Source organism: Hydra vulgaris, chromosome 03, assembly GCF_038396675.1.
Source record: "Hydra vulgaris chromosome 03, alternate assembly HydraT2T_AEP".
In the NCBI taxonomy this organism is placed as follows: Eukaryota; Metazoa; Cnidaria; class Hydrozoa; order Anthoathecata; family Hydridae; genus Hydra; species Hydra vulgaris.
Window position 1 is genome coordinate 13,242,143 of NC_088922.1, and position 72,089 is coordinate 13,314,231.

Consider the following 72,089-nt stretch of genomic DNA (forward strand, 5'->3'; position numbering starts at 1 on the left):
ACAAAAAAAACAAAAAAACATTTTAATGTTATAGCAATATAATAGCAATATAGTATATTATAATATATATTATAATATATATATATATATTTATATAATATAAATTCAATGTTTAAAATACTAGATAGTAATGATCAACCTGCTGGTAGGATATCTGATACACCAAGCACATTTTATTAACATTTTTCACATTTGCAAACTGTATCTGATAGAGAGAACTAACAGGCGAAATTATTAAAGTCATTTTGAAAGTTTTATCTTTGGATTAGTTTTAAATTTTTTTGAAAAATAATCAACACACATACCAAAAAATTAGTAAAACAATCTTATATTAGGGCTCTTTAAATTTTCAAAAAAAAAAAAATGATAAGGACGGTTTTTTTAACAAAATATTATAAGTTGCCTTTCATAAAAAGCATTGTGAATAAAATTTAAAAAAACAACCTTTTCAAGAAAATTTTGAACAACATTAAAAAGAAAGGTTCTATACTTAAATTTACTTAAATTAAAAGCTCGACATGTGCTAAACTTTCAAGTAAACTATATAAACTTAATTTATAACTAACTTATTCACATAGAATATTAGATAAAAATTGTAAAAACATTTTGTAAAACAAATTATTATTTTATTTGTCCCTAGTTTCTAATGTTTAATAGTTTCAAACACGAACGTAGGAAAGTACGGCAAGTTAAAACTTTTATCATCGTTGGGCAAAAAAAATAACTTACTTAAATTTTTAATACCAAAAAATATTTCAGGAGGAGCTATTTTTATCAGATTCGTTAAAAAACTTAGAATATTTTGTTAGCAACATGATAAAATTGAAAGTTTACTTTTCGATTTTTTATCGCCCTTAACAATTGCGTGTTTTACAGATCTGTCCTTAACCACATCGAGTAGGTTTTACTTAAAACAACAAAACAAAATTAAAACTTAAACTTTGAAATGCAAAGCTCTTTGAAAAGCTTTGAAGAAAAATCCTTAGAAACGTAGCTTTTCTCCTGCGGAAGGAGGGGTTGTGTAATCACGCCCATATATATATATATTTATATATATATATATATATATATATATATATATATATATATATATATATATATATATATATATATATATATATATATATATATATATATATATATATATATATATTGGCTTGGGGAATATATTCGTAGCGTTTTTATCAAAGACTTTTATTTAAGGGAAATCTTTACTTATAATAATAAATTAATCAATTATGTATTCACCATCGCTGTTTACGACCTCCTCCCACCTCTCGACCAATTTGTCAATGCCTTTCCGCCAAAAATTGCCCGGTCTAGTATCGAAGAAGTTATTGACCCAGTTTTTAAGGTCCTCTTCATTATCGAAGGTAACGCCCCTCATATGGATCGACAGAGATCGGAAAAGATGGTAATCTGTGGGTGCAAGATCCGGAGAATACGGCGGATGCTGAAGGACTTCCCATTCGAGCTCTTGGAGCGTGGCTTTGACGACTTGTGCAACATGGGGTCTGGCGTTGTTGTGAAGGAGTATGGTTTGGCCTTGTCGATGAGGTCTTTTCAGTTGAATAGCTTCATTTACGCGGCGTAGCTGGGCTATATAGAGCTCCTTGGTGATCGTGACACTCCTATCGAGCATTTCCCATTGCACCATGCCCTCCCAGTCCCACCAAACACATATCATGATCTTCTTTGGATGAAGATCACGCTTGACTCTGGGCTTTGGCGTATCTCCTGGCGCCACCCATTCCTTCCATTGCTTCATATTAATGTATATATATATATATATATATCAAGGCCGTAGACAACTTTTTTTGATGTTTGAGCTAAGCATCTTTGAAACATAAAGAAAACTCCATATTGAAGTATGTTAATATATATGAGGAATGAGGATGCTATACATAAAATTGTGGTGATTGGAGACTGAGAACAACAAAAATCCCAAAACGTTAGCCTCACAGCCCCAAAGAGGAGGGTAATAAGTCAAATTTGTTTTGTTTTTTCAATCTTAAACTTAATTTATATTTATGGACGAATTTCAAATTTGATTCAATAATCTTTTGTTAATCGACTTTTATGACTTTATAAAGATTACAGCCCCCTCAATTTGAGAGGTGTGTAAACTTTATAAGGTCATAAAAACCGGGGACTAAAACCTTTGAGGTCTTTTTGTTTTTTGTTTTGTTTTGTTTTTATAACGTCAGAACTCGTTCCACCGTAATTTTAGTTTGTAATTTTTAAACGGTTTTTAAGTGACAAAATACACTATGGCTGATGATTGCAGAAAGGCATGAAACTCAGAATTCCATCAAAAGTTGTTTTTATTCATTTTATATAAATATATATATATATATATATATATATATATATATATATATATATATATATATATATATATATATATATATATATATATATATATATATATATATATATATATATATATATATGTTCAAAAGTTATATCAAACTCCTTCCCAGAATTATGCGTGTCAGGGTGTGAAAATGCTTTTGTTGAATCTTTTAAATACCTTGGTCATATAATTAAAAATGACCTTACCGATGATCTTGATATAATCAAAGAGGTGAAGGACATTTACACACGTACAAATATCTTAATTAGACGCTTTCATTTATGCTCTACCAGAGTGAAGGTTAAACTGTTTTAAGCATATTGTATTTGTTTATATGGTGTTACTTTGTGGCAAAATTATAATGATAAAACAATGGTACGCCTTCAGTATTGCTACAACAAATGAGCTAAAATGTTTTTCGGAGACAACAAATATGATAGTATATCTTACATGCTTTTAGAGCTCAGATTACCATCTTTTCATACAATTATCTTAAACTATAGACATGATTTTCGTAAACAGTTGATGGCTTGTACCTTGGTGAATCACTCTATGCATTCACTTAATGAAAGTTTAAACTAATACTTTTCTTATAAAAACTATGGACCTGGCACCTAATTTGTACATGCCTGTTGTCTGAAATATATTTTATTTATATATATATGTATGTATATATATATATATATATATATATATATATATATATATATATATATATATATATATATTATATATATATATATATATATATATATATATATATATATATATATATATATATATATGACTTTAGTGTTGACACCGTTTATAAGAGTGTAAGTTATAATTATAAAGTTATTATAAATGATTATATACTTTTATTATATAATTTGTTATAATTGTTATTTAATTGGTATAATTATTAGAATAATATAAAATATAATCCAGGTCTATCATCCAGGGTTTCCGGAACACATAAAAATCTGCGGGGTTCAAAATTTGTTGTTATTTTAAGACGTTTTTATCATTAAACGCGATTTAGACAACTTAAAGTTAAGGAAAAGAAAAGTAAATTAAAATTGATTGATCCATGCAATAACGAGGTAGTCGGTAAAATGCAAACTGCGAACCACGAACTGCGAACCGGTAAAATGCGAGCTTTTTTGCGAACCAAGATATGATATTTTAATGACCACTATAGTTATGAAATTATTAAAACGTTTGCTCATCAATTTTTTCATTTAAGTTAAATATAATGGAATTTGATATATTTTATTTAAATTAGGTCATATTTCTTTTAAATTAAATATAATTTATGCTTCTGCTTGAAGTCCATAAATTTATAGCAAAATAAAGAATTTAACAGCCAACGGAAAATAAAAAGTATTACATCATTAACAACCAATAGGACCATGGTTCGCAAAAAGTTCGCATTTTACCGGTTCGCAGTTCGCATTTTACCGACTACCCAATAAAAAAGTATAAATTGTACTTTTTTATTTGAATTTTGTTGTTTATGTTTACAATCTAGCTGTACTACACATCGCAAAAGCCTTTTTGTTAGCAATTACTAGAATTTAATGCAAGTTTTGCCACTGGTTCCAGGCCCGTAGGAACAAAAATTATGTGAGGGTGGGGGTGGAGGGCAATACTACTGGGATAGGTTAAGTAGTAGAAGGTCAAAATTTTTTGTCACATTACAAAATAGGTCTTTTCTATCTTTTTTTTTTAATTTTATTTCTTAGTATGTAATCGCTTACTTTTTTCTAAAAACTAACTTAAAAGCTATTTATTTGAAAAAATATTTGGGGGGGGGGGGCGTAAATGCTCCTTCTGCCCCACCTGGTTGCTACGGGCCTGGGTTTGAGATCAAGTGTTCGACTTTCCGGAAAGAAATTGCATTCTGAAGAACCCGGTAGCGTTATTAATATGCAACGTTTCTTACATTACTAGTAAAGATAATTGTTTCACTTAATTATTATTTTTTAATAAAAAAAAGCGTTCATGCGTAAAATAAACAATGGAGAAATATTGACAATTATAAAAAAAGTAAACAATGTGTGTTTTCCCTACCCTTTATTTCTCCGGGTTTTTTTTCTATATACTGACTATAAAAAACTTTTGTTTCAATGGACTAATTGATTGTGGGGGTGGGATGTCGGTGAGGGCATAGGATGGAGGAAGCCCCTCAATACAGTTCTGTTGCTAATTTTTTTATATATTTTTTCAACTTAAATTGATTCCTCGCTATTTTTTTTAAATATTTTTTTTAATTTCAATTTTCAAAACTATCAACACTCAATTTTAGCGTCGGAACATGAGACACCGGACATCTAACGTTCAAAAGATTTAGACATTTTAAATTATGTTTTTAGGTTATGAAAAAATTTTAGACTAAAAAATTGCTTAAATATAGCAATCATCACAAAAAAAAAAAAAAAAAAAAATAAATATCTAAGGCTAATATATTATAGATTAAATAACTATATATTCTATATTCATAATATAATCAAATCCTACAATCTAAAGCAGTCAAAGGAAAAAAGTTTCAAGAAAATGACGTCCTGGAAAGCAAGAGGTTCGAAATGAAATTAACTTTGACAGAAAAAATTCACAATGTCTTATATGCTGTTGTATTAATATCTTTGTAAACTAATAGATGTTTTTATATTGTCAAATTTATATATCTTCAAATTACTTTAAAAAAATATAGGGAATATAAGAAGACTTTAGTATAGATAAAACTTTAGTTATACATATTATTAATTATATATATACTTAATGTAGGTGACATTATCAATTTAGTGATTATTGAAGAATATAATTAGGATCAAAAATAGTTGTTACATTATAAAACAAAATTTTGTTAAGTTGGATTTTTCAATGTATTTTATACAATCTGAGGTCGGTGATGTCAGTGGTGTAATTAGTTTTTAAATAGCTGTAAAACTTTATAAGAAATAACTTATTAACATTTTTAATATTTTGCAATATGCAGGTTAATAATATTCAGATGTCATTGTTTATTTTCTAATTTTTTGAATTTAAGTATTTTTATGTGATGTATTTTATAACAAATACTAATTTGTTATGACAATAACAGTTGCAAGCTATCACTAGATTGCTTTAGTTATATCTATGGCTATTATATTGTGCCAAAACAAGTAGAGGACTACATCACACTGTCTATGAAACATTCTTTGGAATAATAATGGGTAATTTAGATAAATCATGGGCTCCACATATTATTAGTGGATTCTGAAATTAAAAAATAAAGGGTGGTTTTGTGGTAGCTGGAAATTTATGCCTTTGCCATTTCAAAATTTGGGGCATCTGACATCATATTTAAATAGTTGTTAGGCTTTAGTTAGAATATACCTTTTTTATTACTCCAGTGTCTAACAATGACAATCGGCCCATTCCAGTTTCTTGTTTCCATAAAGCAGTGAAGGAAAGTAGTGATTCAAATAGGGACAATAATTAAAATTGACAGCGCGAAGGTAACAGCTGCAATCCATATTTTTTTAATTAGCAAGAGTCTTTTTTACTGTTTAGTTGTTAGTTTACTATTTGATGAATTGCGAGTTACTTACTTGCAAGAAAAGTAGAGACTATATAAATAGCTTCTCAAAAAGTATGAAGACCTTACTACTTTAGAATGACAATTTAGATGATTTCATTTCAGCACTGTATCAGATGAGGTTGACTATTGTGACAAGTTATGCAGTCTGTTAAATAATGATTAAATATGATATGTTAAATAGCATTAAATATGAGCAGTTAAATACTCAAAAGAAATGATCTGCTTATATTTATTGCTAACATTTCTGTGAATAAATGAGCAATCTCTCTATATTAAGTTGAGTTGAGTAAAGCAATTTGTGAAGGCTCTTGACCTAAACAGAGAAATGCTCAGAAATAGACTTAAGCTATTGTAAACTACGAAAATATTGCAAGCAATGTTTTAAAGGTTTAAAATAGCTAAATTCACTTTTGAAAATTAAAAAAAAAAAAGTTGTGAACTATATCACACAATGGCTAGTGCAGTTAAAAACATTAGAGCTAAGAACTTCCAGGATACAGTAGCAGAACTATTAAGCAAGTTACTAAGGAATTAAATGTAATTTTAAATTCATGGAGGCAATGCACCACTGGGTTGTACCCTACCATTACCTCATACATCTCCATGGGGTGATGATTAGGACTATCTTTGGAATTTGTTTAGGTAATAAAAATTTTAACCACAAGAGAATGAGTTGTTTATTATGTTAGACAGTAAGTCCTTATAGGTTTATTATGTTAGTAAGTTTATATAGATAAGATTGCAGGAAACATTTTGTTCATTTGTTCATACGCTCTTTTTGTGTTTCATTCACTTTCATTCACCCCTTTTGTGTTTCATGCAAATTCATTCACTCTTTTTGTGTTTTATAACAGTTGCATCAAAAATAATTTCATCATCATCAATATGCTTGTTTCTTGTTTTTTTAATTTTTTATTATGATTTTTTTTATTCTTATTTTTATGAATTATTTTGAAGATATTTGATATATCCAAGACTGTTCAACTCCACATATTTTTTATTAAAAACTGCATCAAAACTGTTTACAACCTGTTCAAACTTTGATATAAGTCCTACCGAAGTTGGTTTGTTAGATAATCAACATTTTGGGGGGGAGCTTTAAGACGTTTTACTGATTTTAAGTTGTCAACACTTTAAGCGCTGCATACAATAATTGAAATAATAATTTCACTATAAATACACAGTTTTTGTTAGTTTCTTTGTATGATTTGTACAGATAAGATATGATCGTGTGATGTAAGTTGCGAGAATGTTTTGTGAGACATAAATTATTTAAAAAATTAAAAAAATTAAAGCATTTATTAAAAACTTGTATATTTCTATTTCTAAAAGTTGGTTTTAGTAGTTGTAAAAATGTTGAGCGAAAGTTGTGCATTAGTTAGGCTTTATTGTAAAAAACAGTTTTTCCCTTAATTTGCTTTAATTTTTATATAAAACAAAGTTTCATTTTTATAATAATATTTATAGGAAATAAAGTTGCAATTAGCTCATGATTTGTTTTGCACTCTGCAAAAAAGGAATTCTCTATTATTAAGTTAAAATACAGAGTTTATAAAAATTTTTAAAGAGCATGTTTTGTATATTTAAACTGCTTAATATTATTTTTTTGCAAACATAATTTAAGCTCTCTAAAATGTATTCAGAGCATATTATTGGTTGACCTTAAAAAAATATTAATACTTAAACAAAAGATTTTTCAAGCTAAAATCAATTTTTATTTTCTTTTTTTCTTTTATTAGGTATCTTTTTGAATCAAATATGAATATTTTATATTTGGTTGGCAATATATCACAAGGTAGATGTGATTAAAAATTTTTTATACGAAATATGAATGAAAATTTAAAATTTTGTTCCTTTGAAGGTACATCTTCTTATCACAAGCTTCCTAATGATGAAAGTATTTTACATGATGAAAATGACAGAATGGTTTCAAATCTATCCACAAAGATATCTACATTAAAAAATGTAAGCTTCAAATATTTAGTTTTTTTGTATTATAAAATAACTCTTTTTATATAAAAAATGTAATTTGTAATACTTTATCTTTTTTTATGACTAGTGTTCCTTATTTTTGTATTAATTTTCACAACTGTTGTTGATTTTATATGTTATAAATTTTTACTAATAAAACATTTTTCTGGATTCAAAAATTTGACAGCTCTTTTTACTCTTTTTTAAGTTATAATTACACAAATGCAATTAACATGCATCAGTATATGTGATAGGTTGAGAGTTGTCGACATTAAGATACAAAATATTGTTAATTTATGTGTGCATAAATTCATCTGTGGTTATTTTAAGTTATTTAAAAATAATAGTTTAGTTTTCAAAAAAACAATTTTCAAAAAAAAGTTCAGCTTCTTGTGTTTATAACTTATGTAGCTGTGAAATAGCATTTTATGATGCTATTTCACACTTTTTAGTGCTACTTCATCATATCAAACTTAGTGAGCAAATACTGAATGGCAAAAGAAAATACAGTGTAAATTCAGGCCTTGTTATAAAATTTTGTTGTATAACACTAAAGCATAAAGTGAGGAAATGTAACTTTACTCAATCAAGATAATTATATATCTTTGTTTTTTTGTTTTTTTTTAAATACTGGTCTGATTAACGCACTTTTGTAGTTAATAAATGGCGTCAATACAAAAAGTTGTTTCAAATACTTAAACTCAAGTTATAAATGTTATATATAGGTTTTCTCTTTGCATTTTTTTCCTTTTGCAGTTAATTTTTATATAGAAGAATGTCTTTATATATTTTATAAAATAAACCAAACTTTTATAACCGAATAGAAATAACATGATCAATAAGTAAGTTCTTATTTATAAGGCCAACTCATATTTATTTTAATTTAAAAACAAAACTAATATTAGAGCTATAAATATAAGATATGTACATCTTAAAACCAAAAATACCAGGGATGGGGAGTCCCAAAAGGACTCCAGTTTTATATCTCTATTTTTTCCTGGTCTCTGGTTTCCAGAAGCTCTGAACATGTTGGTTGACTTATGATCTGCTATATTAAAAAAAACTCATGAAATTTAATGACTTAAAACATATTGTAATAGTATAAGCCTGTAGTCCTGGAATCCTGGAGTTCTTGCCGCCATTATACCTAAGGACTACAGTTTCAAAAGTGATTATTTCTCTAACCTAAAAGTTTTAATTTTTTACCAATAGTATTACTAATAATCAATCAAGATATTTATATTTATTTATATATGCAGTAGTGGTGTAGTGGTAGAGCGCTCGCTTCATAAGTGAGAGGTTCTGAGTTCGATTCCCGCCATGTCCCTGGTAGTACCGCGCTCAACTTGTTTCTCCACGCAGCGGCCTTGTTCGTGTTTTGGAGTTATAGAGTTGAGAGAGGGTTATAATCACAAGTAGCCTCCTTATCTGTAGAGACCTTCTCAGCCTTAGGGAGGTGAATTATAAAAAAAAAAATATATATTTACACCATTAATAGTTTAGTTATGTCAGTTGCATATTTTAAAGTACCGCATTTCAATTAAATTTTTTTTTTTTAAATAAGTGGGCAATTTTTTGTGGTTGCATTTCTTAAAGGGATTCCCAAGTGCCAAGGCAAGTTATGTTTATTTTATAAATAAACATTAGAATATGTTTTGAGTTTATTAAAAGTTACTAAAACAATATATTTATTGAGATATTAACAAAAATATTTGTTGTTTTGCAATTATACTTCAGGTTAAGAGAGTAATATTAACTCCATGAATCTGCATAGTTTTTTCTGTTGTAAAAATATCTGGTTTGAATAATAAATGTACTTACTACAGAGTATTAGTAATACTATTGGTAAAAAATTAAAACTTTTAGGTTAGAGAAATAATCACTTTTGAAACTGTAGTCCTTAGGTATAATGGCGGCAAGAACTCCAGGATTCCAGGACTACAGGCTTATACTATTACAATATGTTTTAAGTCATTAAATTTCATGAGTTTTTTTTAATATAGCAGATCATAAGTCAACCAACATGTTCAGAGCTTCTGGAAACCAGAGACCAGGAAAAAATAGAGATATAAAACTGGAGTCCTTTTGGGACTCCCCATCCCTGGTATTTTTGGTTTTAAGATGTACATATCTTATATTTATAGCTCTAATATTAGTTTTGTTTTTAAATTAAAATAAATATGAGTTGGCCTTATAAATAAGAACTTACTTATTGATCATGTTATTTCTATTCGGTTATAAAAGTTTGGTTTATTTTATAAAATATATAAAGACATTCTTCTATATAAAAATTAACTGCAAAAGGAAAAAAATGCAAAGAGAAAACCTATATATAACATTTATAACTTGAGTTTAAGTATTTGAAACAACTTTTTGTATTGACGCCATTTATTAACTACAAAAGTGCGTTAATCAGACCAGGGACGTGGTGGCACCTGAAAAGCAGGTACAAATTTCCAGAAAAGAAGCCCGGTGAAGTACTTTTAACAAGAGACAAATAAGCGATCAAGGAAAATTATATTTATACTAAAAAAAGTTTTTTATGTATACAAAATATTGCGTAACTCATTTGTATCAGCATAGTTTTTTATTATGTCTGAATGCGTCAAATTCCACATTTTCTCATGTTCCACTGACAAGAGAACACGGTCCCCAACATGCTCTTATGTTAACCAATTTGACGAGTTTTGACAAGTTTCAGTTTGCTGAAAACTCTCTCACACTCTACTAAATTTGTTGGAATTGAGGGGAATTCAGCATCTAACATAATCTTCAGCATAAAATGGTAAATGATGAGGAAAGAAGACAAAGTTTTGTTATCCTTCTCAGCAGCCTTTCTGTAGATCTCCCCAAAATCAACCATTTTAGTAGCGAATTTATTTAAACTGATACCAATTTTAAATTTTCAAGCACTAATTGAATTTTTTCATGTGAATTAGAGTTATGAAAATATGACTAATATCTTTGATCATATCCTTCAACAAAAAGATGTCAATGCTTTCTAAGATTTTTCACTGTGAAGAAAATATGTCAACAAGAATTGCAGTTCAGAATCCACTACAGTATAAAACACTTCTGCTAGCCACTGATCTTTAGCCTGAGTAAGCCGCTCATCTTCTGTTTCATCGAAGTCCAATCGTTTCTTTTTGCAAGCCCTTTTCTCAACAAATGTTTGCTGTTCAACCTGAGCTTCAGTTGAAATTTCGACAGTAGAAAAAATAGCATTTTGGCAAGTACTGTCTCTTAGTACTTGAAGCTTTTCCAGTGATACATCAACAGACATTATAGCAATGGAAAAATCAAGTGTTTTTCCTTGAAGAATTTTATTTAGGGGACCAAAGATAGTAAAAATTTCTTTGAAGAAATATAATTCACAATTGCTTCATGACTGAAATCGGGATAAAAGACCTTGTGCTTCACTTTGAATATTCATTTTAAATTCTATGTCATTTGAAAAATGTTCAAGGCAATTAATTACTGCAGGGTATAGTGTCAGCAGTCGGTCTGTAGCATTTTGTAAGAAACTGAAACGAACGCTGTGGGCAGCAGTCAGTTCAAGAAACTGATTCACATCTATATTATTTCGATTCACAATATATTATTTCGTTTGCTTGAGTTTCTGTATAGAAAAGTCTCTAATTTCTGTTCATCACCAGGCTTGTTTTCTGTTCCAAAAAGGTTAACAGAAACAACAGAAGACTTTGCGCAAGCTTTCATAACCAAATTTGTTTCATGAGATCTACAATAAATATTTGTTGCCATGGGAGAACACTGCTTCTAGTGTGTTGTAACTCATTTGTTTATTCCTTGCATATTGCTTGCACCATCAAAAGACATACCCACACACTTTTAAATATCTACGTTATTTGATTTGAGTTCATCTTTGATTTTTTCACTTACTCCTTCACCAGTAGTTGTTTCAGTTTCAATCTTTGAAATCAGATGTTCATTTACAACGACCTCTTCTGCAGTAAGCGTAAAATAACGTAATACAATAGAAGTTTGCTCACAAAGTATAATATCAGTGGTGCCATCAGCTGATAGTGAAAAGAATACTGAATTATTTACCTCTTCTGAAATATCTTTTTTGACCATCTGTGTCACAGTATAAATTTGCTTGTTTTGTGTATAATTAGAAAGAAACGTAAAAAATTAGACATTTTTTGCATTGTTGGCATTGCTTTGCAAACAATGCAAAAAATTTTGTCTAGTGATAGAGAGTAGGTTAGCCATGACCTTTTCTGCACAACTTTAATGTCATTAACTTTAACTGATTCAGTGTAATACTTAGATAACCTTGAATGTTTTGTTGGCTGATTTGCCCTAATACAATAAATTGCTTTTCATCAATCATCTTTGCATTTTTCAGCTCTAGAAATTTAGATGAATCATTTTCATTGCCATTAACAACGTTTTCTGGTTGCTTCTGATAATCTTTTCTGCAAGAGTTAGGTCCACCGCTGCAGTTACAGGCACTTCATAATGACCTATTTCTTCAGTCACTCACTCAGTTTCAGTAATATTTCAGTTTCTGAAAGTTTCCTAATATTGTAGTTCTGCTTCTTTATCTGCTGCAATTATGACATCTTGATTATTGTCTGTTTCTTGTACAGATGATTGGTCACTAATATTTGTGATTGGCTCTATTTCAATAATAGGCTTATTCACAATGTGATATTCACAATGGATGTTGATGTTAGTTCTACATTCTCTGTTGCTGTAAATGATGTTCCAGTTTTTCTCTGTATTTATGGCACTTGCACTGACGCGAGACCTGCTGTTAACTCTTATTGTTTTGAGTCATTACCAGCTGCTTTCGATTCACCAGATTTGTATTTCCATGTTGCCTCTTTCTTTTTTTTTTTTTCCTTCTTTTCACCTGAAACATAAATAAATATAAAGTTAAAAATATGTCCTATGATAGAAACCAGGGCATTGGTTTCTTTCGTTTGAGTTATAACTACTATCAGTCCAATTTATAAATAGTAGTACTATTTATGCCTCAACCTATCTTGCCTCAACATATCGTTCTCTTCGTTTTTTTAGCCGAGATGCTTGTTGTTCAGCTGATTTATTTGCTATAGCTAGAAATTTCCGTTCTCCTTCTCGAGCAAGACAAGCTAATCGATTAATTTTAGTTTCCAGCTTTCTTTTTTATAATTAGCTATCTTCTTTATATTTCTACGTTAACAAGATTTTTTTTTTTTACTTATTTTCTTTAAAAACTTTATTGTTTTCAATTACTATTTATAAGTAAAGTGTTAAAGCATTACTTACTTTTTTACAGAATAAAATCTATTAATTTCAGGTCAGCAACGTTTTTGTTATTATTATTCCACAGCGACTTTATTTATTTATGCTAAACAAAGTTTTTTGTTTATAGTTTATTTTAATTACTTTTCTTAACGCATTTTTTAACTACGCTAAACTAAAGTTTAGCGTATTTCTTCTGTTATTACCGCTGATCTAGTGTTTGTTTTCCGTGGACACCAAACAAACTAACAAATCTCCGTGAAAGCAAGTTAAATAGAATGTTGTAAAAAACGCCCTGATAGAAACTTATAGAACTAAAATAAACTTTTTCTCTTTGAGAATTGGAGGCCTAATTTCTTTTTGTGGGCCCAGTTTCCTGAGTCAGAATCAGGGCCCAGTACAAGTCCTCATACCTTCGTACTGGGCCACCACGTCCCTGAATCAGACCAGTATTTAAAAAGACAAAACAAAAATAAAAAACCAGAACAAACGAAAGAAAAAAAAATGACGTTAAAAATTATAAAGTTTTTGCTAATATCTCAATAAATAATTTATTCTGGAAAGTTTAATTTACATAAGACTTATTTTTCAAGGTTTTTTTATGATATGAATCCAACTTGTCTTGGCACTTGGGGATCACTTTAAAAAGTAAATAAAAAAATAAGAATATAAATTCAAAAAATCGAGGTTAGAAAATAAATAAAAGGCCATCAAGGTCAAAAAATCAATAAAAAATTTCAACATTTTAACATTTTGGCTTTAGCAAAATCTCAGCATACTACTCATAAACTAGTTAATCATTTCTAATCCACGTTCATTCTTTGATCAATTCAAAAAATTAATGATCAAGAAAATACTTTTGTTAAAAAGCAAATTTAAAACTGAAAAAAAAATCTTTTCATAAATTTGTTATATAAAATTTACTTGAAAAATTCTTAAAAATATTTTTAATGAATCTAATAATTTTGCCTACAGGCTTGTTTATAAATTATACGGCAATGCGTATACAGTTATCAGGCTTGGACAGGAATGGCGCATGATTGAGCGCTATTGCTGACTATGCAAATGATATTTTTTGTTGGCAACTTGATCACGAATGATTAGATGTTTTGATGATTTAAACATTTCAGAAATGCGCTGAAAAAAGGAACTAAACAGTTTAGCTAAGCGTTTTTAAGTCTTTTTTTCAAGTCTGAAAACTATGAAAAAAATTAAAAAAACTGAAAAAGAAAACAATTCCTCACGAAAAAGAAAATATATAAGCTTTAAAATAAAACTCAAACTCGAGGCGAAATTTACTTTTTGTTAAGTTTTTAATTGGAGTTGTAGTAAATTACTTTAAAACTTATTTTTTGAAATGTTTTACTAAAGTTGCATAAAACGCTTTTACAAATTACTTCGAATGATTGTTTAATAAATGAAAACTTTTTATTTAAGTTGTTGTTTATTTAAAAAAAAAAAAATTAAATTATTGAAATGAAATAAATATAATATTTTTAAATTGTATTAACATTTTTTTTGAAAAAATTGAAAATTTTTTTTTTCTAATAATAACATAGTCTTTTTAAAATAATAATTTTTAATCATTTCATTAGTAAGTCAAGTTTAAAGAAAAAAGCTTTTAAACAATTCTTTGTAAAAATAGAAAAAAAAAAAAATAAAAAAAATAAAGCAGTTAAATCATTCCATTGCAACCAGAAGATTTTGATTAAACTTATTCATAATTTAAAGTATTTAAAAAAAGTAATCGTTTGAAAGATTTTTAAAAAGACATGGAAAAATAGTATCAAATGTTTAAATTTATCATAAAAAATACTTATTAAAAAAGTTAACATATTTAATTTACAAAAAATGCGTTTATTTAAACGATCATTATAATTAGTTTTTTATTTTATTTTATTTTCGCCTTTATATAAAATAAAAATGTATATAAAAATGTATTATTATAAATGAATAAACAAAATAGTTAAATGTAATATGAACATTTTAAAGTAACTTGTATTAAATTTATTTTAAAAAATTTTCTTTTCTTTAACATAGTTTAGAAATTTTAGCAGTAAAAAAAAATTGTAAAATGGAGCGTTTTAAAATTTTAAAAAGATTTAGTATTAAATTTGATAAAATAAATTCATATTTATTAATATTTAATGATAAACTTATTTTAAATATAATATAATAAATTAAAATTTAAAAAAAAAAGGAAAATAAAAAAAAATTCATTTAACTATCTGTGTTTTTATCTAATAAAAAATATTTCACAAATGTTTCTTAAAACAATTAATTACTGCTTAATATTTTTGCATAAAGTATTCTAAAAGACTGTTTAAATAATAATCTAATTGAAAAAAGTTTTAGAGTAATGTAAATAGCTTTAGCGCGTAGGTGAAATCGCCATTTCATACGCAAAATTCAAATGGCGTAACACTTTTTAACAAGGCCTGCAACTTTGTTTTTTTTATTGTAATTTTAAGCATATGTACCTTCCTAATTAATAGTAAATAAATGCAAAAGTGGAAAATCGCTCTCCTAAAACAAAAATGGTGAGCCATGCTGCTCCTCTAAACAGCTTTTTGCAAGAGCTTTCAGTTTTTGTGCAAGCTATTTATTTATTCATAAAAAAACTTTTTAAATACAAAATTTGATTTTATATTCTTTATAAGCATATATTCTTTTAACATTAATGTTACAAAAATATATACATAACAAGCGTTGTTATGTATATATTTTTGTTTATAATTTTTGGGTTTTCACACTTGCTATTAATTTATTTATTAACAACTTTACTTATTTGATAAGGCATTTGACAAATAAAGAGCTATAAAAGCATTTACTGCTTATTAAGAATATTTTATATTTTCTTGATATCAGGAATATTTCAAGAAAATATAAAATAATCTTAATAAGCATAAAAAATAGAAAACAGTATAATAATCTTAATAAGCATAAAAAAAGAAACAGTTGCATTTTGGAAGCAAAAAAGTAAATTTAAAATTTGAATTTTAGCTTTTTTATTTGATGTAGTTTTTTTTTTTTTTTAAACATTTTCGCTTCCAACAAGGCTGCAAGCAACCACTAATTAAAGTTAGAAGTTACTGGGGAAGAAAAGATGAAGATTGTAGAGAAAGATTAAGATTGACGACTTAAAGGATTGCAAATTATATGAATCAGGAAAACAAGTTCCAAAGAGCTGATGTTTGAGGAAAAAAACTAGATGAATAAGCATTTTTGGAGCACTTAGGAACAGTCACAGAAAAAGGAAAAGACTTAATTGAATGATGAGTAACACGAGAATGAGTTTTAGTAGATGGCACAAGAGACACTAGCTCTATAGAGCAGTGCCCATTATAGTATTTGTAGAAAAGAGAAAGAGAAGCAACATTACGACAATGTGATAATGGTTGGAGGTTGGCTGCAAGAGCAGGTCCAACTATGTTTACAAAGCATTTTTGCACCTTGTCTAAAAGAGAAAGGGCATCATTAGAAGATCCGCCCCAGATATGGCAACAGTATTCCATACAAGGCCGGATTTGTGCTGTCTATCGAGGACAACTTTTATACTGCGATTGGAAAGGAAGGATTCAATAATCTTAAAGGTATTGCCAGATACACCATAAGAAGAAAGCTTATGGAGAAGACCAGCATGCCAAACTTTATCAAAAGCTTTTGAAATGTCAAGAGCCATGGCCTTAACTTCTCCACCTTTATCTAATGCACGATAAAACCTATAAGTTAATACTGTTAGCAAATCAGCTGTAGAACCAGAAGATCAAAATCCATATTGATGGTCAGAAAGTAAGTTATTAAATTCAAGATGAGAAATTAAGTGTTTGTTAATTAAAGATTCAAAAACCTTTCTTATGATAGGAAGAAGACTAATGGGACAGTAGTTAGACGAATCAGATCACTCTCCAGAATTTTTGAAGATAGGGATAACAGATGCCGCTTTCCAGGCTGGAAAACAAGACTCTGATAAGCACTTGTTGAATTGTTTTGAGAGTATAGATGACAGCTCCGGAGAACACTTCTGCAAGACAATAACAGGTATGTTGTCTGGGCCACAACCTGTAGAAGAGTCTAGACAGGAAATCACTTTAGATTCAGAAGCCGGAGTGATACGAATGTCAAGCAATAGATCAACCTGTTTGTTGGCAATATCAGGTAGAACTCAACTAGTGGAATCAAGAGATGGTATTGATGAAAAGTTTTTAGCAAACAATTCAGCTTTGTCTTTTAGTGAGGTGACAAAGTCTGAACCATACAAGAGAGGTGGAATTGCAGATTTGCCCTTATTATTAATACTATTAAAGATTTTCCAGAAGTCATGAGAGCCTAATTTTTGAGATGAGATACGAGATTTCATGACCTGAGAATAGCGGACTTTGGCGTTAGACAAAACCTTTTTACAATGGTTTCAAGCAGTAATAAAGAGACATCTGTTTTCAGGAGAATTGTTTTACTGATAAATATGGAAGTAACAGTTATGATTGGAAATTGCAGCAGCACAGTGTGAGGTAAACCATGTAGAAGAGTGAGGCTTGACCTGCAATCGTTGAGAGGGAACAAAAGATTCCTTGCCAGCCTGAATCCACGAAGTTATGTAAGAAGCATATTTGTCGACAGGAAGACAAAAGATTTCTACCCAAGGGCCATCATGAAGAAAATCACGGAAAGAATCCCAGTCAGCTTTACTGCAGTTGTAAGGCGTACGATAATTGGGGGATTCAGATGATAAAGAAGAATGAGATATTAGTTTTAGAGAGATCAAACTGTGATCAGAAGCACCTAAGGGTGAGTGTGGAGAATCTGAACACTGACTGGGATCAGAAACAAGACATAAGTCGAGTAGAGAAGGTAAATGATTCGGATTGTCTGGAAAGCGAGTTGGAAAGTTGACTATTTGAGTTAGGGATTGAGAAAGGCAAAAGTTGTGGGCTTTATGCCTGCAGGATCACTGACACTAGAGCGAAGCCATTCAGTGTGATGAGCATTAAAGTCACCAACAACAACTATATTAGCTGATGGATAAAGAGAGAGGGCTTGGTCAATATGATCAGAAATAATATCAAAAAAAGTGTAGTCTTGAGATGAAGGAGAGCGATATAGAACAAAGAGAAAGGCGATAGAGTGAAGTGGTACTAAACGAAAGCACATAAATGAATAGCCTGTGGATTCAAACCTAGTTTCACGACAAATGGGTGAATTCTTACGAATGTAAATGCCCAGGCCAAGCATGTGTCTATTGGAGTCTTTACGAAATAAAGGAAAATAACTATCAACACTAAGATCGCAAGATGAGACAGCTGAACTCTGAAATTTAGTCTCACAAAGAGCAAATAGGTCTGGTGAACTTCGCAAGAGATAAGACTCAACAGAAGAAAAGTTACTTCGAAGACCACAAATATTAGTTAATGATAGGTTTAGAGAACTTGGTGATGATGATGGCTTTTTGTGTTTTATAGTTTTTGGTACTTTATTCATTTTTAAATTTGATTGAAGAACTTAACTCAAAGCATAGATAGTACTCAGAACACTGTTTAATACCCTGAGTAATTGCCTCATTACTATTAATAAATCCTAAGCCGTATTAAAGGGCTCCAAATGCGGCCTCCGCTATGCACACCAAAAGTAAAATCAAGGACACCATCCATGCAACATGACACTGTTAATATTTTGATATCTTTTAGCTGTTGGTGGAGTCAGCCTCTCTGAGAGCTACCACAGAGTTCGGGAAACCTGACTACCAGCCGGCCTCAGAACCATTAAACTGAGATTTAGAGCTGTACCCTCATTTGGAGATAATAGAATGAGTTACCTAGTCATGAAAACAGAGACACAAGCAAAACCCATGCATCGAGTCAAAAAGATCCAGCATTCGACATCCTAAACTGGAAACAATGTATTAAAAATACATCTGCGCAAGCCTAATAGATGAAGTTTCCACAATAATAGTTTCCACAAGAATTTTTAATTTTTCTAATCAATATCTAAAAATAGAGAAGAAAAGAAAGTTGTTTATATTTACGAAACAATTATACTTTTGCAAGAGTTGTAGCTTGGCAAGGAGCTCTTAGTAGCTCCTTTGCCGAGCTACTTACTTACCTCGGCAAGGAGCTGTACTTTAGCAAAAGTTAATGCTCTCGCTTTCCGCCTGATGAAGCATTTAAAATTATTTAAAGTTTGTTAATTGATAGATTATTTCTAGTTAAAATTAAAATTTTACTTAATTGGTTGAACCATACTTATGTACATAACATCTCAATCCTTGTCCCTATATTTTTTTCAATTTACATTAACGATCTCCCAGAAATTCTTACATCTAAGGTGGCATTGTTCATTGTACTACCATTTTCTCTTGTCTTGATAAGAAGCCAACACTTTCTGATTGCTTGGAGGGGGCATTTGAGCTTGAAAAGAATCCCATTTCTACTACAACATGGGGCTCTCAGCGGCGGGTGAACTTTAACTCAGATAAAACTCAATTTTTTTCAGCTAATTGTTATCCCAATAGTCTAGATCTTCCTATGTTTATGAACAATAATATACTTGATGAGTCATCTACACTTCATTTTCTAGGCCTAACTCTTACTTCAGATCTTTCTTGGAAACCATATATCAAATTGATTGCAAAGTTCACATCTGCTAAAGTTGCATCTTTTTATCATGCTCACCACTTTCCTACTCAGGATTCTAACCTTTATCTCTGTAAACTGAAATCCATCCTGCAAATACTGTTGTCATATGGAATACTGTTGCCATATCACAGGTGGATCTTTCAATGATGCAATTCCTCTTTTAGACAAGATGCAATAACGCATTGTAAACATAGTTGGACCTGCTCTAGCAGCCAACCTCCAACCATTATCACATCGTCGTAATGTTGCCTCTCTTTTTCTTTTATATAAATACTATAATGGGCACTGTTTTAAAGAGCTAGCATCTTTTGTGCCATCTACTAAAATTCATTCTTGTGTTACTTGTTATTCAATTAAGTCTCATCCTTTTACTGTGACTGTTCCTAAGTGCACCAAAAATTCTTATTTGACTAGCCATATTGGAAGTGAAGATGTTGAAAAGAAAAAAAACAAAAAACTATTTGATAAATGTTTAGCATTTTATGAGTTCAGCTTTTGCCTCGCTGCACCAATTACTTACTGCACTGTAAAACTTTTCAGTTGTTCACTCTTAAGAAATGAGCATTAGAGAAAGATGTTGTCAAAAAGTTGTGAATTGCTTGTATTTTAATTGCAATTGCAATTAAAACACAAAATAGTTTATAGCATTAAAAAGGTATTGAAATGGTATATAGAGTTTTTGAAAATAATATAATTTTAAGCAAAATATTTTTCTGTAATGGTTGTGCATGATAATTTTTAATTTTTCATGCCTGCCAATTTTTTTTTTGATATCAAATACAGGGCTTTCTTCTTTTCTTATTATAGATAGCAATTGAAATTGACAAAGAAGCAAAATATCAAAATGAGTTTGTTGGAGGAATGGTATGTGTGTTAATTACTTGACAATGAATGTTAATCATTACAATCTATATAATAAACAATAAAAATTTATGTTTTAAATATATATGCTTAGGATTGTTTTTATTTTTTATTTTTTAAATTCTAATTCACTCCCAACAAGGCTGCAAGGAACCACTATTAATTTAGTTTAATTGAGTTACTAAAAAACAAAGGAGTTAAAGAGCATGGAGTTAATTTTTAGAAGACTTAAAACATTGTAAGTTGTATGAGTCAAGGGGCTTAAGAGCAGGAAAAAAATAAAATAAAAAATAGTTTTTGAGCATTCAGGGAAACATACACTAAAAAGATGCAGCTTTAGTGACTTTGCAGACAAGTGAAGCAAAAATGAGTTTTGATGGAACAGGAGATGATAGCTCCTTTGAGCAGTGACCATTATAGTAAAAGAGAAAAAGATGCAATTTAATGACAATGAGATAGAGGCTCAAGCTTGACAGATACAGCAGGTCCAACTACATATACGATAAAATTTTGGACTTTTCTAAAAAAGAAAGAGCATCATTAGAAGAACTAGCCCAAATATGACAAAAAGAGAAGCAACCTTAGCAACTTTGAATTTGTTTGTATATATGGTTTCCATGAGAGGTCAGTATTTAACAATAATCCAGGATGGAGTTAAGAAAAGGACTTAATGAGAGAGTTACCATTTATTAATATAGAAATGTAGACAGTATTGCAGTAGTTGTTTGCAGTAAATAACTGAGTTTTGTTGGAGTAAAATTTCACAAGCGTTTTCAAAGCGGACTTTTAGTCAAGACATGAGTATAAAGTTGAGTAAGCAAGACATGAGTATAAAGTTGAGTAAGCAAGACATGAGTATAAAGTTGAGTATTCAGCAAGTAGAGCTAGTATAAATTTAATATTGTCAGGAAGATTAATGAAACAATACTGAACCAAGGACTGAACCTTGAGGTACCTCAGAATGTATGATAAAATCTTTCAGTCACAGCAGTTAGCAAGTCAGCCGCAGAGCAAGAAGATCAAAAACCATATTGATAGTCAGACAGTAAATTATTTAACTTAAGATGGGGTGTTAGAAATTTCTCGATCAAAGACTCAAAGACTTTGCTAATAAAAGATAGAAGGCTGATCGGACAATAGTTAGAGGGGTCAAAATATTCTCCAGAGTTTTTAAAAATTGAAATCCCATATGCTATTTTAAAGCAGGCAGGAAAACCAGATTCAGTCAAGCACTTATTATATAGTTTAAATAAAATCGAAGTGAATTCTGGAGAACATTTTTGTAGGACTATTACAGGAATGTTGTCTTTACCACAAGCCATAGAAGAGTGTCTAACTATGGATTAACCTTTTTAGCTGGAACGGGAGGAAGAGTATGACCATTAGATTCATTAGAGTTGAATTAAAAGACAAGTTCTTTGCAAATAGTTCTGCCTTTTCCTTGGGAGAGATAATAAGATTATTCCAATGAGTTAGAGATGAAATGTTTCACTTTGTTAATGACACTTTAGAAGATTTTCCAAAAGTCTCTAGAGCCTAACTTTTGAGATAAGATACGAGATTTAATAAAATAGAAACAATGGAGCTTAATATCAGAAAGTACCTTTTTACATTTATTTCTTGCAATAATAAATAAGTGTTTGTTCTCAAGAGAGATTTGTTTTTTTGAAAAATATGAAAAAATGATTACGAATAAATGTAGCAGCTGCACAAGAAGGTAAAAACCATGGAGTAGAATAAGGCATGACTTGGAACCAATGAGAAGAAATAAAAGCTTCTATACCTGCCTCAATCCAGGAGGTTAGGTAAGAAGCCCAGTCAGCTTTAGAGTAGCAGTAATTAGTGTTATGATAGGGTGAATTTGAAAATAAAGAACGAGATGAAAGATTTTTTGAGATCATTGCATTGTCAAAACCACATAAAGGGTCAGAGACAAGACAAAAATCAAGTAGTGAAGTTAACTGATTATGGTTGTCTGGAAAATCAGTCACAAAGTTAACTATGTATTATATTTAGAAATACAGAAGATATGGGCTTTAGTGCCGCCAGGGTCAGTGATGTTAGAACCAAGCTATTTAGTGTAATGAGCATTAAAGTCACTAATAACTACAATATTGGCAGAGGGATAAAGTGAAAGGGCTTGGTCAATTTGATCAGAAGTTAGATCTAAATTAGTTCAGTCTTCAGAATAAGGAAAATGAAAAAGAACAAAGAGAAAGATGATATAAAGTGGAGGTGCTAAGTGGAAGCAAATAAAAATTCAAGGGTTTAAACATGATTTCTTGACAAATAGGTGAATCGATGCATAAGTATACACCCAACCCAAACATGTGAATACTGGAGTCTTGGCAAATCATTGTATAGTACCTATCAATTTTGTGATCTGAAGAAGGAACAGCCATATTTAAATTAATCTTCCAAGGAGCAAGCAAATCTGGTAAATTTAGCAAATGGTGAGATTCAATTGATTAAAGTTTGTTTCGAAGATCACAAATGTTTGTAAAAGATATATTGAAACTGTGATGATGGTTTTTTATGTTTAATATTTTTGGTTACTTTAGGCATGGTTTAAGTTTCATAGATAAAGCATTGCATCCTAAGCAATATACTATGCAGTAATCTCAGATCTGCTAATTAACCCAAAGTTGTAACTTAGGGCTTGCTCACTAAAGGCATTAACAGGGTCACCATCCATGCTCAACATGGCACTGTTAATACTTTGATATTTTACAGCTGTTGATGGAATCAGCCTCTCTGAGAGTTCTGAAACCTTTTTACCAGCCTTAAAACTATTAAACCTTAGTTTTAGAGTTTTAAAACAGTACCTTTAGCCACTATCAAGGAGGCATGAAAATATATTAGTAGATCAGAGCTCAATTTAATTTTTATAAAGTTGCGGACAAAATGTCCAATCAAAACTTGTTTGGGTTAGACAGTGGCTGATCACATTTTTAAACTATAACTTTTATGGAACCAAGTTATGCAATCGAAATCTTTGTCATATTATTCAGTTTATTTAACGTTAGTCTAGTGATGTTGTAGTTACTTTTTTTATTATACTTGTAATCATTGATCTTTTTTAAAGTTTTCATTTTATGTGAAGGCTTTAAATAAAATCAAAAATTAATTATAATGAGCGTTTAAAATGAATGTATTATGTGTAAATTAAATGTTATATTTAAATTTTTTTTAGTAGGTATGTATTTTTAATGTTAAATTTCAACATTTGAAGCTCTTTTTCTATGTATTTTCTTTTTCGCAAGGAACTGTTTTGCTTATTCTTTAGTTTTTCTCAATTTTTTTCCTAGTTTAAGTTTCTTTTTCCAACGCATTTCTGAAATGTCAAAATCATCAAAACATCTAAACAGTCATGGTCAAGTTGTAAACAAAAAAAATCATTTGCGTGGTCAGCAATATCACACGCCATTCCTGTCCAAGCTTTATTTTAGAATTTAATTCCCATAGGTCAAAATGTCCGATTGCTTAGCAAATTAATCGGACAATCTGAGGTTTTAGCTGGACAATGTCTGATGTCTGACCGTTAAATTGAGCCCTGGTAGATTCAAGAAGATCCAGCCTTAATCATCCTAGGCAGGAAGCAGTGTAACAGGCTTACATCTATGTCAGCCTAATAGATGAGGAAGTTGTGTGAGAAATTGTGGTCAACAGAAATATTCTGCTTACCCCTAAAGACTTTGCCTAGGAGGCTTTCTACAAGACACTAGCTGCCCAAAATGAGTCTTTATTGAGACACCGTTTCAGCCTTTACTCAACCTTTTCTCAACCTTATCAGCAATTACTCAACCAAGAGCCTTAAGGGAAGGGAATTTTAAGTTGGAGTTTATTTCTCCTAGGTTTTGCATAAAAAGGCAAACCCTACAAGGCAGCAGGACATAAGGCAGGTAGTACTGTGTTACATGATACCAGTAACAGGGTGATGATCCTGAACCTGACCTGACCAAGATTAGTTAAAAAGATGTACTTCCTATAAGCATTACTTTGAAATATTGATAATGATATCTTGGAAATGCATTAGAAAAAACAAAACATCTAATGGAATACCAGAAATGGTATTGCATTAGATGTACTGGGTGAGCATAAGTTTTATAGTTGGAGTCACTAGTTAGTAACTAAGCTCACCCTACAACAGAGATTTAAGCAGAACTCAAACATACATACAGTAACTTATGGGTGAGCAAACACCCAGCCAGAGGTTCAGACAGAACACAAACTTATAGGACAGATAATAGGTAAGTATTGATGACAGAAGGTGCATTTTATCTAGCAAAAAGGATTTGCTAAGAAAGTGAATCCTACAAGACAGCAGGACATGGAACAGGTTGCACTGGATTACATGTTACCAGTAGCAGGGTGATCTTGATGACTATACACCTGACCTGACACATAAGTTGTTACAAAATAACTCAGATTAATAGATAAATTAAGCTTGTGGTATTGGTGTAGTGGTAGAGTGCTCACTTCATTAGCGAGAGGTTCAGAGTTCGATTCCCATCACGTCCCTGGTAGTACCATGCTCAACTTGTTTCTCTGCGCAGCGGCCTTGTTCGTCAAGGTTCGTGTTTCGGAGTTGTAAAGTTGGGAGAGGGTTATAACCACAAGTAGCCTCCTCATCTGTAGTGCTTTCTTGGCCTTGAGGAGGTGAATTACAAAAAAAAAAAAATAAAAAAAATAATCTTGATAAATAATGGATTAGTTATAAGGTAACAAGACATTAAAAATAAAATGTTGTAAATAAAGTTTGTAAATTGACAAAAGAACATAAACCAATTATTGTTTATCATACCTAGGCTGAAGATTTTGATAGTGCTGGTGGTTTTCTTGGTAGCACCATGAAACGCTTAAACACATTAGTTTCATCATCTTCATCAAACCGAAAATTAATGTGTTATCTTATCATTGTTTTAGTTGGCACTTTTTTTGTTCTGTATTTCATTACTGGGATACTAAGAAAGTAATGGTAAATATATTGATTATGTTTTTTGTTTATCATTTTTAATTTTAATTTTAATTTTATTTTGCGGGGATTTGTTACATGTGACATACAGGATTACATATATAAATATATGTATACATATATATATATATATATATATATATATATATATATGTATATAAATAAATGTATGTATATATATATGTTGTATATATATAAAATATATGTATGTATGTATATATATACAAGTAATAATTGCAAAAAAAAATCTCATTGTAAAGTTTATCATGTTTAAAAAAGAATTAAAGCAATACCCATAGCACAATTGCCAAGGAAACTTTATTGCAAATTACTGTTTTAAAGATCTTATGCAGGGGTGTACCATCATGGTCATCCGGTGGCATGAGACAACTCGTTTTCTCCAAGGGAATCTAAAATTAAAAAAAAATGCCTGTCAGTAGCCGGGCAGGACTGTCAGTAGACTAGATAGTTTGTAAAAGATACGACATGAAACAGATATCGACTACGAAAAAAATGATGTTCTTTAAAAGTTGTATTTATAGTTATCTCTTTACCAACATCTCTTTGTAACAAAAGTTACTTAACAATATTTTTTAACAGGTTACTTTTCACTTTTTTTTATTAATTAACTTACTTTTAATTAAACCGTTTCTTATTAGACGTATTTAAGTCGTCAGACGATTATATCGAACTACTGATTATCATAGCGGATGACTCAAATGAGAAATGAAAACTATTTCAGTCGTCTGCAGGATGACCAGGAAAAAACTGGAGAGTACACCCCTGTTTTGTTAAGAGCTGATTTTCCATACAATTAATATAGCTTCATAATATAGCTTAGTTTTTTTACTGCTTAATGTACTGAAATCAGACGTTGTTATTAGGTAAAAGTGATTACCAGCATATCAGGTGTTTTTTTATGTTAGAGTTATTGATATACTCAATTTGTTGTTATAGCTTATTAGTTTATAATTTAGTCCGAATTCAAGTTGGCCCAGTAATAAAATAATAATATATTTATTTATATGGTTAAAATTGTTGTCTGATTTTGGATTGCTGTTGTATTATTTTGGCTAAAATGAACTCTAATGCAATGTTAGCTGTAATTAAAAATAAAAAATAGTTGACCAAATTTAAAAATGCTCAAAATTCAGATACATGAATGTAAATGTACAAGAATTGAAAAATTATTAGAATTCAGGTTTGATTCTCATTTTTTGATCTATGCCTACAGAAAACTCTATTTCAAGATTCGAATGATCTGTTTTTAAGTGATGAAACTGAAGTTACAATTAAACACCAAATTATTAGACCTATTATAGATAAAACTGAAAAATATTTAGATGTACTGTTAGATATTGCTATTGTTAGTTTTTAATAATTTTATGATTAATTCATTTCTTTCTAATTGCTATATATAATTATATTGTTTGTACCTATGTTTTTTGAACAATTTTTTATTTGCAATTTTATCAATTTTAAAAGGTGCGAAAAGCTTCTTCAGAGACTCCTCAAACAACTAATCATTGAAAAAAACCTTCAACAAACAAAGCAATAAGATTACCAAAACTTAGCAAGATATGATTGGTTGATATTTGATTGATATGAAAATTGAAATCAAATTATGAAAATAATAAACATCTTATAGAAATAAAACGAATTGAAAAATGAATTGAACGAATTGAAAATATACAAATCGATGCTTTTCTTTTCTTACTATACTAATATTTTTTATTTAAAAGCATGGTTTTGATTCAAATATTATATAACCTGTTAGTCAGGTTTTAACGCTATTATTTTATTTATATTAACAATATTTCTTTATTATCAAGGTTTAGAGTTATTTATTGGAATTGTAAATCAGATATTAGTTTAAGTTGTCAGTATACAGATGTTTAATAATGTTTTATTGAACCCATTTTTGTCGCTTGTCGTTTTTGTTGATTAGTTTTTTGCTTCACTTTTTTTTTCAGCAAAATTTATTGACTTGGGGATCGACAATAAATTACGCAACGCGAAATATATTTGAAAAACAGAAATATGAGATGTTAAGCTCTTTTACGCGGCGATTTTTATTCAATTTAAATGGGCTTCTTTCATATATTTTCCTTAAATTAAGACTCGGCGACGGAAAACTTTTGATCTTTTTTGTTTAGTTTATCGTGAAAGTTTGCGTTACGTAATATATGGACCATCACTTAGCTAAGATACTGAAAATACTAAAAAGTAATAGTAATAAAGATGAAGATTCTGGTAACTCGTTTATTTAGAAGAACCGCTTGGTTTATGTAGCCCCAAATGTGGGATTACTTTTTTAGTTGGTATTTTAAGCTTTCTCTTTTTGATTTGTTGCTAAGATATAGTTTTTTTAAGATTTTAGCTCGTTTTTAAAAATAATTTCCGATTAAGTCAATAATTTTGGTGTAGCATAAATCCTGTAAAATAATTTAATCAGTACTGAATGATAACTCCAAGTTAAAATTTAGTTTATTCAATAACCGATTAAAAATAAAAAAAATTAAAAGATCGGTGAAGAGAGGCAGCACAAGGTCCTATTCTGACAGTCTTGTGCTGCATACAAAGCTACTATAGTTATAAAACAGAATTCTTGAAACAGTTGACACTTTGCGCATCAATTGCGGAAGACCGTTCCAGTGACACACAATTCGATTTGTAAATAACTGTTCTCTATCAGTGCAACTTTTTACTCGATGTTTATCGAGGCACTGACTGTGACTCCGAAGATAGTAAACTAATCTAGCTTGTTTTTGCGTCTGTGTTTCACGTAAAAATTGACCTCATTAATTTTTCGAGTGCTGTTGAATTAGGTTGCCTCGCATTCCGTTATCTTCAAGTATCCTTAAATCCAACATTTGCGAGCTTAAAATACAAACTAAAAAAGTAATCCCACATTTGGGGCTACATAAACCCAGCGGTTTATGTAGCTAAATATCTAATATTTTAATAGTGCCAAATTTCAAAAAAATTTATCTGACCATTAGTTTAGAAGGTACTTCGGATGTATTACGCAAACATTTAGGCATAAAAAAGTTGTTTCTATTGAAATCATTAACAATCACTCTAAAAATACCTTAATATCATGGTGCTATAAACCGCCACAAACATCAACAGAAATATTCTCAAATCATCTTCAAAATATTATTTTGAAAAGCTTCCGAGAAAAAAAATTTATTTATTCGAGAAGATTTTAATCTTAATGCTCTAAATTATGAAAATAATAAGGAAACACAAAGTTTTTACAATAATTTATTTCAATTTGGTGTAATTCCTCTTATAAATAAACCAACGCGAATTACAAAAAATTCGGCCACACGAATAGACAATATACTAACAAATTCTTTATTTGAAATCTCCTTAAAGAAAGGAGTAATTAAAACATCTATATCGGATCACTTTCCGATATTTATTTTAATAAATACCTCAAATAAAATTAAAATAAATAAAAAAAAAACAATCAAAAAGCGGCATTTTTCTTTGGATAGCCAGGTTAACTTTAAAAGTGAGTTAGCCAATATTGACTGGTTAGATTTAGAATCCTCAAACGATACCAATTTAATGTATAATACGCTTATAGATATTTTTTTATTTCTTTATGATAAACACTTCCCCAAAGTAGTAAAAACAATTAAATTTAAAGACATAAATTCAACTTGGTTGAGTGAAGGTCTTAAAAAATCATCTAAGCGGAAACAACAATTATATATAAAGTACCTTAAAAATGGATGCGATAAAACAAAATCGGAATACAAGAATTATGCAAGTCTCTTTGAAAAAATTAAAAAAACCGCTAAAGCTAGTTATTATAATAAACTACTTGAAAAGTGTCAAACAGATTCTGGGAAAACATGGCAATTATTAAATGAAATTATTGGTAAACCAAAAATTAACAAACCGTGCTTTCCTAAAACTATAAAAATCAACCACAAAACAATTGATGATGAAAACGTCATTGCAAATGAGTTTAGCAACTTCTTTGTTAATATAGGATCTAAACTTGCATCCCAAATTCCTAGTGTAAATAAATCTTTTGATAAATATTTAGATCGTAATAAAAATGAATTAAATAACGAAAAACTAACTATGTTAGAATTTGATAATGCTTTTAAAAACCTAAGAAGAAACAAAGCAACCGGAACCGACGATAGTAACATAATAATTAACCGCCAAAGTTAATTACTATGAAAACTGCGAAAGTAAAACCTATTTTTAAATCAGGAGATACAAGTGAAATAGACATTTACAGACCAATATCAATACTTTATATAAATAAAAAACTATTTTACAAACGGAGAAGTTACATTAGGTGTAGTCATAGATCTCTCTAAGGCTTTTGATACAGTCGACCACAAAATATTATTATCAAAGCTTAATATGTATGGCATAAAGGGTAGAACGACAAATGGATAGAAAGCCACTTAGATAAACGTGTACAGTCTATATACTATGAAGATAATAAACTCTCTAATCCTTCTATATTAAAGTGTGGTGTTCCTATATATATATATATATATATGTGTATGACAATGTAAAGCGGTTCTTAATGATAAGACCTTTTGGTCTTCTGCAAGTTTCCCGCGTTCTTCTTACAGTTCGTATTACAGAAGTTTGTTTATTATTTATGTTTGTGATTTTTTATATTTATATGTATATTCAATCTAAACGAATCTTTATTATGTAATCACGAAAATGTATACTATAGAAGAAAAATAAATTAAAAAAAAAAAGTTTTCCATTTGAATGGCTTAATTAAATACACACACACACAAAAATTTCTCTTTAGACAATTTTAAGTAAAATAAATCTGAGTTATGTGTTGGTACATCACAATAGATAAAACATAGATTTACATTATTTCAATCCAAAATCTACCAGCAGCCAATGAAAGCTATCCAGAACAAGGAAAAACATAATAAACAGCTGGCAAAATTATGACATTGGAATTTTAGGATACAAAAGATAAAAATTTTATTTACTACACTGAATATTGAGCATTAGTCAACAGCAAGTATTACATTGAGTTATTGGGAAATTAAAAAGCAAATATCACCAGAAAATTTCATAATGAAGAAAAAAAATGTTGTTACATCGAGTGAAAAGTGTAAAGCACAAGACTGTCAAAATAGGACCTTGTGCTGCACTATACGACGATGCCTTAACTACGGAATGCTTTTTTCAACCTACAAAGTACTTGATTGGCTGTTGAGGCGGCTATTTTGACTTGATATTTTTTATTTTAAGTTGTCTGAGACGCCAAGGTCTCTTTCGATCTTAGTAACTCCAAGTTGTATTCGAGATCCGTCATCGCTCCTCATTTAATGTTGTTGTGTTGACCTTTTAGTTTCGCGACCTATTAACTTGCATTTTGCCACGTTAAAAGGCATACGCCACACGCTGAACCATTTCACGGCTTTGTCAATGTGATCTTGTAAGATTGACAAGTCTTCTTTAGATTTGATGATGCTATTTCGTTACCATCCGATATAATATAGTTTGATGTGAGGCGAAAGGTTGTCTGGAGGATCGTTAATAAAGAGGATAAATAGTAATGGTTCTGGAACCATTCCTTGCAAAACTCAACTTGAGACAGATGCCCAAGTTTATACGTGCCTAATCATAGCTACCCTTTGTTGGCAATTTGATAGCCATGCTTCAATCCACTTCAACAATGCAATATATATATTAAAGCTCTCAGTTTGCGTAGCAAATGTTTATGAGGAATTTTTTCAAATGTTTTAGCAAAAGCTATGGAGAAAAATCATGACTTTGTAACAGCTATGATTTAGCTCTATGGTTTTTATGCTAATTTAATTTTTTCTATCATTAAAATTTGTATTAAAATTATAATAAAATTATTACACTATTTTTTATTAAGTTAAAATTATAATCAAAAATAAAATTGTAATATAATTATACTAAGATTTATATAAAAATTATATTAAAATTTATATTAAAAGTTTATTATTAATTGTTGAATTTTATTGCTATGAATTAGCTGCATAACGATAGAAAAAAAAAACGTAGATGAACGGTATTCATCCACAAATCTTGAAAAATTTGCGAGGTTAGAACTATTTTGTTCTATCTCCACAAATCAAAAAAATTGAGTTAGATCAATTTTTTTCTTTTTATGGGTAAAATATTTATTTTTTACAAATAAATCAGTAAAAAAAAAATTAACTTACTATACCTGGCATTGCACATTGTTCTTCTTAATCTTATTTATAAATTAAAATGATAATGTGCTATCTCCGTTTTATCCAATCAAAAGTTATTTACGCCAAAATGATAGCGATATTTTTATTACAAAAAAATAACAACAAAATTTTCAAGATAAATTATGTTATTGTTCACACACACACGCAAACACACACACACACACGTATACATATACACATATATATATTTTTTTTTTCAGAGACTGATCTGACTGTTCTTGGTTTTCATGATGGTAATCCTAAAGAGCACCAGCTCGTCGTCTGCTCCTACGTTTAGGAAAAACTAGGAAAAGGAAGTCGGCACCTAAAACTTGGACCCAGAATGTGAGAAAGCAGCTAAGATTCTTCTGATCAACCGTATAAAAATAGAAAGGAAGAAAATGTTTCATGCAAGTCTGTAACCAAAAAAAAAAGGCTGTTAAATTCTTGTAAATTTAAATGCACAACAAATATCAGTGATAAAAAATAAACACGTATATTTGATGATTTTTGGTTTGTGATAAGTTACCCAAAAAACATAGTAATTTAACAAAAGTATAAGACAAGGGAATTCTAATATACAAGAGGTTGATAATATCCACAGTTATATTGATAGAGCACTCGCATCTGTTGAAATATTTAGTCCCTTTGGTCAAATCAGAGCAATTCCAGCTCTTCAAAAAATTTTTTTTTCTGTCTACCAAATGAAAAAATTGGGTTTCAAACATTTTTCAGCTATTTCTATTTTAATTTTGAGTTTTCCAGCATCTAACATTCAGATCATGTATACAACAGAAAGTTCATGTTCAAAAGCATGAATTAACAATCTACGATCTTAGTCGTGACAGTGGTACTAATGTTTTCTGCCTTGAATCAGGATGCTCAAATTTCAAATGATATAGCCAATATCCTTCAAGATATGTTCAATTATATGTCTGTAAATATTGCATTTTATAAGAGTATTTTAAAACAATTTATTTTATTGTCAAAATATTTATGTTTTATATGTTATGTTGTTAAATGGGCTTTTTACTGAAATGCTATGTTTTTAGTAGATTAACCAGAGGTGTTGGTTAACTAATTATTCTCTAAGATATCTTTTTATTATGCAATGTATTTTAGATGTTTGCTTTTATTTTTTTAGAATGCTTTTTTGGTATGCTTTTAGAATTTATAACTAAAGTTTTATTTCGTTGTGAAGATCTTGGTACATACTTTAGATAATATATCACTTATTATCTCTGTTGAATTGATTTTGAGACTAAATAGCGTGTTTATGTAATTTTCACTAGTGTAAAATAAGATTTTTTTTTCTAATAAAACAGATATGGACCGTACACTACTTTAATTGCCAAAATATACAATCATTTTGCCACAATATATATAAAAAGATACCAGTTTGTATTTTTTTTTAACAAAAATGGAGAACAAAATAAAACATTATTTTTTTTAAAAAGTGCGTATTGCATTGTTCTATCTCCAAATCAGGGTGTAGTAATCCAGACACCTGCACTTAAACTATTTTGAAAAAATTTCTTTAAAACTGTGGTAGTCTGTATAGGAAATTAATACAAATCGGTTTTGTTTGCGTTTTTTATGTTATTTGGCCTGCAGATCCATTTAAAACTTTGAACTTGATTTTCTCGGTTCAAAAAAACATGGAGATAAAACAAAATAATTCTAATCTATCGAATTGTGCAGCTAACGTTTATAATCTTTTTAGATAAGGGGTCGTCCATAATTTACGTCACGCAATTTTTGACCGTTTTTGATCCCCCTCGTCACAAAATCGCAACACTTAAGTAGCAAATTTTGTATGAGTTGTCACAAAACCACCAACCCTCTCCCCTTTATAGCGTTACATAACTTATGAACAACCCCTAAACAATTTGTTAAAGTTTTCAGCAATTTCTTTCTTATCAAATATTTCTTGGTTCATGTTTAGCTTTAATCTGATTTGAATAACGGTGTTTTTTTGTAAAAGTGGTTCGAATAAAAACTTTTTTTTGTTTGCTTTTTTAATCTTTCAAAGCAATTTTTATATTTTTTGTATTTAGTTTCATTGTTTTAAGCTTTATTTTTTTTTAAATTTTTATAAAATCTTTGTTTTATTAAAATTATTTAAAAAACGCATGGTTTTTTTTCTAATTTTTTAAAATCTTTTTTTTAACGCAACTCCAAAAGAACAAATAGAAAACAAAATGAAAAACTAAAAAAATTTTAATAAGTGATATGTTTTTTCTGGGAAAAAGATTTATATGGGTTCCCTTTTGGGCCCATTATAAATCACACTACGCGTCAGAATTTTTTATTACCTACAGATTCGGAGCGACAACGTTTTAATTAACTAGAAAAAAAAAATTATCAATTTTGCTCAGTATACGAATTTATGATGCACTCTATGTATTTCTAACCTTTACTTGTTGTTCCAAACCGAAAAAGCTGGGCCAGAACGAATCAAGGATAATGCCGATTGTGGCTTTTTGTACTAACTTACTTGGTCAATATTTTGCTTAAATCTGTATTCCTGCAAAAGATCTCCTTTTGCTCTTCCTTTCTCCGATGTTGTTAAATCCTTTGCTTTTAGTCTTTTTCCATATAAAATCTATTTAAGTTGTGGGACTAACTTCGTTGTTTTTCTTTGCACTTTCTCTAACTCATCAATATCCCGTTGTAAATTATACGCAGATGACAGTAAACTAATCAACGTTATAAAAAATGTTCAAGATCGGGAGTCTTTAGAAAATGACAATATCAATAAGTTTGTAAAATGGATGGATATCTGGTTAACCGTTGAAAAGTGAAAAGTGTTTCAAGTAAAAAGAATCCACAAATAAGTTATAGTATAACCCATGACGACGAAAAGCATAAATTAGCATAAATTAGATCCAACAGTAAGTGGAAGAGATTTGGGCGTGATTATTTCATCTGACTTTAAATGGCATGAACAAGTAACTTCATCGACAACAAAAGTGCAAAGAAATTTGGTTCAAACGTACATTTACATTCTTTGATGTGGAAACGGTAAAATCACTATATACGACATTTGTGAGACAGCTTATTGAGTTCGCTATACCTGCATGGAAGCCTTATTTACCTATATTTATATGAATTTCATTTTAATGATTTAAATGCTGCTTCAAATTCACTGTACGTTAGGTTTAAAAAAAATAAAGATAAAAAATATTTTTAACATATATAAATGACCTTAACAAAGCCTCTAACTTAACCACTATAGTTTTTGCTGATGACGCAAACCTATTCCAACCTCATGAAAAAACAAATATACTTTTTAATAATATGACACAAGAATTAAATATAATCTCATATTGGTTTAAGAAAAACAGGTTGTCCCTCAATATTGATAAAACGAAATGGACACATTTTTACCTAATATCTAGAAAAAAATGTTTACCAAATACGATGCCAGACCTCTTTACTGATAATACAATACTAAAAAGGGAAAGAGTTACAAAACTTCTTGGAGTTCTTGTAGATAAAAACTTATCCAGGAAACAACAATTCGATAATATCTCCATGAAAGTTGCTAAAAGTATTAGAATTATATATAAAGTTCGACATATGTTAAATAAACAACAATTAAAACATTATTATTTATTTATCCACTCACATTTAAATTATGCAAATATTATACGGGGAAACGCGCACAAAACTAAACTTAAATCTCAGCATCACAAACATGCAGGTCGCTTATTTAATTTTATTAAATGATTTTTCAAATTCAAAACCATTTTTGAGAGAAATGAAAGCCTTAAATGTATACGAACTAAATGTTTATAATATTTTATGTTTCATGCTTAAATGTAAAAATCATTTACCTTCTGATATATTTATAAACCTTTATAATGTAAAATCCATAAAGAAATACAATTTTCGCAACGGAAAAAATCTACAAGAACCTTTCTGCCAAACTAAATTTTGATTTGTCTTAGAAATAGACTGTAACTTCTTTCAAACGAAAATTAAAAGAATTTATCTTTTCAGCAGACAATAATTTTTCTTGTTTTTAGTTCATTTGTTTAATATAATTTAATTTATCTGTATTTTAAATGCACAATTATATACCCTAAAATTTTAAAATTTTTAAGGCTTTAACTTTAACTGTTATTGAATCTTTTTTAACTTTTTGATCATATCTCGCTCTTTTCTTTAGAATATTCAGTACAGTCAACTCGTTATATTTTTGTACGAAAGCACTGTAGCAATGATATACGTTTAAATCCTTGAACAATTTATTAAATTAAAACCAATATTTATTAAATTAAAACCAAGATTTATTTTTTCACTTTTGGTAATTTATATCTTTCCTCATCTTAATGGGAAAAATCGTATTACGCTAATTTTTAAAACTATAGACATTATGCAAAAAACAAAACACCTACGCCTAAAGTACCTACACCTACCTAAGTAACATACCCATAGCTCCATAAGTTATTGTAATATTGCTTGGGCAAGTACATGCCCTTCAGCATTGAAAAGTATATATATTAAACAGAAACAAGCCAGTTGAATTACATGTAGTGTAGATACGCCCACTACAAGCCGTTACTTTATTTTTCAAAGACATAAAAATACTAAAACTCTAAAGAATTTCAACTTATTTTATTTTAAATATTATGCTTGCAAAAACACATCTGCTCATGAAAAAAGCATGCGGCAAAAAATATGAATCATACCACTACAGAAATGGAAAACTTGAAAACATTCGATATATAAAAGGCTTACAGTTTTCATTTGAATATCCGTGGTCTCGGCAACAATCAATCTAACATCATCAATTAGTTTGACAGCAACAATAACATTGTCATACTATATATAATGTAGAAATTTTAGATAATACACTAAAAAATATTTCTGCAATTTGTTTTGTAGCTGTGATTGGTCTTCCATTCAGCTAATGTAAACAGTTCTGGACTAACATGAAATGCATAATTTTATCGTGTCTTGATCGATTAGTCCCAAATATTAAAAAGCAGACTCGATTGAAAATCATGTTTGTTATTTACAAGTGAAATAAAGTTCCATATAAACATAAGTGACAGTTTACTCTATAATTTTTGTCAATCAAAGTTAGCGATTGACGAAATACTTTTTTAATAACAATAGAAATGAAGTAAACGCAATAGTCTTTTTTATTTTTTGTTTGAAGTGCCCCTAGAAGACCTAGTCTTGTCACAGAGCGCCATGGAAGAGGATATAAATGGGAAGTATCGTAACGTGGGGTAGTCGAGCAATTCATGAGGTAATCACGCACCCGTTAGTATTCTCGTTTTATTGGTCAAATAAAAAATTTAGTACAAATACTAAGTTCATTTTCAAGCTCTAAAATACTTAAACTTTCAGAAGTTATAAATTGTTAAATATTTCTATGTTTTCCTTTCAAGCTGTTGGTGTAGATTTTGCTGGACCTTTATATGTAAAAATTTACTTAAAAACTGACCTGTGCATCTAGTCGTGCTGCTCATCTGGAAATAACTCCTGACATGAAGATCCCTGCTTTCATCTGAGCACTCAAACGCTTAATTGCACGCAAGGGCATACCTGATAGCATTATTAGTGACAATTTTAAAACATTTAAATCGATTCAAGTGAAGAAAATTTGTTTAAATAATAACATTAATCAAAAATTCATCCTACCTGCTTCCCCTTGGTGGGGATGATTTTATGAAAGATTGGTACGATAAGTTAAGATACCAATATTAAAGGTTATGGGAAAATCCCTCGTTACTTATGAAGAACTGCAAACAATTTTATGCGATATCGAATCTGTAATTAATAGTAGACCACTTGTTTACATGAGTGAAGGTGATAATGAAGAAACGCTTACTCCTTTTCACTTGATGTATGGACAAAATATATTAAGAAATAATGCGGAAACGAATTTATGTTTTGAGTTGGGTGATATCAAAAAACGTGCCATCTACTCAAGAAACTTAATTTATGATTATCGAAAGCGTTTCAGTAAGGTTTATCTGAATGAATTAAAACAGTTTTTTAATAAGTTATTTAATAAGTTTAATGATAATGAACAAGAAAAGTAAATTATATTATATTAATTAATGATAAAGATTTAGCACTTCGTCAGTGGAGAATGCCACGAGTTGTGGAAGTTATTGAAGGAAAAGATAAAGCAATTCGTGGAGCGAAATTAAAGGTTATATCGAATAAAGGAACATCCAAAATATGTTTCCAACCTGCCCAAAAATTAATTCCTTTGGAGATCTATGTTGATCGAGATAACAAAGATAAAGATGATAATTCGAAAAGAAAAGTCTGCGAAATTGAAACCGAGATTGGGCGGAATGATGCGGCGCTCAAGTCAATTTATATACGTCCAACCCGACAGGCAGCACTTGAAGGACAATATCTAAGATAATTAAAAGACAAATATTGTTGACAAATCAACAGGGGAGAGCGCATTGAGGAGTGGTATTTATTATTTAATTATTGTAAGTGGGTGTTGTTAAATGTGGCATTTGTAACCTAATTATTGTTATTATTGTTAATGGATAATTTATTGGTGCATGCTCTCCACAGACCTCTTTTTTATTATATATTCTGTTGGTGGAGCAGCATAGATGTTCTTGTATTTTGTACTAGTTTAAATACATAATCTCTTAAAAGAAACAGTTTTAAATCCTCAAGATTTTATAACAATAATTTTAAAAAGATACAAAGACTCTCGACCAACCAGAAGAGATAATGTTGTTTCGGAATCAAGTACTGTGGAATAATTTGAGGATACCCAATATGGAATGTAGGTATAAAAAATTTAAGTAGGTTATACTCTTTGTTAAAGACTGTCCTAACTGGTCATCGTATTGTTCTTGAATTTTAAGACTTGCCTTGAAAGCATAAAGGTCATTCTTCGGTGCTTTGGTAGACTGAAAGCTTTTTAAAAACCATTGTGTATAAAGAACGGTGGTAAAAAAACTTCCCTTCTGTACCTCATTTTCCTCCATCTGCCATAAAACGTGCTTGATGACAAGCGCCAGGTTGATGGAGTTTAAAACTTAAATTCCATCAAGTTGTTCAGAAAATAATATAAATACTTGATTATAAATAAAAGTTATTTTTAATAACACACAATTACTTTTTTTTTCTTCATAAGTTTTTCGTCAATTTTATGATCAGTTGAAGAGTCAAATTTGCAATCAGCTGTTTCAAATCCATCTAATTTTCACAACAAATTGATATACTACTATCCTGGCTTCCTTGAACTCTATAAATCTCTTTTTGTTTTTATTTTTCTATAGTTAGAGTTCTGAGTCTCCTCTTTTCATTTCTAGCTCTGTGAGTTTCGTCATCTTTCTCTTCAATGAACATTTTCCTTTCCTTCATTTGGTCTTTAAAAAAGTCTAGATTCTAGAAAAAATTCTAAATTCTAGTTTTCAACTACTTCTAGATCATTATTAGCTGCTCTTATTTTCTCCTCAAAATTCACTTTTAAAATATGAAAAAGATTACTTAACTCGAATTTAAATTCTTCTACTAGAATGTTATACTTCGTTAAACTCACAAAAAACGAGTACTAAATAAAAAAATATTCATTATTTTAATGGTTTTAATTACCTTACTTGAGCTCTTTTCTGAATACAATCTAAAAAACCTGCTTTGATCCATACAGAAATAACTTCAGCAACAACACAATTGATCGCAAAATGATAACACACTCCTTTAAAACAAGCAAGTTCAAATCCAAGATGTTTTTGTGGACACGCAATGTGAAACTTTGACGGCCTGAATCTGTAGCTTTTTTCAGAGTTTAAAAATAGATCTCAACACATTTCACACAGAGGACAGCTAGTTTGTTGGTAATTTTTTGATAGGATAATTAAGAAGGCAAACATTTCTTTTAGGACTAATAGAGCAGTTGTATTTATCTCTTTGCACCTTTTTTTCATTTTTGAACATTCCATGTTAAAAACAAATAAAAATTGATATTGCTAACACTTTTGCACTAGTTAAAATTATTTAACAAGTAAATCTATTAGAAAAATTTATAAACATTCTTAAGCTTATCTAGTAAATCTTTCTGCATAATTTTAACAACAATGATTTTTTCATGACAATTATTACTAAAGCGAAAATAACAAAAATACAGAAAAAATTGTTATATCCAAATTTTCAAAATATACATCTTGAAATTGTCGACTAAATGAACCATAACATAAAGGTATTTTATTTTTGTACATGCCAAATCCCAAACACTTGAAGGTATAGTCTTTTTTTTTTTTTTGGGACACCCTAATGTACAGTGTACAATGCTTAACATTTGATAGGCATTTTGATACTAGGAGTTTCAATTGTTGTTCGTAATAGCCAAACAAAATCTAGTTGCTTTGATGATTCCTGTTGCATGCAAACAGTAGTAATACCTTCGGTACACAATTGTTACAGTCTCTTGACCTTGCAGTTTATGGACCCAAGAAATCAGCATGGAGAAAAGTAAGCTTCTGATAAAAAGCCTGAGGCAGTATTGCGCGGATATTGCCACAGGTTCTTCTGCTTTTAAATCCCAATCAAAACACAAGCTAATCAAAATAAAAAATGCCCTAATTAATGACTTCTTCAATGAAGAGAAAAAATGAAAAAAAAAATTTTTTTTTTAAATTTTAATACTTTTAAAGTTCTAAATTGTATATAGAGCTACAAGAAGCTAATAATAAAAAATTTATATGCGGAAAAAAGTGATTCATATATTGGTGTTTATGATCTTGATGATTATCATTTCTATCAAAAACAATCACACAAGCAAAATAAAAAAATTAAAAATTATTTAGATGGATGTAGCTATAAATCAGATTCTAATTGCAATAAAGGAATATATGATTCTGGAATGGTTGCAAGCTATGGTTCCATCCAAAAGCAGAGAGTTCTTATGCTGTGGTAAAGTTTAAAGGAAATAAGACGCCATAGTTTCTTATATTCAATTATTATCTTTATTCATCATTACAACATAAGTTGTAAATATGGGTAAAAGTAATAATAGGAATACATTAGACAAGATTTAATGCTTCAAACTCAAGAATCATCTACATCAAAGAACCACAGCTACCTGATTACTTTGAAGATTAAAAAAAATAAATCGGACCTTTAAGAAGTTCTAATTTTTTATTTTATATTTTCTCATTATATTTAAACATCAGTTTTTCTTAAAATTTTTAATTCTTTATATTATTACTTATAAATTATGATTCAATTTAAAGCTGCTGCCGCCGTGACTCATTCGTGCGTGTTTGATTTTTTTAAAGAAGATTTATCACGCTTGGGCTTAAAATATTTTCCATTATATATTTGACCACGCAATGAGGTATTCTTAAATCTTCACTATCTTTATTAAAATCTGTTAACATCTGCTTAATCAGTAGTAAGATCTAAAGCCTTTATATTAAATAATTTGATGCAACAATAAATTATGTAGTAATAGATAAACCTTATGTTATTTTTAAATTTGTAAAGTAACTTTTAAAGTCAGATATTTTATTTAATTCTTTTTAATAAAATTAAAAAGAATTTGTAAAAGAGTTTGACTTCTGACCTTGTTCAGAAGTCAAACTTCTGAACAAGGTCAAACTTTGATAAAGTTGGTGTTTTTCTCAAAAACCCTTGTTTCTCACACGGTCAACTCTATGTTCTATGTTCAAGAACAAGTTAGTTAAATAATTTTTTTTTTTTAAATTTATGAACATTCATTACAAGGTGTGTCATATAAATGCTTCACAAACAATGTTGTATCTTTAAATTTACTAATCTATAAACAATTATTGTTTTACTATTTGTGTTTTACTACTTCCTATTTGTACAATATATATTAAAGGTTACCTAGTAAACATTGAACAGTTGGCCCGATCCTAATAACCAAATATTAGCTACAGTTGGGCCAACAGTCGGCTATTTGGTTAGTACCGTGAAAAAAACGTAACGCTTTTACCAACACTTAGCCAACTGTTTTATAAACTGTTGGTACTATTAACGGCCCAAAAGTAATAAAGCAGTTGGCTAACAGTTGGTACTATTGCCGGCCCAACTATATAATTTTTTTTTGCGATTATTTAAATTCGCTTTTGCACTTTAATTGAAAGTGCAAATGTTGTAAATGTTTACAACTATCTTTACAATTTGACGTGATGGTGAGAAATGAGTAGCATATTTGAAATCAAAACGAGAAATGCTATACAAAAAACAAATTGTTTACTCGGCACCAGAAAAAAATCTTTTTTTTTGTAGAACTGTGTAATAATACATTAATAATCATTGTAATAATAACAGTAATATATAGTAATAACAACTACAGTTATAATAATAACAGTAGTAATTTACAACAGTAACAGTAGTAAAAAACTAGCAGTAAGCAACCCCTAATACGGGTTATGAGTAATTAAATCATTAATAACAAAAACACATTAATAACTTGATACATTATCTAAAAAATTAAATACAAATTTATCTATAAATAATACTTTAACTTTTGACTCTATCGGCAATTTCATTACTTATAGTTAAGGACATAAAGGCCGCATTAACATCAGTTAAGTTCTTTTTAAAATCTGTCAAAACACAGGTACCAGAAAAGGAAAGTCAAGTAAAGCCTGCAAATACCTAAAAAAAGACATGAAAAAAAAAATTACAATTTTTAATAAAAGAATACTTTTTTTTGCATTTTTTTATTAGTTTTTTAATTTTTATTTATTATTTTTTTAATTTTTAATTTATTTTTTTATCATTTTTTTAACTTTTATTTGCATTTTATTGTTAGTAGAATAGGATAATAATATTACAGAAAATTTAAAGAATAAAAAAATAGCTATAACAGCCTAGGTCTATCAACACAAAACACAGTAACAATAGCGCATAGCATAAAATATTTGTAAGCACAGATTACTGTGTCTCCAGAGTAATTAAAAAGAACAGATTATAAAAAAGGCTAGACAACACAATGTATTAACACTGGCTTGTAACACCACGACTTATTAAGATATTTTATCAAATAAATTACTTGGACTAAAAAGATTTTATTTATTACAATATTTGAACAATCGAGGGACAATTATAGTTTGATTAGAAAAGATCACAAATTGTGATCTTTTCCAATCAAAGACTATATTTAAACTTAAGATTTATTGAAATCCATATCTTTTTATGTTTATATACATAAGTTGTTTATCAAAAATATTAAACAATATTTATTTACATCAATTGTTTTTAATTTAACAAAAAATCTAGATTGCAATGCACAAAATTATGTAAGTAAGTGATCAACAAATTACTGACTGTAATTTATTGATCAATCAGTTTTCAATGTTAAATAGATATAATATATATATAATATAAAATAAATCCAATATAAAATAGAATAAAAGTTAGTAAATTTACTCAAATCAAAAAATTTACCAATTAAATTTGCGTTTTTGCGGTTTTTGTAAAAAACGATTAATTTGTAATTAAATTAATGGTTTTAACTTTCTGACAACACGCAAATGTTGGACGAAAGTCAAAAGTAAATAAAAGTGACGTGTGTGTTGGCGTAAGAATCATTTTTTTTCCTTCCGTACTTCCCAAATGCAACAATCTATATAACTATACATACACACACTCATATATATGTATATACATATATATGTATATATATGTATATACATATTATATATATATATATATATATATATATATATATATATATATATATATATATATATATATATATATATATATACATATACAAATACATACAGAAATACACACGTAAACATAATACTTTATACGCACATATACATTTTAGCTGTATTTTAAAATGTCTAACACAAATACAACAATGGTGTCATCATAAAATTAAATTAAAAACTCTAACAAATGTCAAAATTTATATCTGAATATGTAACTAAAAACACTGTAGTTTCCATACAGTTAATTTCGTTGCAATCCCTCTTGCATGCTCTTGGGCGCCTTTGATTGTAGGTATATTACTCCATGTTGATCAAAGACACGGCTTCCTTTTCATATTGCTCAAAATTAGAGTAAACTTGCTGCACGTAATGCTCCAGTGGGTTGTACAGTTCTTCAACCATACCTAAATCAAGCTTGACAGAGTGCAGTTCCTTGTTAACCTCTCTATGATTTTGTTCCAAATGATTATTACAATATCTATCTCAAGTATTACCATTTTGGTCAAAAGTCAAAAGGCCTCTGCTCCTGTTTTTGTTTTCTGAGTAGGATTGTCGTTAAGATCAAGAAGGGCCACCTATATAGAAACTGTTTGTTAATAAGTATGCACAATCACAAATAAAATATGTTTTTATTTGATTTTCTAAATATTTCTTAATCACCTTATAAATATAAAATCCCTTTTCAATGGCTAAACAAGCATCAGCATGAGCTGACCAACGAGTTTGTGAGAGAGTCTTGGAAACCTTAACACGTATTCCAGCTGGGAGCTTTGACTTTAAGACGTTCCATCAATGCGTTGATGCAGAAAAGAAGTCATAAATTTTTTAAAGAAAGCTAAAGAAATTAATAGTAGCTTGGTTGGATTCCGCGACACTCACTCCTACAAGGTTCAAAGAGTGAGCAGCACTTAGAATGTATTAGGCAAAAACGTTGATCTCTTTAGTTTTTGCTTGTAAACCAAAGAAGATTTCAGGCATTTCTGGCATTGTCGTATAACAAGGCAATTTGGCCTAGGCAATTTTGAATGTTGATCCCATACAAATCTTACTTTTTAAAATAATTTTAAGTATGGAAACTGCAAAATGATTATGCATGGGAATAAATGCTCAGAACCGCTCAACTGGTTCTCCGTTTTGTAATACAACCATAACGCAGAATAAAGCAGAGTTAGTTGATGTGCGACACATCGGAAGTAGAATCAACGATGATTGAGAAATATTTCGCAAGTTTGATTTCGCTAACTAGGAAACTATGCTTGGTTGTAAATAAAAAATGTATACTACAACATGTTACTTAAGGATGATCATATTACCTATAAATTCCAAAATCTTGGCGGTTATCAAGTGTATGAGTTCTTTGCAAATATCTTTAGACAAGTACAAGATACTTCCCTTTCCTTTTGTTTCCATGAGTTACCAAGTATTGGGCGAGGAAAGGATCAAATTTTGCTAATACTGGCATGTTGCCAGTTCCGAAATCCTTTTTTTTTAAACAAGCTGCTCTTCAATTTTCCAAAAAAATAGCAAGGTACACAGTATATGCTTTTATTTTCTTTTAAAAACTGAAGCCAATTGCGTAATACTTTTCTTCCTTCTTTATCTTCCGTTCTAAAGAACAGGTTTAAATAAGCTCGACGAAGTTTGCCAAAATCGCGGTACTCTGAGAATGAGAAGTCAATTTTTTCTTTATTTATTTTGGGTGGATTTGTTAAGATGTGGTTGATCAACTCCAAAATGCCACGGTTCGAATTAGCAGGATCGTTGAAACCATTGTTTCTTTGATTACTATTTGATTTAGGCTCAGCGTAGTCATTACGAGGGTTGTTTGAATTACGTAGAGAACCAACGCGCTCTTGTGCTGCACTTCCTGTGATTCGTGGACCAAAGTGATGGCATTTTTATCTTGAGTTTCATTTAAAACTGGAGAACGTACTTATTTGTATAAAGGAAGAGATCTTTCCTGAACTATTAAAATTTAAGAACTTTTTCAGATTTATTTGCCATCTAGTAATTTAAAAATTAAAATACCAAAATACAGATAATAAAAATTAAAAATGATTTATACCTTTTGGTGCAATAGGAGAGAAAAAAGGTCATTGTTTTTGGTAATTAGGAAATAATTTTATCTCCTTTTTTCTTTTTTTCTTCTGCTTCTATGCGACTAGCTCCTTCAGATTTTTTTTCCTGGACATTTATCTAGACTTTCTCGCTCACTTAATTTTATTTATTTTATTAATTATTTAATTTAATTATTTTAATAATTAATATTTAATAAATAATATTTATTTTAATTATTTTAATAATTATTTATTTTATTAATTATTTATTATAATATATTATAAATTATAATATTATAATTTATAATTTATGAATAGATAATTAATCCGTACACTAAATTCCAACATCATTTAAGATAAATACCACTTTTAGAAACGGATATTTATAATGAATGTCTCATTAAAAAAAATAAAAATTATGTAAGTACTAATAATATTAAAAAAAACCGGGAGTTTAAGTTTTGTAACTAAATTAAAAAGTTATATAAAAACAAACAGTTATATAAAAATTAACAGTCATATTAAAAACAAACAACGAACTGAAAAAAGTCGTAAATAAATACTATTAATACATTGTTATTGAAAATAAAAAAAACGTCGACTAACACTTCACAAATATCTTATGATGGGATACGCTTGGCTAACAAATACAAGTAATTAAACAAGATGTTATACACAAACATACTTTAAAAAAAAATTAATTCAAAACTCATTAAAACGCATTCCATTTTGAATTCGAATTCCATTTTGAACCATCAAAAATTTTGAAACGAATTCCATTCTGAATAATCAAAATTGTTTTAAAAAGTCGTTTTAAAAAAAAAAGGTCCAGTCTGCAATACGTCGTAAGCGCTGCTATGGCAAAGATTAAAAGTCTGAGAGGAAGTCAAGAATAAAGGCCGATAATATTTTTTTTCAAACTATATTTTTGTTTTATAATATATCTTTTAAAAACTCACTTAGATGCTCTGGCCCCTTGACCTCCGTGGCCTTCCGGAACGTTTTTATCTAGTTTTTTAATGTTCATACAATTTTTAAATTATTATTTTGTAACTACATTGCTTCAGCTTGACTAAATAAAAAAGCATTTAATTAAAATATAAATTATTAAATTAGAGTATTTATATTATCTTATCAATCAGATTAAGAATGACTTTAAGGCTTAGGGGATTTGAGGATTTTTACCAACCGAAACTTACCGCACAAAGTGTTAGTCTAACGTGAGTACAATTATTTCCGTTAAACAAACTCTACGGTAATTAAAAAATCCATTACAAAAATCAGAATCAACACCTAATATTTAGCCGTAAAATTTACTATGTTCACCCGTAACTTCTTTTTTACTTACAGACAGGAGTCAAAAGATGCTAATGCTCCACAAACAGAGGCACCCTCCAATCACAGTCAGACAAATGCAGATTTCTTTACTAATCAAGAAAGTAAAATAAATCAGCAAGATAATACTACCAGACAGTAAGGAGTAAATACAAATAAAGAGCCGTTGACTATCACTGGTGCACACGCTTCACAGATTCAGTAACCTCTACATTATACTGTAATGCACTATGTTGCAATTCAAATGTGGTCCAGGCCTACCTAGATAATGAATTTATAATTTAAATGACAAGAAAACAAACTGGAAACAAAAAAGAGTTTAGAATGTTTTCAAAAATCATGGTAAATCAAAGGTCGTGGCTGACACTCTGCGTAACAAGGCATAAAATATTTTGCTTTTATTGTCGATTTATTAAAAGAATCAACAAACTTGACTTAAGCAAAAGAAAGGAACCTGCCTTCGTGACAACAGGATTCTACAATTAGAAGAAGGCAGTTACAAAATTTAATGAGCACGAACCAAGTGATGCACATAGGGAAGCCTTAGAAAAGTACCAGCATATAAATCAAAAGACGAAATATGTAACAAGTAATGCAAAAGACAAAATATATAACAAAGCAGATTAGATAAAACCAGAGTAAAAAAAAAACAAATATTTTTTGTAGAGATATAGTCCTTAAAGGTTCTTCTACGTCAAGGTCTTGCAATACGTGGTCGTACAGAAACATAGGGCAACCTTAAACAATTGATGTTAATGAGATCACAAGATGTAAAAGGGCTACAAAATTGGCTCCAGAGCAAAAACTACTTGTCCCAATAATAGTAAATGAGTGTAATTGCCTCATTACACACCAAAAGTACAAACAGGGACACCATCCATGCGCAACATGGCACTGTTAATACTTTGATATTTTTCAGCTGTTGATGGAATCAGCCTCTCTGAGAGCTACCACAGAGTTCGGGAAACCTGACTACCAGCCGGCCTCAGAACCATAAAACTGAATTATAGAACTGTACCTCATTAGGAGATAATAGAATGAGTTGCCTAGTCATAAAAACAGAGACACAAGCAAAACCCATGCATTGAGTCAAGAAGATCCAGCATTCAACATTCTAAACTGGAAACAATGTATTAAAAATACATCTGCGCCAGCCTAATAGATGAAGAAGGAGTGCAAGGCAGGTCAACAGATAGAATCTGTTTACCGATTAAGTATTTGCCAAGGAGGCCTTCTACAAGACAGAATCCGAGTGCATTTAACATCTGCCCAAGATGAGTATTTTTATCGAGACACCATCTCTAGCCTTTACTCAACCAAGAGCCCCAAGGCAGGGGGTGTTTTAAGTCGGAGTTGGCATCTCTTAGCCTTTTCCTAAAAAGGCGTATCCTACAAGGCAGCAGGACATGAAGCAGATTGTATTTGCACATTGTTTAAATTTGTTTGCTTTGCAAGACTGAACCAGACAATGCACTTTGGTCTAGAAAAGTCGTTTGCTGGTGTCTGAAATTGCTAACACAATAAAGAATTCATCTAAGAAATTTAATGTCTTTAATAAAATCAGGAAGCAGATATCGTTTGATAACGATAACGGAGGTCCCATTAAGAACCTGAAGCCATTGTGTCCTACTCGCTGGGCTGTTTGTTCTAGTACCTTTAAAGCATTGTTAGAAAAAACGAATTGCAAGTCTGTTTTAAATGTAATGGTAGAAATTGGAGAATCGGTATCAGATGACTCTGGGAGCAATGCGAGGGGAATATGGCAACAGCTTCTTTAAGAGATACATCGTTTGATCATTTCTTCAAGGAAGTAAAATATGAAGCTGATGATTTGGAAGTAAGTGAGTCACCAGTTCCATGGACTCGAAAACAACCACGGTTGTTAGATTCTGGCTCAGGGCCTCATTTTTTCACCGATGTTTCTGATTATTTTAGACAAAAGTTTTATGAAGTCTTTGACCTCTTGGTTGGTGAACTTGAGGTTTCAGCAGCCATCTGTAAAAAACGCCATAAATATGGAAACGTTTTTATTGAACTCGGCAAATTTGGAGTCAGAAACTATCGAGATAGATCCATCACTAACAAAAATGTCCCTTACATCGACTGGACAAGATTCACATGCCATCGATTGGGAACTTCACATCACATCGATTGGGAACTTTACATCACATGCCATCGACTGGGAACTTTACATGCTACCTAAATTTATCAAACAAAGCAAAAGCAACAAAGTAAAGCCAATTACTAAGATAACCACCATCTCAACATTAGTTAAAATGTTTGCCGAAAATGATGTGTCTAAAATGTTTGATAAAGTATCTAAGTTCAAAGAGTCTTTCAAACAAAACCGGTCAGTACAGCAACAACAGAAAAATCATTTATTGTCTAAGGAGGTTAATAACATATCTCCGTTCTACTCAATTCAAACTCAATCAAAAAAGACTAACCAGCACCATTGTGAGTCATATTCATAAAGATGCTTTGGAAGAAGTTGACATCACTATTTATAAAGAATTTGTGCTGGCAAATCATGAGCGTCAACGATATTTTGGAAAAACAGAGTTTGTTTCACGTATTACGTACTTATTAAATTATGTTATATTAAATGTATCACTTTATAATTATATTATTGTAATATTGAATTATGTTGTGTTTAATTTATTACATTAATGTAAAACTGTCTTAATAATTATCAAAAGCTATTAAATATTTGTTGAAGGTAAAATATATGAACCACTTAAAGCGCCAAGATTAATCACGTTGCGTGTGATAAATAATTGAATAAATAGATCATTTTTATCTATTTTGCCTTCCTACGCCACTGTATATATATGTATATATGTGTATGTATATATATATATATATATATATATATATATATATATATATATATATATATATATATATATATATATATATATGTATATATATATATATATATATATATATATATATATATATATATATATATATATATATATATATATATATATATATATATATATATATATATATGTATATATATATACTTACATACATACATTTTATTTGTTTAGTTTTAGGTGCCCCAAGAAGACCTAACGGTCTTGTCACCGCGGAAGAGCACTAAAATAGAAAGTTTATGCCTCCTTCCTAACCAATGGCTCAAAATATGTCTAGAGCTCGCTTCGAACCCGGAAATTCTCGCTTCTTAAGCAAACGCTCTAACTACTGCGCCACGGCCGCTCATAATATATTCACATTTACTTATATTTTAATTTTTCTGCATTGTATTATTGACCTTTTTTTCTCTAGGTTACTAAATATATATATATATATATATATATATATATATATATATATATATATATATATATATATATATATATATATATATATATATATATATATATATATATATATATATATATATATATAAAACTAAAATTATTTAAGAACTCTACCAGATGTAATTGAGATAATGCATGTTTCTTTAGTTGGGGTTATATATGTGTGTTTATAAAGATTTTCTACTCTAGTAGTATTGTATTTACTTAAAATACTTTAAATAATTTAAGTAAAACACTTTTATTAATGATACAAATTACTTCTCTTATGACTGGTTTTTGAAAGTTCCTATAAAGCTAAATTTAAGAAACTTTTTGAACGTTGATCGCTTTCTAAAAGCCAAAACGAAGTTTTAATAATCTTCATACCATTTACTAAAAGCTATATAAGCTATATAATATATATAGCTATATATTGAAGTACATATTGAAACAATATTATAATTCATATTGCTTTTATTAGTATGTTTGATACTTTTTATGTTTTTTTTTTATTTTTATTTCATTTAATCAAGCTATAAACTAAAAAAAATCCACTTTCCTAAATTTTGACATTTTTCATTTCATTGTGGCGTTTTTAAGTTATTGATTTCAATTAGACTTTATATAATATATTAGTTAATAAATCTTGTTCTTGGGTTTAAAAAAAAAAGTTTACTAGAAATTTTAAAAATACATTTTCAAGAATATTTTATTTACTGGACGTAATAGTTATCAAATCGAATGTAAAAAAAAATAAATCAACTTTGCTTTTGAAACAATGACAACTATTTAGAATTTTGGTTTTAACTGTTTTGTGTTGCATTACCAAAACTTGTACTTACTTGTTTTTGCTAATAAATGAATATGAAAGGTATATTGTTTGATTACTTCAAAGTTATTACTATAAAACAATATTTCTTAACTTCATAATACTTGCATTATTAGTAACAATAAGATGAATTTTGCTTAACGGGATTTCAAACGACTTTAAATCTTTTTGTAAATGTTCTTCGATATGAACACCTGTGTGATTTTCCGGAAAATGAATTACTTGAAGAACAACAGTTTCTTGGGTAAATTTAGTTTGATTTATCCAATATCCAGTAATGCTTAAGAATGCAATTTTCGCTGTATCCGTTGTCCAAATATCTGTCGTCAGAGACAAGTATTTTACGGCGGAGATCTTTATTTTTATATTTTCAAACAATTCATCATACTTGCTAGAGATTACGTTTGACTTAAATATGATCTACAGGGTAATTTATAATTGGGGTAAGCATCTTTAATCAGTTCATTGAATCTCATATCTTCAACAATAGAAAATGGCTGAATATCCATTGTGATAAAGGTTTTTTTTTGTGGAAAGTCTGAATAATATTGTTTTGTAATGTATTATTGGTGGTAGAAGCAACTCTTGCTTCAGAAGTAGCACAAGACAGCAACGATTGAACTTTTTTCTTTTCCTCTAGTTCAAACTTTTTTTAGACATAACCTTACTTTCAAATAAAATTTCTATAATGACAATGAAGGTATTTTTTCGATTATATATTATAAAATAAAGCAACTATTATAATAATTTTAAAATAATAAGGTCTATAAATAAATACTTAACTATTTAACAATAGCAAAAGGTCCTGCAGAAGAATACATAAAATATTTACCTTCAACCTCCATTTCAAAGATTTTTGCTTAATATAAATGAAAAGCGTTACAATCCTTCGAAATAAGTTCGAAAATGTTTACGTCGTTTGAAACTTTTATAGTCAAATCATTATCGGACGATAAAATTTAAATAAAATAATTATAAATTATAATTAAATCATTATAAAAAATGTATAAATACTTATATAGTAAATATATTATTAATTTTAAATAAATATTTAAACGATTGTTTATAATAAACATGCAAGAAATCCAACAGGTTTATTGTATGCAATCAATTAGTTAATCTATTTATTTAAACTATTGTAAACGTTTAGTTATTGTGAACAATTGTTTAAGTGGTTCCTATATAATCAAAAAAAGTTACTTTTTATTAATTAAAATTTAATTTATTTAAAAGAGGGTATAAAATGCAGCAAAAAAAATAATTTTTTTCTTCGAAAATTATATTGATGATCTACTAGAGAGTTTTATTTATAGAAAATACCCTAAAAAAGGGGTTCACTTCAAACACAATTACTCATGAGTAAAAGCTCATTATTCTTTCAAACTTAGTATACTTATGCTTGCAACCTGGTACCTAGTTTGAATTTTTTCTAACAAAAAATCTTGCTTCTACTAAAAGCTATCCTTCAAAACAACTTTTTTTAAAACTACTATTAAGCCTCTGAATTTATTTTTTAGAATATACTAACAAATATAATAATTATTTAAAAAACTCAGGTACTAGCAGTTTACTTGATCAATAAACCATGAAAATTTCAAGCAGTTATCACTAGTATTTCTTAAGTTATGATGTTTGTCGTGTTACAACTTTCTTAAAAAACGATATGCAAGAAAAATCAAAAAAAAAAGATATAAAATTTATTTTTATAAGTAAAATATCCTTTAAAACTTTCTCCTTCCTCTTTATGTAACTTCGTATCTAATAAACCCTTCTTTATAGCCTTCAGGCGTTGTCTTTTTGCTTTGGTCTTATCTGATGCTTTATTAATTGAAATTTGAACGCTGCGCTGATAAACATAATGAGAAACAATGTTAAAAAAAATACCTCTCTGTATTCCAAGTTTCTTAAATACTTTGGCAATTTCAAATTGACCTTCATTGAATTGAAGGATAGCACTGTTAACATATAACTGTAGAACTGACTTTTCTACAAATACTTGTATGGGACATTTCATACAGATTATATTATTAAGAGACTCATTGGTATTTTGTGTTTCTCCGTGGATGCAATTGTTCAGAAGCTCTTTATTTAAAAGTTCTTGAAAAATCTTTGTTATTATACGAAACATCCACACTGGTAAATTATTCCTTTCTTTGTGTTTATTATTTTTACTTCTCTCATAATTGCACCACAAATCATCCCCTAGTGGGCAGAACAAGTGTCGCTTATCTAAATTTGAAAAATTTGTGCAATGTTGAACGATAGCACCTTTTGACTTTTTCATTACATAAAACTTTTCATTAATTGTACAATACTTTTAAACTTCTTTGAAGAATTATTCCTTGATAGTTAGTTATTGAATTAATAGAGTTGTTAGTCAATTTTCATTTTCCACCAAATAGTGGAACAATTTTATGAGAGAACCCCTTTTTATCAGACATTTTCTTCACCACAATCTTGGCATTTTGCTTCCTATTGTTATCTTTTCTTTGAGTAATTTAAAATTTATGCATAAAAAATAGTCACTATCTCCTGAATGTTTATCTACATTAACTTTCTTTCTTTTACATCTAATTTTACTTTCTCTTACAGTGATATTTGCATATTTACATTCTTTTTATTTACATTGTCATAACATTTATTATCCACAATATTTACAGATTTTCTACTACCACGACCATTAACACTCTTTCTTGATGATTTTCTTTTGTTATTATGAGGATTTCCCATGTTTAAACTCTATTATTTCACTATTTTTTAAATAAAACATTAAATAATTTTGACTTAGAATACATTAGAACAAATAGAAAGTTAAAAATAGTTATAAAGAAAGCCTTAGTTTTGTGTACTTTTTCAACAGCACAACTTTTAATAATTAAATATATAACAACTTGGACGTATAAGGCAACATTAAAGAAAGAAAAAGAGATAAATTACATAAAGTTTTCAAGGTCTTTGAGACTAATAAAAAAAGAAAAATTGCTTGCTTCTGCCGTTGCTAGGCAAAATAATTAAACCTACCTGGACAAAATTGTCAATACTATAAAAAGTATACATAAACTATAGAAAAAAGTAATGCAACGTGATAGAGAATTAAATTTTACATAAGAATATCTCTTATGCAAAAAAATTAACATTTTTATGAAAAAAAAATTGACTTTTAATTATATAGGAACCACCTTACGCAAAAACTGCATTTAAAAACAAATTAAACAACATAGTTAGACCATTTATTAATTCAACTCAGTTAGACCAAAGTACTCATTTATTCAAAGTTTAATGATTAGAAATTCTCTTGTAAAAAATTCTCTCTCACAATAAAAAGAATCTATTCAAATACTTTTATTTCCTTCCTTTACTTTCGTTTCTCTAATTATTTCATTTTACGTTACTGATTTTATATCCGTTTAAATCAGTTTCCATTTTGCAATATATTCTGATTATTTTGCAAAAACATTTTCAAAATTATTTTAAGTGAGACACGTTTATATTAGGTAAATATAATTTTGTGGTTGGCGACTCCATGACACTCTTATGGTTTTATCAAGAAGTATATTCGTTGAATTTTAAACTAAAAGCAATTCTGTTAATAATATTTGGACACAATTTAAAGTACTACTAAAACAAATAGTTACTTAGGGCTTATGTTCAATGCAAACTTCTTTTAAGATAACCGGTTCTGGGTACTGCCACAAAATGATCGATTTCGGGTATCCGCAAAAACAACCGAACTACCGGGTCCCCGGGTCCGAACCGGGTACTTGGCACACCCCTAATATACATATACATATATATATATATATATATATATATATATATATATATATATATATATATATATATATATATATATATATATATATATATATATATATATATATATATATATGATGTATATATCTATATTTATATATGTATATTAAAAATTAATAAATAATTTTTTAATGTAATGATTTAAAAATTATTTATTTATAAATAATGATTAAAATGTTTTGAAAAAACCATATAAAAGAATAAAAATATTAAAATGTTTACATACATACAACTAAATGGACCATCAATGAATAGAAACGTGGACCGAGGAATCAAAGTTTTAAATGATAAATAATGATTTAAGAGAAGGTTGTTTGTCCAAAGAAACATCGTTGAACTTATGGTAAAAGAGCGGGTATTATCGACTGTGAAACATGGTAGGTTTAGTTTTAGGGTGAGTTGTGTTTAGGTATTTCGATCAGAATGCCACAGGTGACATTGTAAAAATAGAGGGAATAATAACAAGAGTAGGGGAGATGGGGGCGCATTGATCGCCGTAGCAATGTTTTGAAAATTGCGCAGAACCTGAAAGAGATGTAAAAACTTATTAACTACGTAACACATGTAGAACTATCTGGCTTTTGGAATATATAAATATTTTGATTTAAAAAAATGATAAACATGAATAATTTTAACTTTTAAACAACCCTCTCAAAAGATCAATGTACCCCAAACTATGGGGTACTATGATCTCCAACTTGGGGCACATTGATCTTATATGCGTAATATTATCTAAACGTTTAACACTTCTATAACTAAATCTTGTAAATAATTTAGTCAAAGGGTAATATTGTATAACATATAATACATCTAAATTTTTTAATTATTTTTTAAATATAGCAGTTAAACCCACTAGTCTAATTTTTAATTAAAAAATGTATAAATCACAGCAGCTATAAGCTACCCGCTTTATATACGTTTAAAACTTTACAACAACTTGAAATTTATAAGAACTGAAATATAAAGACTGAAATAAGAATACAACTTTTAAGTTTACAAAACTTGTTAAAAGTACAATATTTTGATTAAGAATATTTCATCATTTGTGAAAGTCAAGTTGTGAAGCAGCTTTTGGTTTACATTATTTTTTATTCCTAAGCAAGTAATTCTTAGTTTCTTTCTTATCTTTGGTGGAGACTTTTTGTTGATTTTTGGTTTGCTTCAAAATTTTCTTTTCTTTTGACAAACGAATTTCATTTCTGACAGGAGTATCAGTCAAGATCCTTGTTTTTAACTGCCTACTTTTAACATTTTTTTTTCTGGCAGATGCTTTTGGGTAAGGTTTTAAAACCTCAGGTGAGATTATAGAAGCAACACTTGTTGACACTTTGTTTAAAATACTTGTTTCAATATTTACTATAGTTATTTCAGACTCTATGTGATTAACATGTGCTGGTATCATTTCAGATTCCATGTTGTTGACAGGAGTGATAGTAACTGTATCTGGAGCAGCTCTATCTGTAACTGATGATGGTAAATATTCGTCATCTTTGAAAATTTCAGAATTGAATGACTCAATGCCAGCTACTCTAAATCCTGTCTGTATATTAGATGGTGAGAAAGCTTTTGTATACGGTTCTCGAACTATTGAAACAATATCATAAATGGTCATTGGTCTTGGGTTTGAAACCATCCAATTATCACATGCAGAATTGTAAAACCTTTTCAATGGTCCAAAAACAGTTCTATCTAATGGCCGCAATTTATGGCTGCAATGGGGAGGAAAACTTATCATTGTAATTCCGTGTTGAATTGCAAGCTCCAAGCCTTTAACAGAAATATGACTTTCATGACTGTCGAGAAGTGACAAAACTGGAGATTCCTGAGAACAGTTTGAATATTTAACAAAATGTTTAATCCATTCTATGAAAATTTCTGAGTTCATCCAACCAGAAGGATTTGCAAATCCCACACATCCAGGAGGTCCTTCCTTAATCATGTAATCATGAAACTTTACCCTAGGAAAAATAAATAATGGAGGAATGGAATTTCCAATAGCATTAGAGGCACAACATGCAGTTACCAATGTTCCTCGTTCTGCAGATGTGATTCTTCCAACTTGTTTGCTTCCTCTACCAGCTAAAACCTTTACCGGCTTTTGAACGGTTGTTAAACCAGTTTCATCAACATTATATATACAGTTAGGATTATATTTATATCGATTTCTTACCGTTTTAAGATTTTGAAAAAACTCTCTTACAGTGTGTTTGTTAAAAGCTGTTGATCGAGCGAAGCTCGTTGCTTCAGGTGTTCGTAGAGACAACTCTGATTGTCTTTTCATAAAACCTTGCAACCAATCAATGCCTGCAATTTTATTTTTGATCCATGATGATGGGCATATCTTATTGTTTTTTAAAGCAAATTCATATGCCAATAATCGCGTTGACCAAGTTGAAAGGCCATAGTTCATTTTTGATGCAATTAGTAAATAACTTGATAAACTTTTTTCATCTTCTGCTGTAAAAACTTGTCTATTGTTGTAGTTAGGCTTGAAAGCTTCATTTGGATTAAGCCTCTTTTTACGACAATATCTTTTTAAAGTCATTCTATCTGTGTTAAACTGACGTGCTACAACATTCAGTTGTGTTCCTTCTAAAACTTTATTAACAGCTACTTTCATTGTTTCACTTGGTATAGCAACTTTATTTGTTTTTTTAATTCTATTTCTAACCATTTTAAGATCTGTAAAAAAATATATCAATAAAAACAAATGTTTTTAATAAATGCTAATATTTAACATAATAATATTATGTTAAATATTATTCTTTTGATATTATAAAATAATAGTATTATTATTACTAGCTTATAACATAAGTAGATTTAAAAAATGAAATGCTAAAAGCTATTGTTTGTTTATATATAGTTTTTTTTTAAATTATAAATACAATTCCATACGTTTAACTGTATTGCTTATAAACAAAAACATGGGGCACTTCGTCTTCTATGGGGCACTTTGATCCTCCGATCAATGGGCCCCGCATAGTCAAAGATCAATGTACCCCAATAGGTATAGGTAACATATTGATAGCAATATCTACTGTATAAATTGCAGCCAAATAAAAATTATATATTATATTATACACCCAACACTTACAAATTTAAAATAAAATTGTTGTTAACCCATACAGACATCTAAATAAAAATATATTTGAATTATCGTACGATTTAAAAAAATCACTTTTTATGACGAAAAACAATATTTTCTTTATTTTTTTCGACGCTGATAACCTTATGAAAAAATATTACGAATAATCAATTAGGGAAGCATAATGGTTAATTAAATTGCAACCTCACTTCTAGTAAGGCAAAAATGAACGAGTAAAAGCCAAAAGATCATACTGCCCCGGCGATCAATGCGCCCCCATCTCCCCTAATTTATATGAACACTTTTAAAAATTAATGCTTTATCTTATGAAAGTTGGATTATTGGGAAGCCTTTCATTTTTTTTGAAGAAAATAACCCAAAGCTTAAGTCTATACTCATTATGATATCATACGTTTATAGTTTTATTTTCTTATTTATGTATTTTTTTATTGTTAACAATTTCTTCTTACAATTCACGTAAAAAAATTCTGTTAAAATTGCGTTATAGAACTACTATATATTTTCAAGTTTTTTGCGGTAAAATTTCCAATTACTAGCTTTTCTGCCTATAAGTATACTACTGTGATAAAAAAGTAAGGTGAATTTTTAATTTAAACTTCCCGCCTTATTCGAATCGTCCAATCTTTTTTATTTTTTAGTTGGTAGGAATGTCATTAACATTTGCGCCAAATTACATGTCAAACTCATAATTATTTTTTTTTGTTTACGCTTGTTTCTGAAGTACCAAAAGTGCATTCGGGGATTTTCACGATGTCTAATTTTGTTGAGCAAAGAAGTGCTATTAAATTTTGTTTGCGGAATGATATTTCTGCTGCTGAAACGTATCGAATGTTGCAAAAGGCCTTCGCTGAAGAGACTATGTCTCAAAAAAATGTTTACAAGTGGTACAAAGACTTCAAAGAAGGCCGAGAACGTGTTGATGACTTGGAACGCTCCGGACGACCATCGACTTCGATTGATGATCGCCACATCAACAAAATCAAAGAATTGGTGCTTGCAAATCGTCGGTTAACCATTCGAGACCTTATTGACATGGTTGGAATATCATTTGGGTCGGTGCAAGCGATTTTGAAGGATTATTTGGGCCTCAGAAGACTCAAATCACGTTTGGTGCCGAAATTTCTCAATTTCTTTGAAAAAGAGCGTCGCGTTAAAACGTGTGAAGCAATGCTTTCTGACTATCAAGACGTCTACAAACAAATTATTACTGGCGATGAGACTTGGGTCTACGCATACGACCCTGAAACAACCGACCAATCGAGTGAATACCGTGAAAAAGGCGAGCCGAGACCGAAGCAACCACGTCAAAGTCGCTCGAAAATCAAGGTCATGTTGACTGTTTCTTTGATTATTCTGGTGTCGTGCACTACGAATTTCTTCCAACTGGCCAAACTGTCAACAAGGAATATTATTTAAGCGTTATGCGACGTTTGCGTGAAGCTATTCGCAAAAAGAGACCGGAATTATGGGCCAATAACTCTTGGATTTTGCACCACGATAATGCGCCTTCGCACACAGCACTGGTTCTTCGTGAGTTTTTCGCCAAAAACTCTACCCATGTTGCTCCACAACCACCGTATTCGCCCGACTTAGCACCGTGTGACTTCTGGCTGTTCCCAAAGCTCAAGAGACCACTCCGGGGAAATCGTTTTGAGTGCATTGAAGAGATCCAACGTGAATCAGCACGCGCATTGAAGGCTAGTCCTACCGAGGACTTTTCGGCATGCTTCGAAGACTGGAAAAAACGTTGGCAAAAGTGCATTGGGGCCGGGGGGGGGATTATTTTGAGGGGGACGGTACAGATTTGGAAGAATAAATAAAGATTTTTCATTTAATAAAAAAATTCACGTTACTTTTTGATCACAGTAGTATGCGTGCTTTTTTTTTTTTTTTTTAAAAAAAAAAGAATATTACCAACAGAAATTCATCTCTATAAAAGTTATAAATGTTTTTGTGTGTATGATTGGCGGAAGAAAGTGGACTTTGATCACTCAAAAGGTGATCAAAGTCCACTTGCAAATTATATATAATTATGCGTTAATTATTTGTGCAAAAATGTTAATTTGGTAAAAAAAGTCACGCTGTTCAGTCTGATCCTTTTTTTAGAGGATCCTATCTTTTTTAGAGGATCGTAGCTATCTTTTAATATATGTGAGCAGTTCATAGGTATAATGACAGATGATTTTATAAAAAAATTGAATTGAAGAAAGCTAAATATTTTTCCATTGATTCTACTAATGATATTAGCCATGTAGATTAACTATATTCATTTTGGTATGTTCAAAAGAATGGCTATCCGGTTGAAAGATTTTTAGGATTTTAACCCAACTTTGGTCATAAATATATAGAATTAGCAGATGCTATATTTTTATTTTTAAAATTGCATGGATTAGATATACAATTGTCGTGGTCAAAGTTACGACAAGGTGTCTAACATGTCTGATAAGCTTCAAGCTCACATTAAAGAAGTTAGCTACATTAACAACATTTGTACCATGCTTAGCACACTCTTTAAATCACGTTTGTAAATGCGCTGTAGAATGTTTTAGAAATGCTTCTGAATTTTTTATAACGCTTCAAAATATCAATAAATATTTCAGTGCATCTACATATAGATGGGAAATACTTCAAAACAAATTAATTAAAACGTACCATTTAAAAGACTATCAGATACCAGGTGGTCAACAAGACCTGATGCATGTATTAGTTTAATCAAAAATTGGAATGAAATAAATAATGCACTGTCTTTTATCAAAGATGATAAATCATCAAAGTCAATCACAAGATCAGAAGCTAATCGATTTATATAATAAAATTAAAGCTTATAGATATTTAAAATTAGACTTGAAACGGTTATAAAAGTCACATTATGGGATGATATACTAGAAAGATTTAACAAAACTAGTGAATAATTACAGAGAGTTTAGATTGATTTAGAAATAGTTGTAGATCAGTATTAGATCTAAGTAGTATGTTTGATATCTATGAAAAGAGAGAGAGCAAATAATCAATCGGGACGCAAAGCATACCGAAAAATACGCAAAAGAAAAAGAAAGATAACTGCAGATGAAAAAAGAGAAGGAGAAATAGATTTTGAAATTCGAGACTCTTTAAGGATTAAAACATAATATGCTATTATTGATAAACTAAATTCTGAACTAGAAAGAAGAAAGTTGTGCTATGATAAAGCCAATAAAAATTTAACTTTTTGTTTCAAATAATAAAATTATCACCATCAGAAGTTAGCAAAAAAGCAGAGATACTTTAAAAAAATATACAAAAATGATCGTTCGACTTCATTTGCTAACAAGTGTATACATTTCAGAAGTTATTTAATGAGTTTAACTAAACACATGAAACCTAAAACTATAATAGATATTTTTAAAATGATTAGAACTGATAAACTTTAAGAACTATATAACTATCCTTAATGCTATATCTACGATAAGTAGATATATCATTAAGAATATATCTATGCTGCCTAACTTCCAATTGTTCAGCCGAGAGATCATTTTAATCATAAAAGAAGATTAAATTATATTTGAGGTTGGTAATGAATGGCGATTTTCTTAATAGGTTAGCAATTCTATTTAATGAATCTGCGCTTACCATAGATATGAGTTTTAATGACATTATAAATTCATTTGCAAAACAAAACTCACGTAGGAAAACTATGTATGTTTTATATGTTTGTCTAAAGCTTAGTGCCCTAGGGCGCCAAAAATATAAATACATCTCTGTCTGTCACATTAAATTTATTTATATTTATAAATATATACATAAAATATTATTAAAAAATAAAATTTAGTGAACTCGACACATCATACCAAAACTTTTTATTAGATATATTATGAATAGAGAAACAAGCATAAATTCAACACGATTCTCTATATACATATACTGACTTACTCATTATTAATTTACTTATTATATATTTTTTTATAAAAGATTGGTATTCTGATCTAATCTTTACTTTCTTTTTATTATAAATGAGGCCGGGCGAATAAAAGTAAGGAACTGCTTTTACTCAGTAATTGGTCAGCTTTACGCCAATAAAAAATTAAGGAATTTCCTCAAACTTTTATATTCACGTAAAGTTGACTAATTCCTTAGCGTTTTTGGAGTAATTGGTTTGCTTTACGTGAATAAAATTTTTGCTAACCGAGTTTGCTAAAATTTTTATTCATTTGAAGCAAAACAATTACTCTAAAAACGCTGAATAAAAGCAATTGCTTTTTTTATTCACTTGGTCTATGATCAGGTAACATAAAAGGATTGTTTTTATTTTGTAATTTTTTTATTAAATAGACCACAATTTGTTTTCTCTAAGTCGAGTAAAAGCTTAATGACCCACTTGTTAAACCAATTAATTACATTGTATTTAGAGCAAATCAATGACCAAGATTTGAATCTCGGATAACTCCACGTATAAAATACTCTAAATTGAACAACACTCCAAATTGAAAATTATGCAAATATTGTCTTTTATTAGTATGATTGCACAACGTAACAAATTATTATTTTTTTGTTTTAAAAATGTGTTTTCTTAAGCCATTTTGCCAAAAACAAATAGAAAATAGCTGTTTGTAACCGAGGCAATAATATAAACATTTTTTGTGGTGATTAAGGTGCTCCAAGAAATCCTTACGGTTTTATTACAGAGCACCATAGAAGAGTATTAAACTAGGAAGTTCGTAGTTAATTCCTTACCAATGTTGCTTATCTGGCCAGAGCCAGTACTAAACCTTGGCCTAAACTCTAACCACTGCGCCATGGCTACTAAAAAATTTAAAAGAAATTAAAAGAATATAGATCTATTATCTAATAGAAAATATAATTGTTTTATATATTGAAACTTTTGTATTTTTAAGAGAACTCTCAATTTGCATAAAATAATGATCATTCTTCTAAAATGCGCATGAACTGCTAGAACCATCCAGAACCTTCGATAATTAATCATAACATTCTAGAACGTTCAAAGAACCTTTTTTCTTCAAAGAATTTTTAAAATATTCTGGAACGTTCTAAAACTGCCCAACAATAAAAAAAGTATTAAAGTACAGATAATGTGAATCAATATTTTAATTTATTTCATTTATTGATGAACGAACCGTACTTTAAAAAGCAACAAGTTAATTTTAAGGCATCGAGAAGTTGTTGCATTTAGCAGATGAATATTTATACGTGGTTAGACAATTTATTAAGACAAGATTAAAATTAATTTTCAATGGAAACAGTTGTAAAATGTGTAAGACCTACAAAGCAAACTTCTGCGCACCTGTTAAGAATCAGAAAATGATCTTAGTACCGTATTTCATATGCAATTATTTTAATAAACTTTTTAAAGATACGTTGAACAATTGCTTCTCGCTTAAATGCACTTTATTTTGCATTTTGTTTTGAAAAAAGAAAATTGAGTTTCCATAAATATCAATGTAACATAATAAAATATGTTGAGATTTATGACATTTTTTGCCTTCAAATTTATACAATTAGTGCTATGTTGCCATAAAGTTTTGTAACAACCATTGGATCACTCAAGCCACTACTACACCTGTATTATTGATTCATAAAAACGTTGCTAACGAACAAATTTTTTTCAAATTGTTTATAAAAACCTACATTTGTTCATTACCCCTGTACCATATAGTCCTAAGCTGCTTTTTTCACATTCCCAAGATGAGAGCAGCCATCTTCAGGAGAAAGCACGAGTACAATAGGGAAGAAGATGTTGAGTTTTTAAATTTATATTCGTCGTTTTCATAGTTATTTATTTATCGTTTGAACACGATGAAATTTATCGTTTGAACATGACGAAATTTAGCACCCTTTAATTGTTTATTACGCGAAAACTACTCAACAGATCTTTGTAACTTTTTGACACAATGAAGCTAATTTATTTATAAAAAGCACAATGAAGCTAATTTATTTCAATAATTTTTTACGTTTTTTATCGGACGCTTAGATAGAAACCAAATATCTTTGCGAGTACATTATCTACTGGATCTTGTTATAACCTAATTTTTTTGAGACAGCTTTTCTTTTTTTTCATAAAATCTTTTTTATTTGCAGTTAATTTCTTGCTTTTCAATAAGATTTGTTTTGTAAATGACCAATAGCTTTAAATAACTCGCTGCTCAGCACCATTCGGAGGGTTTGTTTCATTAGGTACAAATTCGACGCCATTATGTTTATACTATTCTTGAGACTTCTTGGAGTAGTGAATATTGTGGGAATTTCTTGCTTTTTAATAAACGGTAAAAGGCGCTTCTTTAAATCATTCTTTTATATATAAATCTGCGTTCAAAGTCTTACGAGTAATGTATGGTGTACTTTTTAAACCATAGGATTATATTGCTATATAAGGAACTTGGGAGCAAATTTTTCAGTTTGAATACACTTAAATTTTTTGGTAACATATCTACCTTTCGAATAATAAAAATATTGCTGCCCTGGCAATTGTGAAAAGTTTTTTTTGCTATAGGTTTGATTGTCTTCAATTATGCACAAGTTTTCTTAGTTTAAAAGTTTAAATATATTTAATTTCTCCATCAACGGATCGCTTTGGAGTTTTCTTTTTATGATATGCTTATATTCATGAGATCTAAGTGCGTTGACTATCAAAGCTTAGTTTCATTTAAAATTTCTCGCAAGATCTACTAACGTGACTAACATACATTTGCCTTTATGGAGCGAATAATAAATTTTGCTATATATATATATATATATATATATATATATATATATATATATATATATATATATATATATATATATATATATATATATATATATATATATATATATATATATATATATATATATATATATGTATATATATATATATATATATATATATATATATATATATATATATATATATATATATATATATATATATATATATATATATATATATATATATGTATATATATATATATCTTTAAGGCCTTTCTTTTTTTTACTTCTACCTTCTCTTTCTATAGATTGAGTCTGTTTTAGTTCGCCGCAAAATAAATCCAACTTATAATCGAGAAACACCAGCCAAATGTAAAATGTCAACTTGTGACAATGAAGGATTTTGAAGAAAAATTTCTAAAACTTTTTTTCAATTTAATATTTGTTCACTCACTTTAATCCGATAGCAATTGAAGAGCAGTTTTCCAAAACTTGTTAAGTCCATGTTTGTAGTTTCGAGATATTTAGGTTTTTTTGTTTATGAAAAAACTAAAACTCACATGTAAATTTTTATAAGTTGAAAACATTCAAATTACTTACACTTCATTTATAATTAAGCTTTGGTAAATCTTTGTTTATTATAAGCCACTTTTTTAGCCCTTTAAAATGTGTTGATTTTTCTAAAACTGTGTAAGTCCATGTGACTTAACAAGTTTTGGTTGAACTATAAAATGTACTTGGTAAAAAACTCTTCTATAACTGTTGGTTGTTGTGTTGTAACATATTTTAATTTTACATAAAGTAAGTATTGTCTTTAAAAAATAACTGAACTTAGACTAAAGCCCTTTAATGATAATCTTAATTGAAGATAATCACATTAAACTTTTTATTTGTATTTATTTACAGTCATTTATTCTTCAAATGCAGTGATTGAAAGCTTAATATGATTACAAAATACTTAATTTTAAACAACATTATTACAGAATAACATTAATAACAACATTAATAACAACAATATGCAATAATTTAAATCTCCAATATATTAATTTTGGCATTTTATTTAAAAATTTTCCAAAACACACTAAAAGGAACACTAACAGTTGCAATAAAATATAAAGTATCTACATGTAATAGTAGTTGACAAGACACACGTCTTTATAGTGAAGTGATAGTATTAATATATGGATTATGTCAAATGAAGCAAATTTAAATGATACAATGAACAGAAAAAAAAATACATTACATTTCAAAAAAATATGACAAAAAATATTAATAATAGAACAAACATCAGTTATAGGAAATTTTTACAAAAAAGATTCAGTGATATCATCATAGATCTGAACTTCCTCTCCTTCTCCTTCAACATTCGCTCCCAATACATCATTATAAAATGCATTAGCTGGAATAGTAAAGAATGACATAAGTTTTCGCACATCATCAGCTTTAACTTTTTTAACTTTGTTTTCTGGTGTTAATTTAACAGCCTTTTGAAGCGCCTCGATTTTCTTCCCCTTAGCCAAAACTGTTACCATTGTTGGTTCAGCATTGTAGGTTGTCTGAACAAACAGTGCTGTTTTAGTATAGGTTAACACTCGCTGTTTTCTCATTAAGAATGGTAGCTTTGATTTTAAAATATTTTTTGTTACCAACTGAAAATCAAACATTTCCCAGTTTATTCCAAATACGTGTAAAGTGCCAAATTCAGAAAAAATATCATAATATTCCTCTGGGGATAGAATACTTTCTCTTTTCCGAAGCATTTTCTCTATTCTTCCAAACACTCTATCTGGAGGCACATAACTATGCCCTCGAATAGGGAAAAAATGTTCAATTTTTGTAAAAACTTCACTTTTTTTAATGAAATTCATCAGAGTGCTCATTACAACTGAGTTTTTATTTTGCGATGAGCAAGCATCTGAAAAAAGACGTATAATTTTAGGACTCACTTCATTTTGACTGCACTCATCTTCAATCTTATCTAAGTAGTTCAATAATGCAGAAGCTACTTGATTGCTTCCGCGTCCACTTTAAGTCTCAAGCCATGTGTATATGTCCACATTTTGTTTGTCTTGTTTTGCACCCTGCCTTACAAATGTAAGGTTGTACAGCCTGGCGAGCATAAAAAACTTCACCAACACTAAGCTTGGGAAGTGGTTGATTTTGCTGCATATCAAAGGAAATAGTGATTGTATGAGGCTGAGTATTTCTTAACAGATCAAAAAACTTTGAAGCACGCAGTTTGTGGACTTGCAAGTCAGTAATAAGCTTTTGCTTAGCAGCTGGTGTGCTTGCACTCTTAATTTCCATTTTCGTTGTCTCACAAAAAGAGCAGACATCAGTTCTAGGATTTCCATAGCCTAAGTTGAATTTGGAAATGAATACTCGAGTAAACTTTGATAACGAAGCTTTTTCATGTTGCTTAGATTTCCACGTACGCCACATTTTGGCAATAGAAAGCTCTGGGGGAAGATACGACCTCACACTTTTGCCTCTCCCATAATGACTTTCTCTGCATCGATAGGTAGCGATGAAGTCTGTGATGCTTTTTGTTATCCTTATATCGTTGAGACTCTGTCTGGATCCACCTCTGGTCTCTTTAATAACAGAGCTTTCATTCTGGGTGCAGTTGCGCTGTATTCTCTGAATACGGTCTGCAGAACAACATGTAATCGATCTAAATGATTTAGAACATACAGGCACTAGGTCACCTGCACTGTTGCGCACAGTGTAGTTAAGTATTTGCCGGCGTGTTTTAGTCTGCAATGCCTTACGATTCTTGTTCTAGATGGCATTTTACTCGACACATGCCTTAGAATGAACTTGTCTTGCTCAATCTTTTCTCCACATTGGTAAAATGCATCAAAAAATCCTAAAAACGAAAGAAAATATAATTAAATATAATATAAATTGTATTACAATTTTATTATACTAAATTTAAATATTAACATTAAAATATTATAAATATAAAACCATTTTTATAATAAACAATAGTACTTTATTAAAAACTAATAAAATATAGCCTATATTAATAATAAAATATATAGGTCTAATCCTTAAAACAAAAAGTTATTTTTTTCAATAATAACTAGACTCGATTATATTACTATAACTATAACTATTAGACTACTGTCTAATAGTAGATCTACTAATATTAGAAGAGACCAATCTTGCAAATCTTTCGAAACTAGGTCACCAGCCCTACACTGGCCATTACGATGTTGGCAGCTTAGTATTGGCACTTTATGTACTCTTATCTTTTATTTTCTGCCAATCTTTAATTCTTTTTCGTCCTCTACCGGGTGTTACTGGGGAAGCGAATTCATCAAGGAGCTCCAATACATCTACATTGTCGTTCGACGTTTTGGAAAGAATTCGTATCATGACTTACCAAGTTTTGGAAAAATGTCAATATTTTGTACTTACTTTATATTGCCATATAACAAGTTTTGCATGAAACGGTTTTATTCATTAAATAGACATCAGAGAGAATTTCCAGAAAAATGAGTTATCTCATTGTTTTCAATTTTTGACTTAACCAGTTTTGGAAAACTGCTCTTCAATTATAACCAATACTTATTATCATTACAATCAAACAACTACACATTAGCTTCTATTTTATAATAAGTTTTGCGTTGCGTAATTTATGGACCACCCCTTTCACTTATAATTGGAAGAAATTATTTACACAAATGTAACTATCGCTATCTCATTGAAATTTCTTATTGATTTAACAAAACTATTGGTATCTGATAGTTATGAAATGAATGCTTTGTTTGATATTTATGATCTATAATAAAAAAAAGGTTTTCAAAAATGTTTGACAGCTTACAACATATAAATCTGAACGTAAAGAAAACTATAAATATAACTGATAAACATTTAAAACTGTAGGCATTGCTTTGGGTTGACACTGGTGTATTTTATAACTTTTAGAACAAGAGGTTTTGTTTGTTTTTGTTTTTTTAAGATTCACGTTTATTTTGACGGATAAGTGCTTGGTCCATCAATGTTAAAATAAGTAATAGAGTAGAACCGGGTCAAACCGCACACCATATCATTCCGCACACTGATCGAAATTATCAAATAAAAACTAAACGGATATGGCTTTGAAAAAAATAAAAATAGATTTAAATACAGAACTATCTCCTCTATCGGAATTGATAAAATTGTATGGCGATTCAACTCCATTTTTTTATACAACTTTAACTGGGAGTCAAAAGTTTTTATATATTTTTTATAGTTGCGAACAAAATAGCGCATTAACCGAAGCTGACATAAAAATAATTTTAGCACTATCTTGTTGGAAAGTTAATTTTAATTCTGATAGCATAATTTTTATGCAACTAGAACAAGAAGTTAAATCAAAAATCAAAAAAGTAAAAAAAACTCTTTTTTCTGATAAAACCGCACTCTCGATTAATTACTAAGTTAGTTTTTTGCAAGTGACTAAGCGCCTATCTTGATCTTATTACCTTAGTGTTTATTCCGCTTTAATTAAAAATGAACTATAATGATATTTGTTAATATAATCATCTCTTACTCATTATAAACCAATTATTATATTATTTCTCAATATCATCATCACTCACTCAATTCAATTTAACTCACTCAATTTAACATGTCAACTAAAAAAATAAAAGCTTACAAGAAAGACGATATACTAGCCACATTAACTGATTTGAAAGAAAGTAAAACATCTCTGAGAAAAGCTGTATTTAAACATGGCGTTCTAGTCTCAACGCTCAAAGATCGCAAAAATAACAACAACAAAAACTTCCATGGCTCAGGTACAACAACGGTACTCTGAAATGAGACAGAAAGATTTATGGAGCATGCGTTCCAATTACTTGGTGACTGGGTTATGGTTTACCCCAGAGAAATCCTAGAACTTGTATGTGGCTACCTTAAACGTGAAAATCAATTACACTTATTCAAAAATGGCAAGCCTGGTAAAGACTGGTTTTATGCTTTTATGAAGTGATGGTCATAAGAAATTTCAACAAGAAAAGTGGATAACTTAGCATTTAAAAGAGTCACTTCTTGAATGCCAGAAATAACTGATCGTTATTTTAAATGCGTCGCCAAGCAATTTCAACGGATTGGTATAACATCTGGGTCACATATTTAGAATTGCAATGAAACATGTTTTTGGGTGATCAAGGCAAAGCAACAAGCAGGTTTTTGGGTGATCAAGGCAAAGCAACAGTTTGTCGAAAAGCACAAGACGTGCATTTAACCTATTGGCAACAATGACAAAATTCATTAAACAATTGCTACAAGGCTGATGGGCATTTTGCACCACCATTTGTGATATAAAAAGCCAAAAGAAACTTTCGTCTTGATTGGGCAAGAGGTGGTCCCGTTGACACCAAATATTCAATTTCAAAATCAAGTTGGTTAAAGAACGATACGTTTATTGAATGGCTGAAAGAAGTATTTATACCCGAAATTGAGCAAATTGGTGTTATTCATATTTTAGTATTAGATGGGCATAAAACTCACATAACTTTGTTACACAATAAAAAACACAATATAATCTTGATTTGTCTACCAGAGCATTCTTCACACATTCTACAACCACTGGATAGAGGTGTCTATTGTCATGTCAAACAAACTTGGAAAGAAGTTCTTACAAAGTATTACATAGACTCAAAATGTAAAAACTTTGATTAAAAATTTTTTTCACCAATGCTCAAACTGCTGTACGAGAGTGATAAATGTTTGACATGCTTGCATGCAATCGCTAGTTTCCAGTACACTGGCTTATTTCCTCCTAATAAAAACAACATAAATCATAAAGCATTAGCAATCACAAAAATATTTAATCCACCTTCATCAACTTTAGCAGCCATACCGCAGCACCTACACCATCTTGCTCAGACACAGCTTCATCATCTTCAACAGCCGCTGCAGCACCTACTCCAACTACACACCGATTACCATCTTTCTTAACTACACAAGCTTCAAGTTTTGATAGGTATCAAGCATGTGTTGAGCGTTGCAAAAACAGTACCGAGATAGAGCTGAAGCAGTTTTTTTAGGCCAGAAATCAATCGCATGTTAAGAAATCGAAACAGCGCAAAACGTCAAAACTTGGCGGAAAATGTATAACCAAAGAAAATGTGATCGAATTCCTCAAATAAAAAAATGAAGAAAAAGCAACAAAGGAAGCCGTGAAAGTTGCTAAACTTAACGCAATGCGTAGACTCTCTATGCCAAGTACTCAAATGCCTAAGCATAACAATGCTGAGCAACTTCATCAAAATAAAAATGAAGAACAAGTCCAAACAGCCAAACAATTAAAAGTTGCAAAATGTAAAAAGTGTAGAGTATAGTTACACACAGAAATATTGCAATGCGAGAATTCGATGTGTCAGGAACGGTTGTGCAAAGAAACACGTTTACCAAAGAAATATGTAGTTGAAACAAAATTTTGTTGTTGCAAAAAATGTAAAAACTTTTATATAGTTTCTTAAATATAAGTTGTGTTAAAAAATAAAAATAAAAACAAAGTTTAAAATTTAAAAAATTCAATGTTTTCTCAAGTGTGCAGCTTTCTCAGAATGTCGGCTAAATATTTTCGATAATTTTTTTATTATTTTTTTAACATATATTTATATTATCTTGTGTGATCTTTCATTACCTATCTAATAATAAAAAAAAAGTTAAAAAAAAAAATAAAAAAGTTATTAAATTTTTATTGATAAGTACACGGTTTGACCCGGTTTTACTCTATAGCTTTGAATAAATGAAACGAAGATTTATTTTAAATAGTTTTTATCCAACATTTCCTTAAGACTTTTATTTTTGAACGACATAAAAATTATTTCTCTACAACCAACATGTCAAAGAAAGTTCTTATTTAGGGTAATTTAATCAAATCTCGCCAACGTCCGCACTAAAATTGCTACTGACAGGCTGTTTATTGACTTACACCGCTGCAATACGCATCATAAGGTTGCTTAGTCTTTTTGGTACAAAACTATGCAAGCTGTATTAATTTTTATATTTGTGTTTAACATTAACATAAAAACTGTTCAGAGGGTCAAAAGAGATAAACCTCGCCCACTTAAAGTCAATCTCACCCACTTAACGACATCGTAAATAGATGTGCGAGATTAAATCTTCTTAGTTAATTTGTAGGCTCCAAACGCTCCACTCAGTGCGTTTGGAGCATACAATGCCAAACACGCTGGATAGTCTCATGCTCAGTACTGTGATCAAACCCAATTTATTGTGTTAATTTTAAATACTTTAAACCTACTTTATTCAAGAACTTCAAAGCATGATTCATAATTCTAAATATGGTTATACGTTTTTAATTTTTTAATTCTTTCTCAACTTTTAATTTTTCCACACTTCACTTGGGTTTTACAGCTCGGTCTAATCCTTTGATGTATAACTTTGCATTTTTTTAACATAATTGCGGGGTAAAGCACAAATGGCAAAGA

The 72,089-nt window shown here is 29.5% G+C and overlaps 3 protein-coding genes across 4 annotated transcripts; 2 read left to right on the forward strand and 1 right to left on the reverse strand.

The window, feature by feature from the left end:
- The first annotated feature begins 4,625 nt into the window (after window positions 1-4,625).
- On the forward strand, window positions 4,626-27,535 carry LOC101235282 (BET1-like protein). 2 transcript variants are annotated; one of them, XM_065792392.1, is made up of 5 exons: window positions 4,626-4,913; window positions 7,780-7,883; window positions 20,582-20,638; window positions 25,444-25,613; window positions 27,096-27,535. In XM_065792392.1, exons 1-4 carry the CDS (start codon window positions 4,892-4,894, stop codon window positions 25,609-25,611), a joined length of 351 nt encoding a protein of 116 aa, XP_065648464.1. In that variant the 5' UTR covers window positions 4,626-4,891; the 3' UTR covers window positions 25,612-25,613; window positions 27,096-27,535. The 2 variants fall into 2 exon arrangements, with proteins under 2 accessions (XP_065648464.1, XP_065648465.1); XM_065792393.1 differs by lacking the exon at window positions 25,444-25,613 and having other exon boundaries at window positions 4,632-4,913; window positions 27,096-27,266.
- A 28,400-nt stretch (window positions 27,536-55,935) lies between these two features.
- On the reverse strand, window positions 55,936-57,528 carry LOC136078481 (tigger transposable element-derived protein 4-like). The gene has a single exon (XM_065794255.1). The coding sequence runs from the start codon at window positions 57,526-57,528 to the stop codon at window positions 55,936-55,938; it is 1,593 nt and encodes a 530-aa protein (XP_065650327.1).
- A 1,182-nt stretch (window positions 57,529-58,710) lies between these two features.
- On the forward strand, window positions 58,711-59,376 carry LOC136078482 (protein GVQW3-like). The gene has a single exon (XM_065794256.1). It carries the CDS (start codon window positions 58,711-58,713, stop codon window positions 59,374-59,376), a length of 666 nt encoding a protein of 221 aa, XP_065650328.1.
- Window positions 59,377-72,089: the final 12,713 nt, after the last annotated feature.

What these genes read in the sequence shown, in the direction of transcription:
- LOC101235282 (XM_065792392.1), top strand. Translation starts at nt 4,892, where the DNA reads ATGACGTCCTGGAAAGCAAGAG. An exon ending in AGATATCTACATTAAAAAAT is followed by an intron (nt 7,884 to 20,581) that starts GTAAGCTTCAAA and finishes TTCTTATTATAG; the next exon opens with ATAGCAATTGAAATTGACAA. An exon ending in ATGAGTTTGTTGGAGGAATG is followed by an intron (nt 20,639 to 25,443) that starts GTATGTGTGTTA and finishes TATCATACCTAG; the next exon opens with GCTGAAGATTTTGATAGTGC.
- LOC136078481 (XM_065794255.1), bottom strand. Translation starts at nt 57,528, where the DNA reads ATGGTTAGAAATAGAATTAAAAAAACAAATAAAGTTGCTATACCAAGT.
- LOC136078482 (XM_065794256.1), top strand. Translation starts at nt 58,711, where the DNA reads ATGTCTAATTTTGTTGAGCAAAGAAGTGCTATTAAATTTTGTTTGCGG.